Source organism: Papaver somniferum, unplaced genomic scaffold (genome assembly GCF_003573695.1).
Source record: "Papaver somniferum cultivar HN1 unplaced genomic scaffold, ASM357369v1 unplaced-scaffold_3, whole genome shotgun sequence".
Taxonomy (NCBI): Eukaryota; Viridiplantae; Streptophyta; class Magnoliopsida; order Ranunculales; family Papaveraceae; genus Papaver; species Papaver somniferum.
Window position 1 is genome coordinate 997,583 of NW_020641039.1, and position 72,089 is coordinate 1,069,671.

The 72,089-nt window shown below is 36.2% G+C and overlaps 3 protein-coding genes across 3 annotated transcripts; 2 read left to right on the forward strand and 1 right to left on the reverse strand.

Moving 5' to 3' along the window:
• Window positions 1-5,071: 5,071 nt before the first annotated feature.
• LOC113341570 (peptidyl-prolyl cis-trans isomerase G-like) lies at window positions 5,072-5,704 on the reverse strand. Its single transcript, XM_026586395.1, has one exon. It carries the CDS (start codon window positions 5,702-5,704, stop codon window positions 5,072-5,074), a length of 633 nt encoding a protein of 210 aa, XP_026442180.1.
• Window positions 5,705-27,440: 21,736 nt separating this feature from the next.
• LOC113341586 (mediator of RNA polymerase II transcription subunit 36a-like) lies at window positions 27,441-28,871 on the forward strand. The gene is made up of 4 exons (XM_026586408.1): window positions 27,441-27,533; window positions 27,637-27,732; window positions 28,538-28,618; window positions 28,707-28,871. The coding sequence occupies exons 1-4, from the start codon at window positions 27,480-27,482 to the stop codon at window positions 28,830-28,832; spliced, it is 357 nt and encodes a 118-aa protein (XP_026442193.1). The 5' UTR covers window positions 27,441-27,479; the 3' UTR covers window positions 28,833-28,871.
• A 681-nt stretch (window positions 28,872-29,552) lies between these two features.
• On the forward strand, window positions 29,553-30,308 carry LOC113341571. The gene has a single exon (XM_026586396.1). It carries the CDS (start codon window positions 29,553-29,555, stop codon window positions 30,306-30,308), a length of 756 nt encoding a protein of 251 aa, XP_026442181.1.
• The last annotated feature ends 41,781 nt before the right edge of the window (window positions 30,309-72,089 follow it).

A 72,089-nucleotide genomic window follows, 5' to 3' on the forward strand; every position in this document is an offset into this window, starting at 1 on the left:
ATGGTTAAAAACACATAAGGAAAATTTCTTGTTTGGTCCTAGGCCCATATAGTTATTTATAGTAGGGTCCAACCGGATCTTTTTTTTATCCGGAGGTCCAAAATTAATTAAAACATGGAAATGTCCATAATACCCATTACTACCAAACATGTGTGTCTGCACTGCTTACAAATTTGAGTACATATCTGGTACACTGCTTAAAAATCTGAGTACATATCTGCTACACTACGTACAAATCTAAGTATGTATCTGCCTCACTGCTTACATATAGAGTATGTATCCGTTGGACATATTGAACCTGTGAACGTGACCAGAATATAAAAATATTAAAACACAACAACAAAACTAGCATCTATTTCAGTATTTTGCATACGTACTCATGGATCAAACCAAAATAAAGTGGAAAAACTATGAATAAAAGAGAATTAAAAGAAGTTTTTATCAGTACAACATATATGTACCGCGGATTCATAAACTAAAAACTCAACTACATGTCAAGAAGTGATGAATCCATGAATATAACCGAATCAAAGCACATACTTCAGTATTTCACATACGAATTCATGAATCAAACCAAAAAAAGTAGCAAACCTCTGAATAAAACAGAATCAGAAGAAGTTTCAACCAGTACAACATATATGTACTCCTGGATCAAACCAAAAAAATAAGAAAAAACCTATAGATTCATAGTAAACAAAAAAAGAAAACAGTACGTATATGTTACCGGAGGACTATGGCATCACTCAATCTGCTGGCCCCGCTAAACTACATTTTGCACAAACGAAAAAAGGATATTAAGATCACATCTTCTTAGGTAAGGAAAGATGGTCCAGATGTAATTTAATGATTGATCACATTGGTGGGTGTAACTGATCTCGAACAAGTCTTTTTCCAGAAATAGACGAGATTACAAATATTCAAAACTGTAGATGCATGATTCTGTTACAAGTTACAAATTTAAATTAAGACAAACAAACTAGATTTACCTTTTGCGGAGTATTATTCTTTCCAAAAGCCATATCCTGTAGTATGCGGGCAGTCACCTGAATTATCAACAAGGCCACTATCAGCTATAACAACTAAAAAGTTTAGGTAAATACTAAATATTATTCAGATGAGAATACATTGGTGACAACTTGGAGTCCGAGATACATCAACTGGAAAACGATGATCGAGCAAATTGCAAGTTAATTTTTAAACACGGATTTTATCAAAAGGTTGTATGAACAGAGACAAATTGACTCTTAACAAGTTCCATAACTGAAGAACTACAAATGCACAAAGGTGTCGTGTATTTCTTAAATAGTTTATCCAGAATAGCAAGGATTACCTTTCCACCATCAACCCCTCCTTCATAGCAGGGTTTCAAACTAATTGCACGCTGAAGGTAAGGTGCCAAGCGTCCTGTGAGCAAATCCCTCCTAATCATTTCAACGCCGTTTTGGTAATACTATTTTGAAAAATAAAAAATAAAAAAAATATCAGGTCAACCACACAAACTCACATATCCCAACTATTATAGTGATAAATGGGTAAAGAGCTAAAGTATCAGCTAGTGACTTGTATACCTCAAGCATATTTCTAACAAACGGTTCTTCATTAAAGAAGTCTCTCCATAAAAATACGAAAGGCAACTTGTATGACAGATCCTCACTTACTGTTTCATACCCAATCTTTCCTGAAACAGAATATAACTAAGTATCTGATTTTATTATCAGTCTAACAGAAACGGAAAACTTAAATTTTCAACGAAACTTAATCCAATACCGTTTATATAGTCACATGCTGCCATCACATCTGGTGTGTATACATCTCTTTTGAGCTTTATAAAATTTGGAGTAAGTTCTTGATTGTCAGATGCACCACATACCTGATTTAGAATAGATTATTATTCTGCTATAATTCAAGTCCGGAAAAATATTTGCCTTCCTAAAACAGATCAAGGGGATAGTTATACAAACAAAAGTACCAGACAGAGCCAACCAGGCGGTAAATACTCCATCTTTAGCGTCCAAAAAACAGAATCAGAAGAAGTTTCAACCAGTACAACATATATGTACTCCTGGATCAAACCAAAAAAATAAGAGAAAACCTATAGATTCATAGTAAACAAAAAAAGAAAAAAGTACGTCAGATATGTATTGATGGTTAATACACAAAAGAAAACTGAAAATCAAACCAAAAACCATAAAAATATCAGATCTACTAATGAAATAAACATAAAACATGATTTTTTATTTAGATCTGAACTTGTTTCATTAAAATCCACCAGTATATCATATACGTACCGTTGATTAATACACAAAAGCAACTCAAAAGCATATAAAAAAAACCAAAATGAAACTGAAATCAGCTGCATGTGAAAACCAAGTAATGAATCTATAAACTGGAAAACAACTCAAAAACTAGAGAACATCATGAAATCGAACTACCAAAACTGGAAAAAGAAAGTGAAAACATCATGAAATCAATCAGATCTTCATGATTCAGTTGAGAATTAATCAAAAACAAAGAAGAACTGGAGAAAAGATTACATAACATACCTGTAAAACCACGAAACATCTTCACAAACCCTAGGTCTAAACTTCATAAGCGGCTGCAACAGAGAAGAGGAGAGCGAGCGAGAGAGAGAAAACGGATCTGAGAAGAAAATTGAGAAAATGTGGCTTTTATTTCTGTTATATTTATAGTGAAGGCCATTTTGGGAAATATTAAAATGCACGTAATAGGTTACACACGTGTGTAGGACCTGGGCTTAAAAAATTTAGTCCATTTTTATGTTTTCTTTTAATTATGGACCTCCGGTTACTGGGCTTTAATGGGTGGACCTTCCACTAACTAAGAACACTATAATAGTACCTATTGGTAATTCCTACAACACATAATCCACTAGTGGTTATAAGAGTTAGGTCTTTCGTATCACCAGGGAGAGAGATGAAGCTCGTGGTGACGTTTCTCGTCTTAATGAGGAGGTTGAGAACTTAAATGATAATATGGACGAGATCATCGATTCTTTCAAGAAGGTATCCAAGACGGCCCGCAAGAACACACTCACAGCTATTTGGTTCCACTCTTTAATGACTACTGCGTTGAACATGGAATTCCTCCTCCTTCTTTCCCTTTGAAGGTTTTTTCTGATGTGAGAAGCCTCAAGATGAAGCTGTTGATCCTACCAACGAAGAAGCGTCTCTTGATGACGACGAGGAACCAACAGTTGACACCACGAAGGACAACGAGGAGTCCAAGGGAGCTTCTACTAGCCTCACCGGGGCAGGCGTCAAGATTCCTGAGACAACCACCATTGATAGCGCCATTCCTCAGTAGCATCTTTAGTTTTGTCTTATCTCGTCTCAGATTAGTGTTTTATAACTAGTTCTTTATGGGAGCTCCCAATCTTGGGGGGAAAACACTTTATTTTGGGAATCATCGCAATTTATGATATTATGATTTTGTTTTATCAAGCATATGTTTATTTGATTTCCACCATTTGCCTCAAGTATATACTGACCATGGAAACTCTCAAAAGAATAGTGAAGCCTTTTTAAGTATATACTTGCCTTTTATTGTTTTGTGAGTTTTCATCTCCGTTTCTTCCTTCACCTTTCAAATCACCCTTAGTTCCGGCTTTTTTTCTTCACTCATTCCTGTTGCCTTTTGCTTTTCGGCGAGAGTAAGAATGATAATTTAAAAGAGTGATGAGCATCGGTTGCTAAAGTATGCTCCCGATCTTAGTTTTTTACCTCAGGTTCCTTCTTGACCTGTCTTGTAGCTTTAGATTGTATCTTAAGCGCTTTGTAGTTTCGTGCGGATAATTCCAAAAGAACAAAAAATATAAAAGTATACACTTGCCTCTTATTCTTGTTGGGATTATCCGATCAAGACGAGATGGTTCTGAGAATGCTCTTTATAACTTTTGTTTTAGTAGTTGTGTCTATTTCTTGCTTATCTCCTTGGTTTCCTTTTTTATGAGGTCTTAGTGTGCCTCCTAATTAAGGTCTTATTGCGCCTCACCCTGTTTTTAAGGGTACTACTTCGGCGAAATTTCAGGCGCTTGCTATTTTTGCGAATAACAATCCATCAACCTCGCCTTAACATCTCTTCTAAGTTTTCTTTTTGCGACAATATGACAGGCCTATCTATTCCCATGAATAGCAGCGCCATGACATTGTCGTCTTTTTTGATCATGCAGCTCCCTAATCTGGAGGGTGCCACCATTTATATTTCTCCTGAGTGCCCCTTCAAGGAGGTTAACCCTAACATGCATGTTGGTTTCCTCCCATCCGGTTATTACGAAATTCAGTTGTTTTCGTAACTTCTTATCCTCTTCGCTGATAAGGCTCAGAGTTACGAAGTCACACCCTAAGTGGGGTTTCTTTGGGATCAAGTGCATCGTAGCCAAGACTCGCCAGACGGACATGGCCGGTAACACTCCAGACGTCCCAGGCACCCGCAGCTCAACCGAATACGTCGATCGGTGCCTTGGTCATAGTTCTGCACATCTTACCGAAGGCCATCATAAAAGGGACCCTCAGCGGATAGGTCTTATCATTTCCCCTAGATTTCTGCCCGAGAGTTGTCCATGACATGCGTTAGGTCTTACCTCTTTCATTTTTATGCGAACTAGGTGCATGCCACAGGCTCCCAGACTTCCTAGGCGAAGGTTTTTAGTTTCCCTGGAAACTGTTTATTTAATATTCGTTATTTTCCTCCTAATCTTGAGATCTTACTATCTTTGGTTACTCGGCGAATATTTGATTCATCAAAATTTCATCAAATTTTTATTGTTATTCTTTTTAAAATTGAGTACATCGATCATTTCATCTTCATCATCAAAATAAAGTGAATACATTTATCTTGTCTCGCTGCACCTTTCCTATTCTTCTTCCATACTAATGTACTCGGCTTGGTAGTTTTGCAACTCCTTCATTCGTACTTCATTTCTTATCTTTAATAGTGCGGAGAATAATGGATGTCCGGTTGATAAAGTATAGATGAATGATCGCACCAACTCCTCTTCCGAGATCCTTCCCTTTATTTCTTTGCATACTGCTTCCCATCTCGCGACGAGACTTCACAAGCTCTCATTCTCTTCCTGCCTTAATGAGAATAAAGCTGCTATCTCTGGCTTGCACGGTTCATTCCTTGAGCATTTTTTTACCATTTGCAAACCACTTTCTCTTCTTTCCTTGGGGATATTGTTTCTTCCTTGAGTAACTTCTATTGATTGTTGCATTCGATATTCCCTTTCTCTGAATTCTCTTCTGCTGCTTTCTATGGCCTTCTTCAAATCTTCTCGCTCCTTTTGCTCACCTCGCCCCAGGCCTTCTCGGTTTTTCACATAATGTCTTTCTTTAGTTCGTGCTTCTCCCACAGCATATCTCTCCTCCTGCATATTACTCTCTCCTTGCTTCCTTTTCAAATGATTATTTCTGATAATTAGCTTTTCGTTTTTCCTTTCTAACCTTATTCGTTTCCTGGCCAGATCCTCTTTCCTTCTCCTATCCTGGTAAAGTTCCTCCTTTAACTGGGCCATCTCCTCCTCTTCGCGACTTTCTTTCAATTTACTATGTGAATTTTTCATTTCAACGCTTTCCTCTGCCTGTTGTCCCTGTGCCTTTTTGCTTCTTGACTGGTTCACCTTCCCTCCTTCTCGTGGAGTTTGTTTCTCCTTTGTTGTGGGAGTTTCCTTTTTATTCTTTTTCATCTCGTTTCCTTCAGCCACATTCCCCTTCTTGGCCTTTCCACCTTGTTTTAGATTGACCTGGCCTCCTTCCTATGAAGTTGCGTTATTATCTTCCTCGATATGAGTTTTTACTTCATTGGTTTCCTCCTCATCCTCCTGCGTTCCACTCAGTTCTTTGCTAGATTATATCGTAAATACCATCAGTTATTCAGCTCTTCTTTCTTCGCTGGCTTTCTTCCTTTGTTTCATATTCTTTCTTAACTTCTCCTCGTAGTTATGCACGTCTTTTGCTATACAGTCTTTTGCATCTCTCAGATCTCCTCTTATCTGGCCGAGTCCACTTGGCATTGGGAACCGTATCGCCTGGTGATATGTTGACGCGACTCCTTTTATTCCATGTATCCAAGTCCTCCCTATGAGAGCATTGTATGGAGAATCGACATCTACGACACAGACTGTGACCTTCGTCTCTAGCTCGCCAACAAAAATTTTCACGGTCAGTTCCCCTTTCGGCTTGGACGCTACCCCATTGAACCCATATATGTTATATGTAGAAGGAACAAGATCCGAGTCCTTGTATCCCATGGTCCTGAAGGTATGGTAAAAGAAGATATCGACTGAACTCCCGGTATCAACTAAGATTCTGTCTATTGCCCCAATTCTCCTTTTCTCAGCTTGTTCTTCCTCCCATCTGGAATATTTTACGAATCCCAAGGTCACGACCAAAGGATTTGCATGGGAAATTTCCCTATCAGGTGCATCCTTCGCCGAGAAGTTTATCTCCCTCTTCTGCCATTCCTTTAATGTCTCTTTCGTCATGACGCTGAATATTTCATTTCCCTCGAAATCCCTTTTGTGAACTCTTTTAAGCACATTGTCATGAAAGTCTTGGAGAATTTTTGCCGCATGAATTATCGAATTACAGTTTAATTATTGTTTTCCTCGGTCTATCTCGATCCGGTATATTGGCTGATTCTCACGAGGTGGCGGTGGTGGCACATAGCTCTCTATGAAATGCGCGAGTTTCCCTTGGTCTATCAAGAGAAGTATAATTCGCCGAACGTTCCTGCAATCACCTGTTTGGTGCCCATGTAAGCGATGATACTTACAGAATTTATGACTTCGAAATCCTGGTGGAGGCTCTCTTCCGAAATTTGGTGGGGGGGGATTTCCTCTGTCAGCACTATTGCCTCCCACACTTTTTCCATAGTTGTGTTAAGTCGTGGGAGTTTCACATCTTCGAAGATTGGTCCATTGGGCCTCCTTTCCCCGTTTCTGGGTCCCTGATTATTCCTACGTTTGTGTCCCGTATTTTTGCTTAGTGGCTCATGCTTTCTTCGTTTTGACTCCTCATACCTTTGTTGATCAATCCATTCCTGATCTCCACTCGAGACGGATACAAGCTTTGCTGGGACTGGAACTGTTGGCTCTCCCTTTCCTCGTCTGGGTTCATCCTCTACTGCGTGCACCGTCTTTGGTAATAGCCTTGAATTCCCTTCTTTCGCTGGGGCCAATGTCATTTAGCTGACCTTGCTATGCTTTTCCTCCAACGCTATGTATTACTTCTGGTACTCCCTCATCTCATTCATTGTTATCGAGTTTCGAATAATGAATATATGTGTGTACAACAGGTCCATTGGGATCAAAGCATTCACGAAGGCTAAGATAAAGTTTCGTTCATCAACTCTCCCTGCTAACTCGCTACACACTGTTCTCCATCTCGCGACCAACCCTCGCAATCCTTCCATTGGCCTTCTCCTCAGGTTGAACATAGTCTTTATCCCTGGCCTCAACAAGTTGTTGCTTATATACGTCGTCAAGAATATCTTCTGCAAATCTTTGAATGATGATATTGACTTTTCCGGGAGTCCATCAAACCAGGCTAATGCCTTCCCTGCTAAGCTCGCAGAGAAATATCGACAAAGTACTGCGTTATTTCGTCCCCATTGCATCAGCGAAAGGGTATATTGCTTCAAGTGTTGCACTGCACTTTCCGATCCACTGAATATCCTTGCAAGCGTTGGTAACACGCATTTCTCCGGGATGTCCGCGTGCATGATCTCATAGGTAAATGGAGACTTATCTGCTTCCTCTACCGCTTCTGCTAACTGCATTTTTCCACCTCTTCGTGAGTTATTTATTAAATCCCTCATGTCTCTCAGCTCGTTTATAACTTCTTGGTTCAAGTTTCCTCCCTCCTCCTCATGGTGATGGCCTCTCATCACGCTAAGCCTCCCTTCGCCTGGTCGTCGTCTTTGCTCCTCATCTCGGATAAGGTTCTCCTGACGTTGCAGTTCGTCCTCCTCCCTATGTTCCTCCTCATGTCTCCGCCTCTGATCTTCCCATGGTGAGATCTCCAGTGCTCTTCTCAAATTTCTTTCTTCGTCGACATCCATTCGTCGTCTGCTTCTTCGTCCTCCTCCATCTTCCTCGTGGTCATATCTCCTTCTCCGTAGTTCATCTTCGTCCGAAGATACAATATTTCCTTTCGAATCTATGGCATTCATCTCCACGTTTTCGTTAAGTTGCCGGTTTTGTCGCCTCAACCTAGCATTATGCCTTACCAACTGCACCTGTTGTTCCGCCAAGTCCTGGTCCCGTTCTCGTTCACGGTGAAGCGTCTCCCTTAACTGGTCCGACGTCATGTTTTCTTCTCCGATATTCTCTTTCATCTCCTCGCGAGTCATCTCTTCCTCGACAACGATGTCTGTATCAGATGTGTGCACTGAACCTTCCCTGAGGCAATCTTCTTTCGTCTTCCGCTGGTTCTCTTCTCGTCTGTCTCCCACAACTGATGTTCCGGCCCGTTCCATCCTTCCCCTCTTATCTGCAAATCGTTTGCTTTTCCTTATTACTATCACATGCGCTGCTCGATCTAATGTTCTAGCCATCAACCTATCCTTATTTTAATACCAACTGAACATTTTCCAACCCTAATTATCTATATCTCCTATTTTCACAACCTCGACTTTCTTCTAACTCTTAGATGAGGACTGACCCCTAATCTAAGATCCCTATTTCTGGACGCCAAAATGTGATTACTGGAAATCCAGCAACACACCCAAATGGAAAGTAAGTAAGATCTAAGACATGATAAACACAAGAACTTAAGTTTATTTATTAATCTCAAGCGAAATACAAGTTACACTCATGAGTTACTAGGAAACGCTAATCCCTTGTCCAAGCCTATGAATTACAAGGAAACCCTAATTCTCTCTCTCCCATTCTAGACCTTTCCCTCTCCACCTGATCTCCCCCTTTACATTGCCCCAAGGTCTCTATTTATATCCCCCAACAACCCTAATGTTATACAACCCACATTATCTCGCCGAGGTTACTTTATACTTCGCCTGGAGCATATTCCATAACGTTTTCCCCCACCTTTCGCTGACTTCACGTGGTCTTGACGGGACACCTGTCCTATTTCTTGCTTGATAATTTATCTACTTCGCGTCTTGCCTTCTTCGCCAAGTAAACTCTTCGTGGCTGCCTTAATACCCTGATGGTCCTCCTACTTTAGTTCGGGGCGGGGAGCTTTCTCGCGCTTGGAATTGTACTTCGCCTTCTGATACTAACTGATTTGACAGGTTACTGACGAGGATCTTTGACTAAGATTCCCTAACTCTTCTTGGTGTGACACGTGGCGATCCTATTTCTTGTACCTACATCCAGCATTAAGATGTCAACGAAAGGAATTCCCACTCCACAAGTCTTAAAGATTTCTTCCCAAAGATTCTGCATCTTTTACACAACTCGAAAGCTAAGAGAAATAATATTCCATCGACAAGCACTAAGAAAAATTTCATTTAAGAGGGGAAATCATAGTGTGATGATGATTTGTGGGGTACATGAGAATTCCAATATGAAACCAACATTTTGTTCGTTTCTATAATTTGCAGAATCATTATGAAGGGAGATTTCCAGCAGAATGAGTCTGGATATTAAAGAGTTGAAAACCATACCTAGATTTTGAGATAGAGAGAGAAACGGAGGCTGCATTGCTCTGTTTAGGGAGAAACTATTTTAGTAGGAAATCTCTCATTTTATATGCCCATATTTGAGAATCCAAAACCCTAGCAAGATAAAGAAAGCAAAGGCCCATAATCAGCCCACCGATGTGTCTTGGTGGATCTGGTTTTAGAAACCCATGTTCTAGTAAAAACTTTCCCCAATTAATCAAGATTCAACCACATTTTTAAGAAAGCACTTCCATTCTCGCAAAGCACACAAGATGTGACCTGTGGAAAAATAGGACCTATGAGTCCACCTGCCTTGCATATATATGACCTATAACTATGAGAAAAATTTGATTCGAGCAATAAGTTTCAAAACATCCCATGAATCTTTGACAAGGTAATCTAGTACAACTGCACAAGCCTAGTAAACACAATTCAGAGCCAATTTGCTCATCGTTATTTCCAAAATCATAGAAGAAGGGTTAGTGTGTAGTCCACTTGTTAAGATTTTAGCGTAGATTTCCATCACAAAATGCGCTGGATTACCCGAATTTACTACTTGGTCTCAACCGTATATCACTTATTTAAGTTTGATTATGTGTGAAGCCTTGGCCCTCGCATCACCCGGAATATGAATTTCCTATGATAGAAAACCTAATTAGGATTTGCATTTCCTAAAAAGCCATCTATTAACCAGAACATGAATGAGATTTCATTTTCATGAAACAAGTTTCATACTCTAAAGTCAAACAAGCACTCAATATTCTTGGGAAAATTGGACCTATGATTCCACCTGCCTTACAGGTTTAGTTGATGCCATTTTCTCATACTTTCTGCAGGATGAACACTATTATTAGATGCTTGACTGCAACCGGCATGAAAAGTAGAATATTTCACATACAAATGGCTAAGCATTTGAGCTACACAACTTAAAATCGCAAGTCATCCTTCTCAACGGAAATAATTCCATCTAAATTAAGCCTAGATCAGTTGCCCCAGTAAGGAAAATGTTTCTGGGATTTCGTATGCTATAATTTTAAAGGAATCCAGAATGAAAGATAGATAACCTACACGTTGAATTAGTACTCACTAGTACAAAAATGATGTTAGGTAACAGTTAGAAACCGTTACAGTAGCACTTCTGTAACAGTTTTGATTTTTTCCATGGTGTGACCAAAGCCCCTGTTACGGAAAGCTTATAAAAACTGTTACAAAATATCACTTCAGATATGTTACATAACGACTAAAACTGTCATTGTTCGTGGTCTTTCGTAGCAGTTTACCGAAAATATTTTTACTGAATCAGCACTAACGTAACATAATCTTCACAAAACTATCACCGTTCACAGTTTATGGTAGAACATTTGGAAATAAACTGTTGCTACTATTAGAGCAGAAGTAACAGTTTTTAGTTAAAATGTATCATAATCCTGGGTTATAGTAACATATTATTATTAAAGTGTCATTAGATTTCCCTTTCAAGCTACCTAGAGTAACAGTTCCCTCACAAAACTATCACCATAAGCCACTTGTGGTAACATATTTAACCACTGAGTTATCAACGATACGAAGCTAAAATGAACCTAAAATGAAAAATCAGTGGTAAACAACATTAAAAGGATGGAACATCAACATTCTATTAAATCTTTAGTTCAATTACAGTACAACCTGAACTCAGTTGACATATAAAATCACTTGCACGTCCTAAGTTAATTCAATAGTTCAAATCACTATAATTTTCAAATATTCACCGACAAGTTTAATTCTTCAAAACAGATAAACTGAACCGGAGTTGCATATTCTGAAACGACACCTGCACATGGTACTGTCTTTGGCTCACATAGATAAACAATAAAACACCAATATCTACATAAGAAACTTCCATGTCGGCAACCCTGGCCACAAAGATGTCCTTCAGTCTACAAAGCCGATTAAATTTTGCAGAAGTTACAAAGAAGCATCTAGCCTCCTTGAAAATTAAAGAAATGAAAAGAACCTTCAGTATGAAGAAAAAAAACTAAATGTAAAAATTAAATATATATGTACCGAAAGCACGAGCATCTGCAGTTAATCAAGCAAAGAGATTTACTTGACTGGAGGAATTAATTTGACTAGAGAAACCACTGTAGTAAAGGACTTTCATGTACCATAATCCCGAATACGAATTTAATAACTTACAGATAAGAAATATTTATTACTACATTAACTTCTTCCAAGGTTTTGCATCCCTTTAACCAACTCCTTGGATCCAGTAATATAATAAAATACTTCAGAAAGTTTCAAACAAGTTAGATGCTATAACCAGGTTAAGCAAAAAGTTTGCAAACAATAAGTATATAAGATGTTTCCAGGACACAAATAGTTGCATACATATACTTTTAGTAAACTAGAACACTAAGAAGTGAGGATTTAGCCATGATATGATATGATTTACCTTAGGTTGCAAAATCTCATTAGAATCCACCCATATGAAGTGCAAAAACACAAACACGTGCAAAAGTATGCACATGTTTCGGAAAAGATATAAAAGTGATAAATGTTTTTATCTCCTCAACTAAGATACTCCTGAAATGAAAGGAAGTATACTTACTTGTACAGGAACGTCAGGATTTTAAAGATTAATTTGAAAAGCCTTGGAGTCTCAATTTATAGAGTATTCTTTGGAAATATCAGGCATTAGATGCAACTTCTTATCAGCTACGTGGGAGGTTCGATGATAATTTTTCCTTGAACTGATCACCAAGTAAAATTAAATCATTGGTTTAGTATTAGAAGCTTAATATATTAAACAAAGAAGCATGACTTGTATTAAAAAATGTACAGTTGCTCATCATCTCCTGATTCGCAAAGGCTTCAACAACATTCTTATATCTGTCTTTGCTTGAGCTACGTAATTCTGGCAAATATATGAATCTTGCCACAGCAACCCCAGAGAGACACACCCTCTGACTTCTTGCGGACACATTGCAAAAAAGGTATAGTCTTAAAAATCACATTCATGGGTCACATGAAAGGGGCAAAAATTAAGAAAACTAACATCAAATAGACGATATGTACAGAATATATCAAGTCAGGTCTATAAACCAGAGTCCAGAGCCTAAACTTAATAATTGAAAAATGAGAAAAGAAGTTTAGGAACCAATTATAAAACTGGAAGTTGCACCAGCGTTCACTTAGATTAAGATGATTGGAATGACGAATACAGTACCTTTGCTTTAGCATTACCGAATGGTTCCTGGGATACTCCAGCAGAATTGTTCTACAAAATCGCTAACTACGAGACCTTCAGCTTGTTAAAAAGAGAGAGCAAACCAACCTCAATAGAGAAAATAAGATAAAACCAAATTATAAATTAGGGATTTCACTAAAAACCCCAAAATCACATACCTAGTAGTATATGAGAATCACATGTTTTAAATCCTTGGAACCAGCTTCAAGAGCACAATCAGGTGACGGAGGACCATAATTTCCCCTCAGAGGAAGAAATCAAGGAAAATAAAGATGAAGTTCATGTGGTTTATAATTTGCACAGAGAGAAAGCTTTGAACAAGAACAAAATTGAAAATATTATGGTGTGTGATCCAGAGCAATTGAAAACAAAAGATGAACCCTTTATCGAATCCAAATCAAAAAATCTCAGAGAAATAGAGATAGTGAGTGGTCGAGATCCCTATGTCGAACCAAAAATAAAGACCTAGAATTTTCTAAGAGAGCGAAGCGTAAAATTAAAGAGATGGGATATTCCTGTAGATAGATTGGGTTTTTTTATTTAACGAGAATAGAAACATGGGTGATGAAATTGAGAGATTGGGTTACAGGTTCTTCTGGAGTTTTCAGAGGAGCTGAGAGGCGCAGCCGAGAGGTTAGGGAGAACTGTATTTTTTACGGATGCCCTTGACATACATATCGATTCTCATTTAAATCATAACCGCACAGTAAATGGACGGCCGTAATTATAAGAACATCTCCTAATTAGATAACAGGTTTATATAAAACCTGTTACAATATCCTGAGAATAGTAACAGTTTACAACTGTTATCATACACCGAGATATAATAACAGGTTTCTTCAAAACCTGTCACTGTACGGCTGTTCAATAACGGTTTGAAAACGGTTACAGTTGTTGTTCATTAACGATGACAGTTTTGATAATAAACTATTACATATGCTTTACCACTAACTATTTTGTAACAGTTCATTTGTGAACTGTCATCGTTTTGTATACTGAACTGTTACCAAATCCCTTTTTTGTACTAGTGACTGGAACGTGGTTCAATTCCTACATTTGAGTTACACAGGTTAAAATCGCACCATAGTTGGACTTGGAAACAAATAACTGAAATTTAAGGAAATGTTCATGATTCGTATGCTAAATTTGGCAAAGAAATAAGAAAACGAGTTTTACATTAAGCACGGTAAACCTCATACAAACTAGAAACATTTTTTTAAACAGTAATGGTAGATCCAATCTCACATTATGTATATCAGCCATGGTTATTTCTTTGAAATACTTATAAGTGCACCTCTTTTAGCATCTCGATCAGTTCATCAATTGATAAAGAACCTCTCGGACCGTTCTCTCCATTAGATCTGCGGATAATTCTTCAAGAGGCTAATAAATAGAAAAAAGAGGCTCCGGAGAAACACCTTCATTAGATAAGAAACCACAGAAAAAAAAATTATTTTGAGAGGAGAAATCATAGTGCGAGTACACATGGAGGATAGATGTTTTGTGGAATATATAAAATCAACCTTTTATTCATAGCCGTAATTTGCAGAATCATTGTAAAGAGAGAATTTCAGTAGAATGAGTTTGGAAGGTGAAGACTTGGAAGACAAGATCTAGATTTTGAGATGGAGAGAGTAGTGGAGACTGCGGTGTGTTTTTTAGATATGGAGAGAGTCGTAGGCAAGCTCACAATTTATATTTCCAATTTTCTGAACCCTAACATGATAAAAATAAAAAGAGCGCAGGGGTCCTTAATCAGCCCACGGGTTTGTGTTGGTGGAACCATGTTCCGGTAACAACATGTGGCCATTAATCCTACCCTGCATGTATTAACAAAGGAAAGATGGAGGAACAAAATTTTACAAGTAACCATCCTATGATAATTTTGGGGTGGTGAGGTTTCAATAATCATAAAACTAAAAGACTTAACTGAACACGAGTGTTTTCATTTTTGTAGAAAATATGATATCAAAGACTTAATGAAAGAACACAAAAGCTTAACTCAAACAAACTCTTTTCAATTGATGTAATACGACTCATGGCTCAACAGCCTTTTTATATCATTAACAAACTTGACTCTCAAGTAAAAAGACTTTCCTAACATAATCAAACTCTAACAAAGAAAATTCTGGACAATTCTCACGTAAACAAACTCTTAAAACCAGTAATATTTGCAACCCAAGTACACTTCTAAATATTGTACCATGGATCAACAACTCTTGTTGATCCATTCACTTCATGTCAACTTTCCCAATTGATCCATACTATACTGGATCAACACACATTGTTGATCCATATCACTTTCTTCATACTGTATCAACACACATTCTTGATCAATTCTATCTTCTTCATAGTATCTTGGTTTATTTCTCAACATCCTCCCTTAAACAAAGATACTCTTTGCTAATCATTCCCAACTTTCCCCGCAAGTAAATGAAAGTGTTAGACTTCAAAGACTTGGTGAAAACATCTGCTACTTGCTCTTCACTCTCAACAAACTCCACAGCTATCTCCTTGTTACGGACAAGATCTCTAATGTAATGATACTTAATATCAATGTGCTTACTCCTTCCATGAAGCACTGGATTCTTAGTTAATGAAATTGTAGAATTGTTGTCACAAACTATTGTTGTTGGTGTCCTCTGTTCTTGAAACAATGACTTCAGCATCATTCTTAGCCATACAACTTGTGTAGCACAGTTGCTAGCAGCTATATACTCAGCTTCTGTTGTAGTTAATGCAACAACTTTTTGTTTCTTTGATGACCAAGAGAAAAAACCAGTTCCTAATTGAAATCCATAACCCAATGTGCTTCTTCTTCCTTCTGTATCACCATCCCAATCACTATCAGTAAAACCAACTAGTTTTGGATCTTCTGAAACATTATAGAGAATTCCCATACTGTTTGTACCTCTGACATATCTCAGAATACATTTTGCAGCTTGTAAATGTGATTGTCTGGGTTCTTCCATAAATCCGCTAACCAATCCAACTGCATACATAATGTCAGGTCTTGTAGTAGTCAGATATCTAAGACATCCAACAAGACCTTTAAAGTCTGTTGAATTCACAAGTTCTCCTGAGCCTTCTCTTGTCAACTTCAATCTCTCTTCTACTGGTGTTAAGATTGGATTACAATTATCCATCTTGAAACGCTTTAGTATTCTTTCTGCATATCTTTGCTGATTGATGAAAATTCCTTTTTCAGTTTGTTGTACCTCTATGCCAAGAAAATATGACATTAAACCAAGATTTGTCATCTCAAACTCCTTCACCATATCCTCACTGAATTCATTAATCATCTCAGAACTATTTCCAGTAAATATAAGATCATCCACATATAGACACACTATGATATGATTGCCAAGAGTATCAGCTTGCAAATACCAAGTATGCTCATGTAAACATCTTGTAAATCCTTTCTTAATGAAATAGGAATCTATTCTTGTATACCAAGCTCTTGGTGCTTGTTTCAAACCATACAAAGCTTTGTTTAGCTTGTATACTTCATTCTCCTTCCCCTCCATAATGTAACCAGCTGGTTGCTCAATATAAACTTCTTCTTCCAATACTAATGCTGACTTCACATCCAACTGAAAAATCTTCCACTCCTTTTGTGCAGCTAATGCAATTATCATTCTCTGTGTCTAATCTTGCAACTGGTGCAAATACTTCTGAGTAATCTACTCCTTGTCTTTGTCTATATCCCTTAGGAATTAACCCTGCTTTCTTTCTGTCCACTTCACCATTTGACTTGTATTTTTTTTATAAACCCACTTAACACCTATGGGTTTCTTCCCTGGTGGAAGTTCTGTTAGTTCCCATGTATTATTCTTCTCAATTGACTTCAGTTCTTCATTCATAGCTTGAATCCAACCTTGTTCTTTTGATGCTTCTTCATAAGTTACAGGATCACAATCTCCAAATAGTGCAAAATTCACTACTTCATCATCAGTATCTTCATCATCTCTTGATACAATATAATCATTCAACCTAACAGGTATGATATGTTTTCTTCTTGGTCTTGTAGTTTCTTGTTGTTGTACTGTTTCTGTTCTTGCTTCTTCATGTTGCTCTTTAACATTATCTTGAATCTGCACTTCTTCTTCAACTTCAACTGGAACTGTTCTGACAGCAACAGGTGGATCAACATTCCTTGTTGATCCAATATTATGTGGATCAACATTCCTTGTTGATCCAATATTATGTGGATCAACATCCCTTGTTGATCCATTGTTATATGGATCAACATTAGTTGTTGATCCATTATTCCAGTTCCATTTTGAATCTTCATTAAAGATCACATCTCTACTTGTAAACACTTTTCCTGCTTCTGGGTTGTATAATTTATATCCTTTGGTTACTGAACTATAACCAACAAGGATACACTTCTCACTATTGTCATCCAATTTCTTTCTTAGTTCTATGGGTACATGTGCATATGCAGTACACCCAAAAAATTTCAGATGTCTTACACTTGGTCTTACACCTCTCCAATCTTCTTCTGGTGTTATGTTGTTCAAACTATTTGTAGGACATCTGTTGAGTAAATACACAGCTGTGTCAACTGCATAAGCCCAAAAACTTTTTGGTAAATCTTTTGTTCTTCTTATAGTTCTTGCCATCTCCATTATGGTTCTATTCTTTCTCTCTGCAACTCCATTCTGTTGTGGTGTATATCTTGCAGTTAGTTGATGTTGAATACCATGCTCTTCCATAAACTTGTCAACAACAGTATATTCTTTACCTCTATCAGTTCTCAAGATCTTGATACTATTACCAATTTGTTTCTCAGCATAAGCTTTGAAACTTCTAAAAGCTTGAAATGCATCACTCTTTTGTTTAAGCAAATAAACCCATGCTTTTCTACTAAAATCATCAATGAAAGTTATAAAATAATTATTACCTCCATGTGAAGTTACTTCAATAGGACCACACAGATCACTATGAACAATCTCCAATTGTTGATCAACTCTTCTAGCTTTGTTTACCGGGAATGGATCTCTGCGCTGCTTGCCAAAGATGCAATTTTCACATCTTGATTATGGTACCTCAATAAAGGGTAAGCCTGACACCATCTCCTTCTTTGCTAAAGTTTGCAAACTGTTAAAGTTTACATGTCCCATCCTTTTATGCCATAACTAATAATCATCATGAACACTGCTACTATAACACCTTTCCTTTTGATACTGAATATTCAAAGGAAACAATCTATTCTTAGTCATCAGCACTCTTGTAATAAGTCTTCTAAAACGATCTCGAATTGTACAAACACCATTAAAGATGTTCATAGAATAACCTCTTTCAGACAATTGACCCATACTCAAAAGATTTTGATGCAAACCTGGTACATAAAACACATCCATAATATATGTTTTTGTATTATTTTTCAGAACAATTCCAATCCTTCCTTTTCCCATTACTGGAATCGTAGAATTGTTTCCAAACTTCACAGTTGATCCCACTGATTCATCAAGATTATCAAACAAATCTTTTCTTCCACTCATATGATTACTGCAACATGTATCTAGATACCACTTATGTTGATGTTGTTCTTCAGGTGTATGACAAGCCAACAACATATTTCCATCTTTCTTTTCTTCTTCATCTTGTTCTTGACTTTCTGCAATATTAGCTTTGAAATTTGTTTTGTAGTTATTAGCAATTATCTTTCTAGGTTTTGGACATTCAGTAGCAATGTGTCTAGAATCTCCACAATTATAACACTGTATTTTTGATCTATCAAATGGCTTCCTATAACTTCCATTATTTGATCTCCCTCCATTATTGTATCCTCATTGAAAACCTCCAGCATTAGGTTTTCTTTGATTATTTCTTCAGCTAACTTGACTTTGAAGAGCTTCTGCAACTTGTTTTGCAGCAACTTTCTTCTCCAAAAACCTTTGTTCATAAGCTTGTAAGGAACCCAACAACTCATTAAGAGTCATTGTTGCAACTGTGTTGCATTCTTCTATAACAGTAACTTTTGACTCAAATTTTTCAGGTAAGCTTCTTAAAATCTTCTCTACAACTGTTGAATCTTCTACAGTACCACCATTGGCCTTCATCTCATTGACAAGATTCAGTGTTTTTGAGAAAAAGTCTGATATTGTTTCGGTTGTCTCCATCTGCAGCAGTTCATATTTTCTTTTCAAAGTTTGTAACCTAACCTTCTTGACCTTGTCAGAACCTGTATAATAAACCATCTCATGCTTCTTTAGCTTGTTTAATATATATATAACTTTGTTCATAAGATATTCATGAACACCTTGATGAAGAATATACGTAGCTTTAGAATTCTTCTTTCTGTTTTCATTCAACAGAGTTATCGCAGCTCCTTCAGGTACTACTCCTTCTGCTGGTTCAGCATAACCATCTTTCACAACATCCCATACCTCCTGGTATGTGAAAATATTCTCCATCTGTAACCTCAAATGTTCAAAGTTTTTTCCTTCAAACACCGGCACCTTGATTGAACTTAAACTTGTCATCTTCTTCAACTTAACAACTCATACCCACATCCCTAGAACCTGATACCAGTGCTCTGATACCAGATGCAGAAAATATGATATCAAAGACTTAATGAAAGAACACAAAAACTTAACTCAAACAAACTATTTTCAATTGATGTAATATGACTCATGGCTCAACAGCCTATTTATATGATTAACAAACTTGACTATCAAGTAAAAAAACTTTACTAACATAATCAAACTTTAACAAAGAAACTTCTAGACAATTCTCACGTAAACAAACTCTTAAAACCAGTAATACTTGCAACCCAAGTAAACTTCTAAATACCGTACCATGGATCAACAACTCTTGTTGATCCATCCACTTCATGTTAACTGTCCCAGTTGATCCATACTATACTGGATCAACACACACTGTTGTTCCATATCACTTTCTTCATATTGTATCAACACACATTGTTGATCCCTTCTATCTTCTTCATAGTATCTTGGTTTATTTCTCAACAATTTTGAACCTTGGTAGATAAAATGAAGCCTAAAGATGTAGTCATGTGGACAAAGTTTCCTCTTTGGATCAATCTAATCTTGTACTGGAAACTTATAGTGATGCTGAAAACAGTTGAAGTTCATGGATTGGTAATTTGCTTCTACTTGATGATAAGGAAAACTTCTACTTGATGGTAAGGAAAATTTCAGTGCGGTTGATATCAACATGAAATAAAACAAATGATTCATTCGTCATGTTAAGTAGGAAAAGATAGTTGATATCAAAATCAGTTGGATAAGAGTCACATGACATATTAAGTCTGTATGAGTTACAGGACAATTGTACATGAGCTGAGATTAATTCTCTAAAAGCTTCCAAAAATTCTATGCCGAGATTGACATATCAAACACATCATACGAAGCTATTCCAGCTCTTTGATAAAGATCAAGATTCATAGTTCAAAGAAGAAAAATGAAAGATAGATCAAATTCTCTTATTTGACAGAATATGGATCTAAAATTACAGGTCAACATGTGTAATCCAATACCTAATCACCTTCTCCTATTCTCATTGACAAACAATTTCACATTTAACACCACATCCTAGTAAATTTCATCTTATGTATACCGGCTGATGTCAAATAATTTCCCAAACTAAGTTTCTTCGAAATTGAAAAGTAAACTGTCATACAGAGAGTCAGAGGGAGGTAATTGGACCTGATTACCAGAGAGTTGGTGAACGTCAGTTCGACAAGTATCACCAGCTTTTCTTTCCAGGGCATACAGCATCAACGGAAAACAAGTAAGCTAACAATGCTTGAAATGGAACCATCACCTTTTTAAATTAATAATCAGAATAATCAAATATACCCAGATAATTAAAACCCATATACTAGTGACAGTCTGTGATTGCTGGAGTATGATTCCTATGGTGCTGCTTTTGAATGTGGAATTTTGTTCATCCAAAGTAGGGGAGAAATGACAGAAACAAACACATGAATGGTCTTGCATCGAAATAACCAGATAATCGGAACCCATATAATGGCATTTTCAAGAAATCCACTAATCAATGGAATTGCATTTTCAGGAAGGCAATTTCATTCTTGTAAAACAAAACAAGCAGAAAAGATGTTTCTTGAAAATTGGACCTGCCTTGCTGTATGTTAATGCCATTTTCTCATTCTTGTTGCAGGATGGATAGCATTGGATGCTTGACAGCAAACGGCTTGAAATGTAGAATCTTTCACATACCAATGGTTCAAGTATTTGAGCTACACAGGTTAAAATGGCACCATAGTTGAATCTGGAACAAATAACTGTGATTTGATACCTCAATGTAACTACTCAAAAGAAGTAATTCAATCCAAATTAAGAAACACATTTCAAAAGAATGAGTTTACATTAAGCGTAGTAAATTTTATAAAAAACTTGAAACATTTGTCTAACAGTAATGGTAGATCGAATCTCATATTATGTAGAAGAACCAGATACATCAAACATGGTTATTTCTTCAAAATCCGTTAAAATATACTTCATTTGTAAGTGCACATTTTTCCCAAGAGCAACACCAACAAAACCTTAACAGCAACACCAACAAAACCTTAACATCTCGATCATTCACCAAACGATGATAATGGAACCACTCGGTCAGTTGACGAGAGCTAGAAGAGGAATTCAAGATCCTACCGAAAGCCTTTCATTTTCGAAGCTTCCACATCACTTGAGAGGAGAAATCATAGTGCAAGTCCACAAAAATGTATGCATAAAACCAACAATTTGTTTATAGCCTTAACTTGCAGAATCAATAAAAAGATGATTTTAATAGACTGAATTTGGGGTGAAGAGTTGCAAACCAGATCTGGATTTTAAGATAGAGAGAAATGGAGACAGCAGCGTGCTGTTTAGGGAAAGACTCTGAGAGGCAAACTCACATTTTATAGGTCAATTTTTCTGAAAAAACCCTAACAACAAAACCCTAAAAGGAAATAGAACTTTGAGACTGTACTCATCCCACGGGTCTGTCTTGGTAGATCTCTTTTAGAGACCCAGGTAACTGTGTGTCATGGTTGGTCGTACTGGGTGGGTGTCGGCAACAATCACATCAGAAATCAAACAAGGTCATTCACCATAACTCTCATCGTAATTCAATTCATAAATTATGATTTTCAGTAACTATAGATTAGAGACTAATGTAGTTCACATACATCAACTATAAAAATGAATTGTTCAATTTTTCATATTAGCTTCGTACCCATATTAGCAATAGCAATGTGGCATTTTCGGCTTACCATTATTAACTCTTTGGCTTCGCCCAATTTTATAGTCTATTTTCAGGTCACTACCTCCGGCTGCATTTATCACTTTCAACAACCATCTCCGTTGAGTTTTAGGGAATGTTACAAAACAAAAATTAAATCCAAACCGAACCAAAAACAAACTGCAAAGACAACGAAGATAGTTCAATTGGATGGACAAATATAACACAACATACTATATCTAGGATTAACCATCATATTCATATGTCTTGATCATCATTACCGGAAATTTTTTTGCACATTTTTCTTAAAATTCTTTTGTCGCATCTTCCATAAAAATATTTGATTTCTGTAACCTTGATAACTTTCTAGCTCTGCTAACCTCCTCTTCCACATTTTAGGGAGTTTAATTAGGACTTGCATTTCCAAGAAAGCCATTAGCCAATCACATGAAAATAATTTCTTTTTTAAGAAAGCAATTCCGCTCAAGACGTGATCCATAGGAAAATTGAACTTATGAGCCATTTTGTTCGAGGGTTTGTTTCAGTACCATTTTTTAATTCTTGCTGGATGAATAGTAGTTGATTCTTAACGCCAAACGGAATGAAATACAGAATCTCCCGTATACAAATGGCTCAAGTATTTGAACTACACAACTTAAAACCGCAACATAGTCGGAAACAAATTACTCTAATCAGACATTCTGGTCATCCTTCTAACAAGACATTCTGGTCAATTTGCACAGAATCAATGAAAGAAAACCTACGACTTGAATTAGTACACTGGATCTTTTCTTAGACATACCAACAACATGAGACAACACTTACAATAGAAATCAAACAAGGCCATTCACCATAACTCTTATCGTGATTCAATTCCTAAATTAAGATTTTCATTAACTATAAAAATGGATTGTTCAACTTTTCATATTATCTTGGGAAATAAAGAGAACAATTATATTAAAACTAAGAAGATTTATTCAACAGTAATCCTTAGATTTCATATTTTGAACAACATACAATATTGATACATCATTAGACATAAATTTTTTTTTAATTTGGAAAGAGAACTGGTGAAATAAAACACCGTCGCAGTAACAACGACTTAGACCAGCAACAAACAAAGAAACATCGAGAGATGGAATAGAAAAATTATATACATTTGAGAGGAAAAATCATAGTGCGAGTTTATGAGGAGGATGTATGATATCTGGAGTATGTGACAGTTCTCCTATAGAACCATGATTTGCAGAATCATTCTAAAGAGAGAACTTCAGTAGATTGAATTGAGGACCGGATCAGATTTTGAGCTGAATAAAGGTTGCAGAGTTATGCTTAGGGAGAGAGGCTGGCCGTCAAATTAACAATTTATATGCCGGTTTTTCTAAATTCCGAAACCCTAACAAGCTTGAGAGTTCCTGCTGGGCCCATAACCAGCCTATGAGTCATCTTGGTGGATCTGTTTCGGTGACAACCCAAGCAAATGAATGGAAATGCGAAATATATGCAACTTTGAGAAAAGTGTTTATCCTTACTTGCATTGTTATGCGTAAGAGGGACTTGGGTTGATTAACTTTGCCTAGTCTATCTATTTGTTCTTTTAATTTTTGGACTACGGCAGGAACGTTTGAACTTCTCACGTTTTTCAGATTATGGACATTAGTTTTGTCGTAGTCGGTGTAGTTGCAGGAAATCCTACAACACACCCCTTATCATGACTATGATTTCTAGATATAAACTTATTTGATATGAAAATAAAGATAATAAAAATAGAAAATAAGACACAAGATTTACGTGGTTCGATCAATATGATCTACACCCACGGGGTTAGGGATCTTTACTATGATTGTTTGTAATTACATATGGATTACAATTGAGACTCCATTAATGAGTATTTGGATCTCTGTCACTCTCTCTGGTTTTTGGGTAAGAATAAGAATATAATAATAATACAAGTTACTTTTCTCTTTCCTACCTTTCTCTTTATATAGGATGCTACCTAGTGGATGACAGCTCATATACAACTAAGATTTCCCCTAATTTCGGATCTGGCTTGCGATGATATCGCAAGCTTACAAATGTTAATTTCGCAGATCTTCTAATCTTCGCAAAGTTATTACATTTTTCTTATGTTTAAGCTAATATCACCTATTGTGTCGTTTCTCAAAGTGCTCTGCGACATTTTTGTAATGCGTTGTTATGAATTTCGTGAGTGTATTGTTGTCGCGAAATTCTGATCCTACATCTTGCCTCTTTTTTCTTGAATATTTCTTGAAGAGCGATCTTCAGTAAAAAAATCCATTGTTGTAGTTGTTCAAAATATGTGTTGTTGGAGTAGTCTTTGATCTTTGTTGATGAAGGAACGAGCGAAAGAATACTGGACTTGAATAGTACGTACTTGCATCTATTCTTTTGTGAAGTTCCGAAGCGTTGCGAAGTAAATAAGAAGTATCAACCCTTGAAGTATGCGAAGTATGAAGTATCCTTGAAGAAGTATAAGAAGTACTCAATCCTCGAAATATAAGAAGTACCTGTCCTTGAATGAGAATAATAAGTATTGCCTCTATTCGTGCGAAATTATTATTCCATTTTTGGTGAGGATTCTTGTTGTTCATTGGTGAACGTCCACTTTGGAAATGATTATTTCCGAGGAGATAAAGAACATAAAATGTTTTCTTGGTAATCCATAGTTTCCTATGTTCTTTATCTATGAGGGTAGAATCTTTGAGAAAATGTGGAATGTGCGAAGTGTTTCTTCATTCTCATCTTGCCTATGTCTCATGTTATGTGCTCATGTGATAGTATAATCTCTTCAAGTTGCTTATAATTGTGCGAAATAATTGAGCGAGATAATCACATCATTTGGAAGAATCACATTCTGCGAAACTCTGACAGATTCTACGAAATTTTGAATCATCTTGCGAAATTCTGAATCATTCTATGAAGTTCTGAATAATCTTGCGAAATTCTTGAATAATCCTGTGAAATTCTGAATAATCCTGAATAATTCTGCTAAATTCTGCGATATTATTGCGAAATTCTGCAATATTATTCCGTACAGTTTTGTAAAGTACTTTTGCGAACATATTGCTTATGTGATGATTATGTTATGAAATGTGTATGCAATGTTTATGCCACGAAATGCTTATGCAATGCTTTTATGATGCGAGTATGATGCTTGTATGATGAGAATGCTTATCTATTGCAATGTATAGTTAAGGTTTGTGTTACTTAGCTCATTTTTCCGTCTAAAATTGATGTAGCTTTAAATTGCTTCCATTCTTCATTTCTCTGTCTTTTTCTTTAGTGTATGCATTCTTATTTGTGCAGTTATTGTTCTTCACAAGTTCTTAGTATGGAATTGTATTTTTGTATATTTTATATTTTCAAATGATTATGGACAAAACAGGAAACACCATTTCCCGCTGGACCAAATAGTCTTGGGACCCCAATTGATAGTTTCCCCAATTCTTATTAGGAATTCATGTACATGTGATAAATCCGCCATGAAATTACACAGAAGAATATGTACTATCGTTCATGGTTTTGGAACCGTGCACAATGATGGTTAGTAATGGCTCAGTATCCTTTGCACCTACAAGCACATAATGATGTTCAATAATACTCAAGACCAATTAATGATCCAAAACCATGAATGATTTTATGAATAAAATTTCCCTTAGAAGTTTCTATGAGAATCGTATAAAACTCGAACATAAACATGTTTCTTTTACTTCTGCTAATACTAGAACTAGACAAGTTTGCAAACCTCGGAAGTCCGCGAAAGTCAGTTGGTAGTGGATTGCGAATCGGGTTTTCCAACCTACCTAATATCTGAACTAAGATGTAAAGGGTTTGCAAACCGGGTTAGCGAACCTCTGCAGTATGCAGAATTCAAACTGACTTTAGTACAACATAGAAATATGTTTACCTAGTGTCAAACAGTTCTTTTTCTCAAATAACTGATTCAAACATTCCCAGTAGACGTATTTCATATGCACTGGTTCTTGGGCATTTACCAGATGATCAACTTGACTTAAACAATAAATTTTTTTTTAACTAAGGTTGGTAAGGATCTAAAACATCCACTGCTTGAGTCATATTTCGAGAGTTTAACCAAATTGAACAAGAAATTTATTCTCTTCAATATTAAATCTACTAAAATCATACAACATAGTCTTACAAGATAGAAGGGTAAATGTCGTGAATAACAGTTTTCACATACCTCTTTTGTTCATAAAGCTATCGCAAATATTTTCTTTTATTCTTCAGTCTTTAATAAAGTCTTAGCAAATCTGGAATTGTTTCTGTTTGAAAACAAACAAAGATTTAAAAAATACAGTAAAACAAATTATTGGCATAAAATCAATAGTATTGGATGACTGATATTTAAAAGCCCCATTATTAACAAATACTTCCATGATAAAAAGCTTTGAACCTCTAGTAATAAACCTACTATTAAAAAAATGAATAATAGGTTTATTAGTTGGGAATGGAAGAACCTAAATACAACCAGACTATCAGTCATGATAAAAACAATTAATTCTTCTCTCAGTGTTTGTACCAAATGAACTGCAGTTAATTCTTACTGATTCACCGGTTCTCCGGTTCAACCGTCCGGTCCGGTCCGATTCTTAAAACACTGTTTATAATTACACCAAACTTTTACGGAAGTTGATATGTCCTTGGAAAACAAAAAATCTTGATCCTGCCAAGATCATGGGTAACTTCTTTATGCAGGGTTAAGAGTCCTTAAGACATGAAATTAACTTCGTGTTAAAACGGAGTTAACCCGAAGTTAGGAATCGATTTTTGGTCGGCAGTTATTAGTGGGTGAGGTGTCACACACAGAGTAGCCGAGCCGCAACAAAGTCCATAGAAATTCTGTATTGCGATTGCCAACACGTGTCCACCTTCAGACTCGGGCCATTTAGGTAAAATGCCTTCCATGTTAGGGTTTATTAAGACAACTCTCAAAGCCCTCTGAAATTAGTATATCCACCAAAAATAGCTCTTCTCACTTAGCTCACTAGCAGCCATGGCCAATAAACCAGATGCTCTACTTGATATCGATGAACTGGAGAAGAAAATCAATGCGTTGGGAAGAATTATTAACAATCCTAGTATCTTGGTCGGGAAAGTTGTCGATGACGCTAGGATCAGACGTCAAGCTCTTCAAGCACTCAGAGATGAAAAAATTGAACAGAGAGATAATGAAATTGAACAGAGAGATAATGAAATTGAACAGAGAAATAATGAAATTGAAGAGGATCGAAGAATGAAGTTAGCTCATAATAGAGGAGAAGAATACTTGGATGGTAGAAGAGTGAATTTACAACCAACAGGCCATGATGATGTGTTTAAAGATCAAGTTAGAAATGACTGTTTACTTACAAAGATGGTGGTTGATGAGAGATCTGTGATTGGGGGTCCGACAAGTGTTTTGGTCAAGGTAAGTAACTATGCTTGATTAACTATACTAAGTTGGTTTAAATTCATATATAGGTGTTTATTGTGTAATGAAACTGAAATTTCCGACATTATATTCCATCCAGGATGAAGATGGATCAATGACTCGGTACAGGAGGTGGAATCCCTATACCTGCATGCTTGCTGCGGCGATTCTAAATGGCGTCGAATACTTTGGGATTGTAAGTGCTTACTCAATTTCATCTCTATAGTTGTTGAATAGGGTACCATTTGGAAGGGGGTTGTAATTGGATATAAATGTGGTGAAATCTCTCATGCTGGTGGTGAGTCTTGATTCACGTATTTGCTAGAGCATCACATGTTGACTAAATACTCGCTTTTGTAAAAGTACTTGTAGACAAGTATTGTACTATCTCATCAAATTGCCAATATTCTTGTCCCTGTCAGCTTCCCTTGACCTTGTGTTTTTTTATTCTTAATAAGTGAGATTTTGAGCTTCCAATATTATATCCTCGCTATTATAATTCCGAATTTAATTAAACCAACTTAACCGCTTCATGTTGTGTTATTTGCTTGCCCTGGTCTTGTTTCATTAAGTACTGTCAAAAGTATGATCACTTTCCTTTCTCTAACATGTTGCTGAGACTTGTATGTTAACCTGATATGAGATACTACTACAAAAGGAATTGTTTATTTGCATGTTAAATTTCTGAGTAACCAATTTACTTTTGCTTTATATGCCAACTGAATTTCATAAGGTTTCAAGTGTGAGAATTATCCTAGCCAATTTCAATCTTTGAGATGCCAACTTATATATGGTACTTTTCAATCTTTGAGATCAATTATTGAATAGCATAGGGGACATCCTTAATTTAGTGTTGGATTGGACATCCTTAACTAATGAACATTAAGCTGGTTTGCTGGAGAGATGGTTTATTTATTCTTTTAACCTCTGAATGTTGTGTATTTATGCCAACATGTAACATACAACCCAGTTTCTCATGATTACGTTTGAATATTCTGCAGACTAAAGGAGCTACGGTTTTGTATCTTGGTGTGCCAGCTTCGGCAATTACGGTTTCGCATGTATCCGACATCGTCGGACGAGTATGTTTCAGTCTTTAGTTTGTTTTTTCTTTTCATCATTATATGTTGTTTTTTCTTCACTTATGAAGCTATATTGTGCTTTTAATAGGATGGCAAAGTATATGCTGTTGTGTACCTACACAACAGCAGAGGATATAAATTTTATATGGCAAGGATGCAAGCCTTCAATGACATGACAATGATCCGGGAGAATTTTTGTGGATCGCCAAGTTGATGTCTAGATTATTCTAGCTAGTACCGTACGGCTGGAGATAAGTCTAGATTTTCTAGACAATCAAAGATGGGTTGTGTAGAAATGTGTATAGTCAGTCCGTAATAAGAATACTCTAGAGAAACCTAGAGCATGTGGAGTCGGTCAAGTAAAGCCTTAAATAGGCATGGGTGTGCTCAGTTGTGAAGTGTAATCGAGTGACAACATCAAGTGAGGTGTAGGTGTAAGTCGAAGTGTAATCTAGTGAAATACAAAGTGGGTAGCAAGGTCAGTAGTTGAGTGAAAGCTAGTGTGATTTTGGAAGAAAGTTAAGGTCTTGTACCACCACAGTTGTTGAGTACAATAAAATCCAGTTTTGTTTAAGCACCAACTTGAGTGATTGTGAGCCTTTTTTTAATCAATTCAATACCAATTTTCACATCACTTTCGACACCCATTTAACCTTTAACCTTAAATTCATTTCCAACAAAGTGGTATCAGAGCGATAAGATTCTAATGGCTAGTGAAATGTTTCAGTTTCATGTACCTAAACTCACCAAAGATAATTATGAAAATTGGAGTATTCAAATGAAGGCGTTATTAGGCTCGCAAGATGCATGGGAAATTGTAGAGAAAGGTTATGTTGAACCAGATGATGAAGCGGCGCTTCCGTAAAATGAAAAAGATGCGCTACGCATTTCAAGAAAAAGAGACAAGAAAGCTCTCTACCTCATCTATCAAGGAATGGATGAGTCGTCGTTCGAGAAGATATCGAGAGCTATTAATGCAAAGCAAGCATGGGAGATTTTGCAAAATTCATTCAAAGGCGTGGACAAAGTAAAGAAGGTGCGGTTGCAAACTCTAAGAGGTGAGTTCGAATCTCTCTCCATGAAAGATTCCGAATTAATATCGGATTATTTTTCAAGAGTTTTAGTTGTTGTTAATCAACTAAGAAGAAATGGCGAGGTCATGGGTGATAGTCGTGTGATCGAAAAAATACTACGGTCACTTGTTCCAAAATTCGATTATATCGTCGTTGCAATTGAGGAGTCGAAAGACGTTGAATCCATGACCGTGGATGAGCTCATGGGATCTCTTCAAGCCCATGAAGAAAGAATGAGAAAGAGAAATAAAGAGGGAGCGGTAGAACAAGTTCTACAAGCTAACCTTACTTTAAAAGACAAAGGAGAGAGCTCTAGTAGTAATGCTAGAGGAAGAGGACGCGGCTACTACGACGGAAGAGGAAGAGGCAAGCAAAATAACGATGATCAGAGGGTCCAGAGGTCGAGATACACAAGAGGTCGTGGCAGAGGAAATAATTCATGGCGCAACAATAATAGGCCAAGGTATGACAAATCTCAAGTCGAATGCTATAACTGTCATAAGCTTGGTCATTATGCTTCGGACTGTCGATCTTCTTCAAATAATGTCGAGGAGAGAGCAAACTACGCTAGTAAAGAAAATCAAGAAGACCAGACCTTGTTGGTGGCATGCAAATGAGGTGACTATGATGAAAACTGTACATGGGTGCTTGATACGGGAGCAAGCAACCATATGTGCGGCACGAAGGAGAAATTTGTGGAGCTTGATGAATCAGTTTCTGGCAACGTGACGTTCGGAAATGGAGCGAAAACTCCGGTGAGTGGTCTTGGCAAAATTTTGATTCGATTAAAAAATGGAATCCATCAATTTATTTCTAATGTTTATTATGTCCCTAACGTAAATATGAATATATTAAGTTTGGGACAACTCTTAGAAAAGGGCTATAGGATGAACATGGAAAACCTTAGTCTTTTCATAAGAGATAGGAGAGGAAAACTAATTGCCAAAGTGCCAATGACGGGAAATAGGATGTTCTATCTGAACATTCAAAATGACGTCGCGAGATGTCTGACTGCTTGTGTGAAAGACTCGTCATGGCTCTGGCATCTTAGATATGGACATCTAAATTTTGGAGGATTAAAGTTACTGTCCAAACAAAATATGGTTAGAGGTTTTCCCAGAATAGACCACCCGGATCAATTGTGCGAAGGATGTTTACTTGGAAAACATTTCAGAAAAAGTTTTCCTAAGGAAACACTGACGAGAGCCACAAAGCCACTGGAGTTAGTTCACACGGACGTTTGTGGACCAATAAAGCCAAGCTCGTATGGTGGAAATAACTATTTCCTCATATTTGTCGACGATTTTAGTCGAAAAACATGGGTTTATTTCTTGAAACAAAAATCAGAGGTTTTCTCCAATTTCAAGAAATTTAAATCCATTGTGGAGAAAGAAAGCGGCTTCGAAATTGTGGCTATGAGATCAGACAGAGGAGGTGAATTTACCTCGAAGGAGTTCGAGTCTTACTGTGAAGACAATGGAATCCGTCGGCCTCTTACGGTTCCATATACACCTCAACAAAATGGAGTTGCCGAAAGGAGAAACATGACAATTCTCAATATGGCCCGGAGTATGTTGAAGACAAAGAGAGTGCCCAGGGAATTTTGGGCTGAAGCGGTTGACTGTGTGGTTTATTTGATAAACCGATGTCCCACAAAAAGCGTGTGGAACATGACTCCTTTAGAACCATGGAGCGGAGTGAAACCCGACGTCTCACACATACGAATATTCGGAAGTATCGCATATGCTCATGTGCCGAGTCAGCTGAGAACGAAGCTGGATGACAGGAGTGCCAAGTACATATTTATCGGTTATGACTCTCGATCCAAGGGATACAAGTTGTACAATCCAATCAATAGAAAGGTCATCACAAGCAGAGATGTGGAGTTCGATGAAGAAGGCGTCTGGGATTTCGGTGTTCAAGAAAAGGATTACAATTTTCTCCCTATCGTAGAAGAAGAAGAACAACAACCACCAGTACCAGAATCTCCAGCTACTTCACCACCACCATCACCTCTAGCAGTACATCATGATGATCCATTATCATCAGATGAAAGTTCTAGCGAAAGGCCCTTACGGACGAGGAGTTTAAATGACATCTATGGAGACAGTATATCTCTTTTTTGTCTCTTTGCAGAAAGTGAACCAATAAATTTCGAAGAAGCAGTCGAAAGCGAGAAATGGAGAAAGGCGATGGATGAAGAAATCCAGGCTATTGAGAAAAATAACACCTGGGAGCTTGTAACACTTCCGAAAAGAGAAAGAGCAATTGGAGTGAAATGGGTGTACAAAGCCAAGAAAAACGCTAAAGGGGAGGTTCAAAGATACAAGGCAAGATTGGTTGTAAAAGGTTATAACCAAAGAGCAGGTATCGATTATGACGAGGTATTTGCTCCTGTCCCTCGTCTTGAAACTATAAGATTAATTATCTCTCTAGCTGCCCAAAATAGATGGAAAGTCCATAAAATGGACGTCAAGTCAGCCTTTCTAAATGGGAATCTTGAAGAGACGGTATATGTCGAGCAGCCGCCGGGGTACGAAGTAAAAGGACAAGAAAATAAAGTCCTGAAGTTGAAAAAGGCTTTATACGGCCTAAAACAAGCGCCGAGAGCATGGTATAGCAGAATCGACAAGTACTTCCAAGAAAATAATTTTAAGAAATACCCGCATGAACATGCTCTCTATGTGAAGGTGGATGAAAAGGGAGATATGTTGCTCGTCTGCCTATTACCGGCAATAATCCGACAATGTTCGAGGAGTTCAAGAAAACGATGACGAGAGAATTTGAGATGACGGATATTGGTCTTATGTCATACTATCTCGGGCTTGAAGTAAAACAACAAGAAAATGGAATATTTATATCTCAAGAAGGATATGCGAAGGAAATCCTTAAGAGATTTAAAATGGAGGAGTGTAATCCGGCAATTACTCCCGTGGAATGCGGAATCAAGCTATCAAAGATCGATGAAGGCGAGAAGGTCAATCCGACTCTTTACAAGAGTCTTGTTGGAAGTTTGAGATACTTAACTTGTACAAGGCCAGATATTCTCTACGGAGTAGGACTAATCAGTCGCTACATGGAAGCACCTACGGTTACCCATATGAAGACTGCCAAGAGAATTCTGCGCTACTTAAAAGGTACGTTTGATTTCGGTTTATTTTACTCGTCATCAGACAAGTACAAACTCGTTGGATATAGTGATAGTGATTGGGCCGGAGACTTAGATGAAAGGAAAAGTACTACTGGTTTTGTATTTTTCCTCGGAGATACGGGCTTCACTTGGAGTTCGAAGAAGCAACCGATCGTCACACTTTCCACTTGTGAAGCTGAGTACGTCGCAGCAGCATCGTGTGTTTGTCACGCGATATGGCTAAGGATTTTAATGAAGGAACTTAAGATGAAGCAGGAAGAACCGACTACAATATTTGTGGACAACAAGTCAACAATAGCTTTAGCAAAGAATCCAGTGTTCCACGACCGCAGCAAGCACATCGACACACGATACCATTTTATCAGAGAGTGCATATCCGAAAATAAGGTACAATTGAAATATACAAAATCTCAAGACCAAGTTGCCGATATATTCACGAAACCATTGAAGCACGAGGACTTCATTAAATTACGAGAGAATCTTGGAGTTACTAGAAATCAAGTTTAAGGGCAGCTGTTAAAAATGTAAACTTGATTTGGAATAATCAAGAATAATCTAGAAGAAGGAAAGTCTAGATTATTCTAGCTAGTACCGTACGGCTAGAGATAAGTCTAGATTTTCTAGACAGTCAAAGATGGGTTGTGTAGAAATGTGTATAGTCAGTCCGTAATAAGAATACTCTAGAGAAACCTAGAGCATGTGGAGTCGGTCAAGTAAAGCCTATAACTAGGCATGGGTGTGCTCAGTTGTGAAGTGTAATCGAGTGACAACATCAAGTGAGGTGTAGGTGTAAGTCGAAGTGTAATCTAGTGAAATCCAAAGTGGGTAGCAAGGTCAGTAGTTGAGTGAAAGCTAGTGTGATTTTGGAAGAAAGTTAAGGTCTTGTACGACCACAGTTGTTGAGTACAATAAAATCCAGTTTTGTTTAAACACCAACTTGAGTGATTGTGAGCCTTTTTTTAATCAATTCAATACCAATTTTCACATCACTTTCGACACCCATTTAACCTTTAACCTTAAATTCATTTCCAACACTTTCAAACACGAGCAACCGACCTCTTTTCATTAGTGTACCATTTTATACTTCGAATGCATTTAAGATTTATTTGACATGCCCAAGACTAAATCCGAATCATGGGCATGGGTACGTAAGCCTACGGTCCTGGGCATGTCAAATTTGATTTGCACCTAGTGACTACTAGGCTAGACTTGTGATGGGAAAATGCCCTCTTTCTTTTGTTTTCCATTGTGCATACTTACTTCTCATGGTGGTTGTCATATTGAATAATCGAAGAAAATGCTTTTAAAAGTTTGGCAGTATGCATTGAATTATGATTGTTTAGTGCTACGACTGAGATAGTTTAGTTGGTCTTTGACAGCTATAGTCGGTATTGTTGGTAAGGTCTGGATTGAAGTTCTCGGACTAATGGTTCCAAAATTAACTGAAATATATAGCATATCACTGAAATACTAGATACGGACATACACGTGGGTTCTTGAACCGAAGTTCTCTGTTTACTTTCCAGTACCACCTCCTGCATGATCTATTTTCCATTGGGGTTGTACATATGAAACTATAAACTATAAAGTATTTGAATGACTAGTAAATGAGTTTCTCTGGCTTAGCCTTGTTGTCTTTCTACGAGTTTTCGTTGATGGCATTTGTGATGTGCTTGTATTGATTAGACACCTTCGAATAAGATAGAACTCTCTAGACATCAGTCTTTTATGGCAAGTGAAACCTCCGTCTACAGACAAGAGATTTTAGTTAAATACTGTTAATGAGATTTGTATTTTAATTACTAGTGTCGCGCCTACACAGTTAATCGGTCCTTGCGCTCAACAAAATAAATTGTTCTGTTGCACACCGGGTATAACTTGAATCAGCTGAGTCTTACATCCAAGGTTACGTTTGGCCATGAGCACACATTGTACAATTGCTGGTTTCAGTATATAAATACACAGCATGTTTTAAGCATTCAGGTTGTTGTTCACAAATTGTGGTTAGCATTGAATTATGCACATAATTAGGCAACATCACTCTTTTTTTTTTCAAAATTTGTATAAAGATCTGCTGGGTAATGCTACAGTAAATACGTTTGGAGCATTAAGTTACTCAAATTAAGTTATTGTGTTTTATTACACGCACTGAATATCTGTTTGTTCTTTTGTTTGGATTTGAAGTAAGGGCGTTTTGCACAAGTGGATTTAAACATGGTTACTGGCTATGCCCGTGACTGTTGGCGAAATCTCTTTATACGAAAGAACTTGACAAAACATTTATGATGGTGGCGTGGATCCTGGAAAATTGACTATAAATTCATGCAACTACAGTACATAAAAATGGGTTACATAAATAACACATACATGGGGACGTAGTTTGACGAACAGTCGATATTGTTAAAAACTGTCACCAGGACTTTTGTATCCTCACCAGCTCACAACAAGATTGAAGAGGGACGAAATGAAGCTGGTGCAAGTAAGCAATTAAGGAGTTGAAACCAAGGGCATACAGAATCCAGGTTAGTAGATTATTATATTACTCCGACATGTTGAATTTAATATGAGTTCTGTTAATTCGCTGAAAATAGGACAGTGCGGTACTTTGTAAATCCAATGTTAGGTTACTGCAATGGTAGTAACTTTGAAACATATATACAAATTTTAACCAATTTTTATTCATACAATGGAATGATACATCTATGTGCACTAATAGATATGTTAACTTTGAGTGCCATGAAAACTTGAAGTCAACCGATAGTTTGCTCAAATATGACTTTTTTCCTATCATGTCTGTACCAACCGACTTGAGTTATTATACATAAGCAAAAAAAATAATCCAGGATATTATTGCATGGAGAAAAAACATCGCTTCTACTTTTCAAATTCTCTGTGTACTTTTTTGTTCCATTTAATCTCTCTTTGAGTTCTGTTAGTGATAGCCTGACAAGAATTAGGAAAGGCAACATATGGTTCCGAGAGTTATTTATATATAGTAAGGCTTGATAATGGTCTGACCAGACCTAATCACTTGGTTCTTTTGATATCTTGATCATTGTGATGTTGATTTGATTATGAATAATTGACAGGCTGGTTATACTGTTCATATTGCTGGCCTAATGAGGCTGGATGTCGGGGAAGCATCTGTCAATACAGTTCGCATTACAATCTGGGCTTCTCCCTATCTTCCTTCAAGAATATTGAGACTATGGTCGAACACCATTTTGGTTGTCAGTCACTTGTAGAGGTGTAAATTGGTACGGGCCAGCACGTTTATGGCACAACACGTCACGTTAAAATTCGAGTACAGCACCGCATATCACGTGACCGGATCACCACAGGCACACCATGTTTGTTTAATGTGTTGTGTTGTGCCAGAAAAATAGGCACATCAGCACAGCCCAGCACGCGCCACAGCACATCACGTCAAGCGAATAAATCACGCCACGTCATGCATAAAATACTACATAATACCTCACATTTGATGCATATTTCACAAAAAAATCATTGTTTTAGCCAATTTCTGATATTTTATTTTCGTTATCCTAATTTATTTCTGTAATAATACATGTACTAACTAAAAATCTCCAAAATATTTATTTTGGAAAACATACAATAAGTGTGCTAGCACAGCACAACACGGCGCAACACATTTATTTTTCTGGCACAGTACAGCACGGCACGTCGTTTAACACAGCACGTCTGAATCTCTGGCACAACCTAGCACATCACGCAACACGCTAAGCACGTGACTTCGTGGGCTCGGTTGTGCCGGGACGGCACGTTTTACACCTCACATGTATCATTTTGTTTTTGGAATCATAAAAATTTCTTGTGAAAAAGGTTGATGATCCTTGTTATTCATTTGTCTTTGTAGCCACCTATCAATGCCGAAAGATTCCGGGAACTTGGAAAATGGGTGTGAAGGGGATTTCATGTGTCAGGCAACAATTGAGATGCAAGCTAATAGACGTCTCGGCTTCTGTCCTGGGTTGGTTTGACGTGGGACTGAAAGGGGAAGCACGTTTAGGTGTCCGGAGGCATTGATGTTACATTACAGAACTCACTTATTCCACAAAGATCAAACCATTACGAAGTGCCAGGATTTACTGTATCTAAGATTATATCCGAAGCAGACCGAGTTACAAATAAACAACCTCAAAGCAAAAAGCAGAAGAAGAAAAAGCAGAGGAAAGAAACTTTTCCAGATTTATCATTGTTACCCAATAATGCTGCAGATGCAAGTTCTTGCTCGTATTATTAGAGTGTTTTTATGAGTTATGACAGATAAAGTGTTCATAATAGTTCTGAAGTCAGTTGATTAGGCCTTTCAGCTGGAGTGCAAAATTCTGGAGAGGAACCATCAAGGTTTAATTAGGCAGCTCAATGAGAATAACGGGTATTCCCTATAAATCAAGAGGGAGTGTTGAAGACATTATTTTCTTTTAAAATCTTCGGAGAATTTGAGTTGTGGTACACAAACAGACTTGAAAATAAGTGTGTGGTTTAGTTATCTAATAAGTGTGTGGTTTAGTTACCTAAATATGCTATAAGAAGAGCATCTTCGTTAGTTGCTTAAGAGATTTTTCTGATTTCTTGTTAAACTTTATTGTGTATGATAACACGTAATTAATCGAATTTTATTTGATATGGCACAGAGGAAACCGAGGAGAATCCACTCCGATAAATAGGACCCAAAAGTGATAATCAACTCCAATTCAGGAACAAAATAACGATCAAATCTCTCAAAGAGAAGTAAACATGATTTAACCCAAATGGTATTTTCATTAAACGAGCTCGCAAGCTAAACAAAAATGACAATAGAACTGGCTATTTATAGGCTGCAAACATAAACCCTAGAGTCTAGAACTTTCTTAAACAAGATAAACTTAAAGAACGCGCGATTGGGGGATATCAAAACTAATTGGGGGATATGAATTACTTTCCCCAACCAAAGGTGTCTCCTAAGGGGTGTTTTTTGGGGCGAAAATACTAAAACACTCTATATTAATTAAAAAACATTATGAAAAGACTGTTATACCCTTCCCACAAAATAAAAAACTTAAAAACAAAACCAAACACAAAATCAGTTATCCCCCATTTGTGTGCCGGCATACTCGTGTGTTAGGGTTAGGTTTTGATATTTTTTTTCTTCCATCTTCCTCTCCTATTCTTCATCGTTCTTCATATACTCTACGATTAATTGTTGAATCAAAAATTTCTTCTTCGATTAAAACCAACCCATAAGAATGCTTCCACGAAAGAAATCAGATGCCCAATCGAAATCAAAGTCGATTGCTCAACAAAAACAAGAAAAGAGGATTGCTTTGATTTCGCAAGAGCAAGAACACGAAGAACAAGAGGCTTCGGACGATCAACTTCTCGTAAACATGGCTTCTGTGAGAAGGTAAGTGATTTAGAACTGTTTAATTAGTGTTTCAATCGATTTGTAGCTATGGGTCAAGGTCAAAATCGAAAACCCTAACTGAAACAATTGAGTTTCAGTAGCTTCCGGCATTCAATTTAGTATGAATACCACACCTGAACAATGTATCGACATTCGATTTAGGATGAAGACCACACCGACACTGTGTTACGGCATTCGATTTAGGTTGAAGACCACACCGGAACTTAGTTACGGCATTCGATATAGGATGTAGACCACACCGGAACCCTGTTACGGTGTCAAAATTAGGTTGAATACCATGCCGGTATTCAGTCACGGCATTAATTTGAATTTATTCGACTACGTCGGCAGTGAGCTTCTAATATACAGAGAACCCTAGGATTTTTTATGGGTACCGGCATAGGTTTTAGGTTAGATTCCATGCCGGTACCATGTTACGGCATGTGTTTCAATTTTACATATGTGCCGACAATGGTATTTTGGTATCCAGGAACTTCCTAGAAATTACTGGCATCCACGACAATTATTTGGCAATGCCGATAATGGTTCCCAGCATGTAATGGTTTGAATTTCCTATGTTGTGTTTTGGTCGGGCATGGTCGATACTTTATTAAGGTATGCCGGTAGTTATGATTCTGTGCCATTATGTGGTGTATCTATGCCAGTATTAGAAATGAAAGTTAGTTGTCTTATATTTATTTCGTGGTTCTTTTGAAATAGGGATAAAGCAAAGGAAGCTAACAAACGAAAAACTAAAGATGCTGGCATTAAGAAAAGAAGGAAGTACGGTCTTGGTACTCCTCAGTATCTGCCTCCTAGAGGGAAAGAACAAGGTCGAAACAAGCGTTTTGGGGCATTTACAAGAGGTGAAGTTTGTGAGAGTGGTCGTGACCGTAGTCGACTAGCAATCCGTGAACCTACCGAAGCACTTGAGGAGGAAGATGAGCAAGGTGAAGAGGAAAGTGAGGAGGAAGATAATGAGATTGATCCAAGTCAATTAGAAAGCCAAAGCCAAGTAGTATTTGAACAAGGTGGTCCAAGTCATCAACCGAAAGAAGGAAAGGGAACATGAAAGGTAAAAGTTAAAGGTTCACACCTTCCACATATTGATGACATGATACGTGACCTTGATCGTAGTAGAATTTGGGGTGCAGCTTCTTTTGATCTGGAGCATCTATTTGGATACAAGGACTCTTGGGATCGTACTATCTATCAAACCTATGTAAGAATTTATATCTCGTGCATATTTATTGTTTTGTATTTATATAAAATCTCTTAATCGTATTATCTCCTAATTGTAGGATCAAAAGAAGGATGTGCGTGTTTGCCGAAACCAAGCCGCGTCTCATTGGGATTTGTCTAAGGAATGTGAAGAGGTCCAAACATTAGTAAAGGATTCTGGTCTATATCATTTGGTTGAAAATTATGTGAAGACAGATATTTTGACAGTCAATTTCTTCGTCGAAAGGTATCATGGTGAAACAGATACCATGTACTTCCCGTTTGCCGAGATGACCTTGATCCCTGATGATGCTCAGAACATTCTAGGCTTGAGTGTTACCGGAAAATCAATTGCAGAAGGAGATCATTGTCCGGAGCTACAATGGTCGAAGTCGAACGCTCTTACCAACAAGATATTTGGTTGAGACTACACAACTTATATGGAAAGCTTCCATGTATCTAAGACTAGTAGGACAAAGACCATCAAGCTGACGCTGCTTAAGAAGAAGTTTGAAAACATGGAGCAGAGAAAAGACAAAGATGGATGGGACCCCGCACAGATTCCCTGACACTAGTGGCAACATGGTTAGTGCAAACTACCTTCAATACTTGGATCCGTTGGAAGAGGTCTTTAGCTATTCTTGGGGCACCGTGGTAATGGCACATTTGATGACGGAGATGAGAAAGTCCTTTAAGGCGATTACAAACCAATTTGTCGGGATTTTCACTCTACTCCAGGTAATTTTGTTTTTAAACTTATGTTCTTATTTATATTGTTCACATGTACCCTTATTATGAACTTAGAAACAAAATTTACTTATTTTTATATCTATCATTTCACATTTTTATAGGTGTGGGCTTATGAATATTTCCCAACATTGTTTAAGGACAACCCCTTCTTGAAGATTATACCCATTGATGACCCCGATGAGCCTAGAGCCAAGAGACATCAGTCCAACAGCCATCTGAAGCCCGATAATAATCGTCGACTGATAGATATGAGATTGGCTATGGACGCGATGACTGACAAAGATGTTGTGTTCGACCCTTACAGGGAGGCTAGAGTAAACCGCCAATATTTGAGGTTTTATAACGTTGCATTTTACAATGGGCCTTTGTTCCACCCAAAGGGATACGTTATGGATGATCCTCGACATGTGATGAGGAAACTTGGATATAAGCAATTACCCTGCTTCATGACAGCCTCTACTGAAAGGTATGGGCTTGACCTTTCTGTGTCCATGACAAGTTCCACAAGGTTGAGGGTAGAGTATGATCCAATTCCAGAACCAACACATTGGAGGGATAGGGAACCACGTCGTTTGGTAGATGCTGGTAATTGGGAGCTTCTGAACAATGGTGATGAAGCCGATCCCACCTACATTGATAATTACTTGGATTGGTCACGTCCTTTTGTCTTACGCCCGGACAACGTCGAAGTTCCACCCTAGAAAAATCCTCCCATTCCAACTCCTACAGAGGCACCACCACCTACGATGGCCAACTTAATAAGACCGTTGGGTTGCTAGTAAGTATTGTTAATTTCTTAGTCATTTAATTTACACATAATTTTATATCAGCATATATATACTAATTATGTGTTGTATGTATGAAACTAGCGGCGTCGACTTTGCAAGTTGAAGAAGATGTTTGGTTCCAAGTACGAAGAAAGAGATGTGCTATCCATTGAAGAAATGAAGGAAGTCATGGAAAAGCTTGATAAAATTGAAGACCCAAGTGCAAGAGCTTTGTTTGGGGAAACGAGGAAGGCTTCCGTTGGCAAGAAGCAAAAGACCAAGTAATGAACTCTATAATTGTGTTTCGTTATTTGGATGGTGGTTGTTATGTTTTGAACAATTTATAACTTGTTTTTGGTTGAACTCTTTAGTTGTTTGGTTTACTTTTGGTTTATGATACCTTGATGAAGAACATTTATGCACGATCCACTTGTTTGGTTTATGTTGAACATGTTTATATTTCTAGTAAAATATTGTCTTTGTAAGTTTTCTTTACACGAGAAGTACCGACATTCATATGTTTAAGTTCCATGACACCGGTATTGGTTCCGGAAATAAAATAAATTTAAATTCGATGCCGCCATTTGTACCGGCACGGAACAATTTTCTCCAAAACCATGTCGGGCACAATGGATGAAAATGACCAAGTTTCTGTGTACATTGTGGGTATTTCCGGCATTAACAAATTTATTGAATCCATGACGGAATTCTGATTTTCTTAGTGTTGCATAGTTTTGCATAATTCCGGCATTGGATTTGATAAATATACTATGCCGGTATTGTTTATAAACAGGTTACGAATGTTCATTCCTAGATAATCTATTACATTATATTTCAAACTTTAAATTAAAACATACTAACACATGGTAATGGAGCACTTTTGGTGTAAGATGATCTCCTATTTAGTAACCCATCCCTTTTCAACAATTGCGGAACCTTTGAGACTTTCGCGAATATCATCGAAGACATCGTCTGGAATCTCAGTGTCAAGGACCATCTTCATTGGTTCATCTTCTCTTTCAACATATTAATTTCCCTTCATATAACACTCATCACACCCATCAATAGGCTTGCATTGGCCCTTGTGACTTTTTCTTGCTTCTGATAGTTTGACAGCTTTGTCAAACCACTGGAACTCATCGCATTTTGGGTGATTCAAACATTTTAGAAACATTCTTCCATTTTCAGCATCATTAGTTTTTGCAATCCAAAACTGGCGTGTCCCATCACATTTCCTACACTGGGAATAAATAAATGGACAGTCCATGGCTAACTGAGTAGGAGACTTGCAAATTTGACAGTTGCAATGATGACTTTGTAAGAGAAAAAATAATTAGTGATACGCTCTAGTAAAGAAGATTTTAACTCTCGATAGTAATGGTGACTCCGTAAGAGAAGATTAGTAATGTAGAGTGTACTTACTTTGCAGGTAGAGCTTGATGGTAGTTTCGTTAAAGAGCTTGTTGATGAATCGGCCATCGCTTGTGAAACTTGAACCGTGATTGCTTGATCAATTTTCTCACTCTTGCGTTCTTCAGAGAAGGATTTTTTTTATTTGGTTGGTGCTTTAAATATACTTTTACCATAGAATGGTGGTGTATTATATAGAATGAAACTCCAACGGTCATATTTTTTCAAAAAAACTAGCCGTTTTTTTTAATTCCACTTATTCCGGCGTGGACGTGTGTACTACCGGCATGGTATTTTATATAAATAAACAACGCCGACATTAGTTGCGGATTGGCCAATATTGTTGTATGAAATTGTTAGTGTACCGACATAGATGGTTTATACAACATCAAAACCGGTACTCTTTCCGGCACTCAATATAGATTGTCGACAGTGCCGGTATTGACAATTTCAAATATTAAGACCGTTGAAGTGGTTCTCTATATATATGGATCTCATATTATACCCCAAATGGCCCAAAACCGTGTGTTGTCTATATCTTTACAAACTTAGTAGCTAAGTTTTGAAACCCTAAATCCTAACCTACTCATCCTCACACAACAAATGGCATCGTTTGACTCCGAAGAAGATCTAGCAATCACCCAAGTATGGTACGCCGCAAATTGTACTTCAACTATAGATAACGGTCCGCGGGGTTCAATGTGGTTGAATATTTTTAATCAATTTACTCAGATTACGGAAAACCGAAAGGAAGAACTTCTCAACAGATCGAGCAATGGCACAACATCATCCTAGATTCGATGGTTGAGTATTTAAAAATCAAACACCTAATCGAGCATGGTAGCCGTAATAGCCTAACCCCTTAACAACTTGTAAGTGTCTTAATTGTTTATTCGAAACATTCCATTTTTTTTTCTTTAATCTATTTTCTTAACAAGAAACCTCATTGTGTTGTTTTTGAAGCACGAAGCTGTCAAAGCTCGATACTTGGTGGAAAAGGGGGAAGCATTCACATTTGATGAAAACGTCCACCACATAGTAATCAAAGTTACGGAGTACCACCAGCTGGGTGAATCGGAGACGGATTCTTCATAACAAGATCGATAGGTTTGTTAGTTTTTGTTTAGTTTTTGTGGGTAGACCTCTATGTAAACCCTCACGAGACTATAACTCGTCCACTAGGGTCACCTAACAATTCAAAGGCTTTATGCGCGTGCTAAGTGCATCCATTTTTCCGTCGACAAAGAATAGATATAAAAAAATTAAAATTCCAGCACGATATCTTTGAAATCTCTCTATGACTTTATGTTCCTGTGTAAAAACAACATAATACCGGTATGGATTTCTTATAGTATTTTATGCCGGCTTTGTATTTTCGACATTGCCGAAAATTTTCATTTTACGCCGGCATCAAACAATTTGAAAAATGAAGATTCCCTGACAGTACACTAGTGGAAAATGGATTTTTAACCACTTTTTGGTCTTCACGAAAACCATTATTGCGGTGCAGCTGTAACTATAGGTGTTGTGAACCACAGTCGTTTTACTGAAACTTCTCTCTGAGACGGTAGTTTCTTTAGGGGGTATATTTGCAAAAATTCATAGCTTCAATTGGGGTTCAGAAACGGCTGTAAGAGAAAGCAATTTTTATAATCCTCTCTCTTCTCTTATCTTTATCTGTATCTCGGTCTTACTCCTTCGGCCTTCTTCCTTCTTTCCTCCTTTAATCCTCTCTCACAACTCTATGTTTCAGTCAATTTTCTTTCTCAATCATCACAAAAAGTCGCTTATAAATCAAAATATTAGGCTTTCTTCCTCTTCTTCTTGTTCAAAGAGATCTATCACAAATCAAACTCTCATATATATCTTGTGTGAAGAAATCTAGGGTTCTTATAAAGATTTCTCTGTTTCGTGAGGTTAGTTCTCTGGACAGATTTTACTTATGGGTTTTATTTAGTTTCTGTTTTTGGTTATTGGATTTGGTTTTTTGAAGGTCTTTTTCTAAACCCTAGATTTGAGAAATTTTTCTAACGAAATTGATGTAACTTTTGTATTTTGATTGATTTTGCTAGAATGTAGAAATATTTTTTTAGGAAATTGATAGTGATTTTGGATTTCTGAAAGTTAATTACATCTTGCGACTGAAATTGATATGATTTTGGATTTATGAGATTGATTTTTTTTTGGTTTTTCCCTCAATCCCTAGAAAGTGGAATTAATTTTCGATTTCTGGTAGTATTATGTATGGAACTTTAAAGTTTAAAGTTTGAGTCTAATGTGAATGTTTTGTGATGGTGTAGGATTTTTTATTAAAGCCGGAGGTTATAAGAGAAGTGGTCAATTTGGGATTGAGCATATATCCAATTGATTTTTATTTGCTTTATTTTCAATAGTTTTATCACTTACAAGTATTGTGTGTACAGATTTATAGTTGTGCCGCGTTGTGTGTTGTTTTGTTCATGTGTGTGGGTAGTTGTACTTGAAGATTTCTCATCTAGTATATGAATCTATGAATTTTTATGCTGTGTTGGTGAAAAATTCATAGTATGAAAGATTTCGTCTAGTTCATAAAAATCATTGATAGTTTGCATTAGTTTACTAGTAGTACCGAGACTTGTTTTGTGCTATCCAATAAATGGTTTTTGTTAGTTAGAAACTTGGACTCTTAAGTATTTTACTTCTCTATATGTAGGAGCCTAATCCTTTTGGAACTTTTGTCGTGTTGAACCTCATAATTTGGCCTAAGAATCATTTTATTTTGGTGCTTTTTTTTAAGAACTAGGTGAGGAAATTAAATTTTTCAAGAAAAATTTAATAATAGTGCTTTTTAAAAATTTGATGAGGGACAATTTTTCTAAAAGAACTAGGTCTTGTTTTTGCAGTGTTGATGTTACTAGAAGTTTTAAGATTTCTTCTTCATTACCATTTTATGCATGATAATCTCTAGGTCTTAGTTGGTGGAACTTGTAGCAAAATTGTTTCTTTGCCTAAAAATGTTATCAAAATGCCTAGTTCGAGCAACTATATACTTGGAACCCTGGGTTTATCCTCCTCATCTGAACCATAAACGTATGACTGTTAAGCATAATTTAGCTGTGCATTTGCTTCCTGGATGCCTCTTTGCCTTCTCATTTATATTCCAGTTATGACCTTGATGAGGGACTGGTTTCTATGTTATTACTTGATGATTTTGTATAACAGCTTGAAGAAACTAAGTTGCTACGTGCCCAAGGTCAACATCAGATGGCTATTAATCTTGCAAAATACGTATTACACAATAACAAGGTGAACAGAGAAGCTTCAAATGTATGTCGATTGGTTAGAAAGTGGTTGGCTAAAACTCGATCTAGCAAGTAAAAAATACATTTCACTACCACTGGTATGTTTGTTAAAGACTCTAATATGCATCACAGAGAGCTGATATATCTCTTTTACCTTTGCAATTATGCAGCTCAAGGACAATTTTGGAGCAGTACCTTAAACCTGCAGTGGAGCTCGCTGAGCTTAAAAAAGGTGTAGAAAAGAAGTGTATACAGACACAGTGCCAAACACATTTTTATCTTGTACACTATTTTGATGCTGTATTCAGAAGTTATGAAGAAAGGCTCGTCTCTAATGAATGGCAAGCATCATTGCGACTGAGAAAGAACAAGGTACCTGTGTTGTGAGTGCACTCATATTAATGGTGATGACATTATGCAATTTTATTTTATATGTTAGTTGAATTTGTGCAGACAAAGGAGATTGAAGTACTTATCAAACGACTAAAAACTTCAACAAAGGCAACTACCACCTTTTAATGCCACTTTTCCTGGTGTACTTCCATTCGCTACCTTCCTGTGGGAGATAAGTTATTTTTGAATTCTTGTTTTTCACTTTTCTCAATGTAGACTGTAGGCAGAAAATATGGATTTGTCGATAAAAATACAGGAACTGCAAAAGCAGCTCACAATGGATAAGAGGGAAGCTGAAAAGCTGCAGCCTGCAGGTATAAAATAAACGGTCTTGTTAATTTTAGAGAAAGTTACCATGGATTGATGGTGTATGCTTACCAAATAACATGTATATCAGTGGTTGGCGTGTATGTAGCTTAAGGTCATGGCTTCAAGTCCTTCACAATATAAAATAATAAATAAAATAAAGGTTTGTGTAAGCATGATCTCCTTAATTTGAACTTGATACACATATTTCTGTTTATGTTATTGACACTTCACAACACAAAAGGAGATAATCATCAACACTTGAGAAATCAGCACATCTCTCTGTTAATTCCGTAGAGAGTAGATGCTTTACAAGACAAGATTAGATAATCATCAACACTTGAGAAATCAGTAATCGCTCAAACTGGACTATGCCTGAAGGATATGTTGCCATTCGTAACACAATTTAATTATTTTAGTTCATTCATGTTGAGGTTCAATTTCAGCTGAAGATTAAAGAAGAATGGAATGTTGTAAATGGCTTTATCTATTTGTTAGTGTATCTTATGGATACTTGTTCAATCTCGGGGCTTATATATAAACCTCAGATCTTCCAAGAGTTTAAGCGGTTCAGCACTTACCCCGCCTGATACTAAAGTAGTTGTGTTCAATGGTTTTTTTAGCATCAAGACCCACAAGGAATTACTAAAAAAAGAATGCCTCATGTTGAGTGCATCTTCCCATCAATTTGCGCATATTCTGGAATGTATCAGGAAGAAAGGTATACATTCTCTTTTTCCTTAGATTTCATCTAATTACTTTCGGGCTTGTTACATTGATGTGTATGCATGAAGGTGCAAGTGCCTAGTGAATCTTCTAGTGATTTGGTTAATGCACAATTATACTACTGTAATTTATTTTAAAATAATCGTATGAAGGCCTATGCATTTGAGATCGGCAAGAACTCAGGTAGGTTTAACATAAAATTTGATCTTTGCTCTTTTGGTAAGCTGCATTATAACTTCAGATAAGCGTTAGCAGCTAATTGTTTTACATCCCCTATGAGTTTTGATCTTTCTCCATGAACTGATATAGCTCACAAACAAATATCTTGGATTATCTCATAAACATGTATTTATGAACACCTTGAAGTATTTAAACTCTGAAATTGTGTATGTTGTTCATAAATATTAAGCTGAAAATGTGCAGGTTTTGAAAATTTGCTTCAACTGAACTGAGTTGTGGAGCTGCAACAGAAAGAACGATACAATTGGTACAGTAGTCAAAGCTTGCTGCAATAAAAGATAAAAAGAGTCATGGTGAATAGATTTTGAGCATCTTGGATGTCATAGGAAGATTCTCAATGATGAACTGATGGTAGAACCTTTCTCCTTAGTTGAGCCAATTCATTATCTTAAGCTTGCATTGTGAATATAGGTTAAGGTTCTCCAACTTAGTATTAGAAGTTTTTCAGACTTGGAACTTGCAGTATTTTTGTTAGTTGAAACTGTAAACTGAATACATTTTTTAGATTGAGTTTTAAAGCCATTATCAATTTAATTTTGTTAAATTCAGTTTTGAATGCTTTATTAGTTATATTGTGATTCAGATTTTAGTTTTTGATTCAGTTGATTCAGCTTTGGATTCAGCTGAATCAATATCATTTTTTTTTATAAAACATCTTCAATAAAAACTACTGTGTCTATCAGTACTCATCAATCAATTGTTGAAGAAAGTGGTTTTTTTAAAGAATTCAACCTTTTCCAGACACAGTCGTTTTGAAAAAAACCACTTCTAAATTACTGCTGATGGACACAGTCGTTTTTAACGATATAACTTCTAGTCCTGACAGTGGTTTATTTCTATTTTCCCCTAGTGGTATAACAGTCATATTCTCTACTCTGGCATAGAAACAACCATGCCGGCTACACAATTTCCAAAAAAAAAGAGTCGTTGGATCCTCATCTATTTATTGTAATTATGTGATCCATTGGACTTGTTACCTCAAACCAGAAAATAATTTTTTTTTTTGCTCCAACATATATCTCCAATGGAAAATCCATCACCAACTAACGATTTCATCATTGCCATGGAAAAATAAAAGCTTAAGAAGAACAAATATTCGCTCTGATAGGAAATCAATCATCATCCACCACCAACTCTATTTCCCTTATACAAGAAAGACGTAGAAGGAAGGAAGAAACCACCAAGTCAATTGCCGCAATGGAAGAAGAGATACTCAAAAGGAAAAGAAAAGAATAAGAGGCAGCCATAAAATCTAAATATCACAAAGAAACTAAAGAGATATACGAACGTGTAAAACAAGCGAAGATAGAAGCGGGTGTGGAGGAAGAAACCCAATGGATTAAAAATTACTATATAGTATCGGATCTCCCGGAAGATCAACGCCCTTCAAACCTTTTTTGGGGTCTTGTTGAGGATGTTCCTTATATGTCGAAGTTTGTGGACGGTAAGTTTAAGAAACGCAAAATGGATTACGGGGATGTGTTTGTAGAGAATCGAACAATTGCCCTCATAAAATTATGTCGCAAATACAGTTTCTTGCATGTATCAGTGGGAATAGGTATCAATCTCAGGACGCATATACCAAGCGGAGAAAATAGCCTTTTAGGTATTTCGAAGCTGCTTTGTTTGTTGAATCTCGTTACAACAAATGATGTTTGTTGCAATTAGCTTAAGAGCTTTCTATTTATGTATTTAATCATTTAACCTTTTAATGTGAAAGTTATTATTATTATTTTAAGTTTGTGTGTTATAGTTATATTCCAACTGACTAAATAACTTTCTCAAAATTCTCAGTTAACCATCATTCTTTCGAAAATATCAAACACCACTACCGGTATGGATTGGTAACAATAAATCAACGCCGACACTGTATAAATAAACTCAGTTGAATCCATCAGACTGTCGGTGTAGACTATAGATATTAAACAACGCCGGAATAATAACGTTTTGTTAACTTTCAACCGCCATTAAAAACTTTGGAGTAACCGCCTTACCAATTCTAACTCCTTATTCTAATCCATTGTAATTGTCGCACCAATTATCGTCAATTGTAACCGTTTCAAACTACCTCATTCGATTTATGTGACGGTTACATATTCATTAATCCCGTTTAATTGACGGTTATAGAACGGAAACGGTTCCATCTTTCTATTTCTTTGTTTTACTTCTTGGCTATTCCCAAAAGAACTTCCAAAACCACTGAACCACATTATTTTGTTTCATCCTATAAACCAAATTCGTTCAATTATTCAAACCTAAAAAACAATGGGTCCTCGAAAACGTCCTGAAAAGCCTAAACCAAATCCTGGAGGGACTGTTGTTGATCGTGGTAATTCCAAATCAAAAGTATCTATTGAACAAGATGCTGATGAGGAAATAACATAGTTGATGAGGTAAGTTATGTCTATATTTATTGAAGCATTCTTAGGGTTTATCCCCATAATAGAAAACACTAATTGAAACTTGCATGCTTATTGTTTGCACTAGGTAAAAGGAAAATTTGAATTTGCAATTTAGTGAATTTGAAATTGAAATTTAGTGAATTGAAATTCCAATTTAGTTTCAACGTACAATTATATTTGACTACAATGCCGGTTTATATTGCATGCAAGTTATTATAATGTCGTTATTAGAATACCGGCATAGAATCCCTCAAATTTTCAACGCCGACACCACTACCGGCAGTATCGTTATGTTCACTAGTCATGCCGGTTTTTATTACCTTATTTTGATAAATCTCTGTAGACAATTCCCATATTCCCGGCATAGAATTGGCTTTATAGACAATGCCGTTATTAAAATACCGTCATGGAATCCCTTTAGATTACACTGCCGGAACAACTGCCGGAAGTATCTTTATGTTAACCGTTCATGCCGTTTTTGATTTCCTTATTTTGTTAAATCTCTGCAGAAATTTCCCATAGTACCGGCATAGTATATTAGTACTTTTTCAACTCCGGGACCACTACTGGCATTGTTTATATGTTTTCCATCAGTGTCGGTTTTCTGTATACAACTCAGTGTACATATTGTACGTAGGTCCAGAGCAGCACACATGAAGAAAGGAAAGGGAAAAGTTGTTGATGAAGGAAAACCTAAGTCTTCTTGGCCTCGACGTAGTAGAACTGATCCGGAACGTGGTAAGGTCGTCATTCGAGAGAATGTCCTGGGGGGAGACACAAGTAGCAATTGTGAGTGGGAGGATTTTTTACCTCATGATCCAGCCCGAGCAGGTGGCTCATCCTCACATGTCTTAGGACAACCTGAAGTTCAAGCCGGTGAGAAAAAGGAAAAGGAACCACCGAATCACCTCCCAAAAACATATGACATGATTCTAGAACACAATGATGGAAAACAGTGGGGTCAGCCGAGAGATCCGAAACTCTTACTTGACTACAAGGACTCCTGGGATCGTTGAATCTATTCAACTTATGTAAGACGTTTTCATCTTGTTATTATATTCTTTATATATAATCAGGTGAATTTAAGTTAGTTTGGTGTGTTTTTATAGGACCAAAAGAAAGCCTTCCGTGTTTGCTGCCATCAATAAATGGATACATGGCCTTTGGAATGGGAGTGTGATGATGTTCAAGCGGCAGTCATAGCATCTGGGTTGTATCCCGCGGTAGAAAACTATGTGGCCACTGATCAAGTGACGACGAATTTCTTCTTGGAGAGTTTTTTGCTTCAACTGATACCATGCATTTACCTTTTGGAGAGATGACCATTATCTCTGAAGATGTCCAAAGAATATTAGGTCTAGGGATCCTTGGAAAATCTATTAAGGAGATCATCGTAAGAACATAAAATGGACCAAGATCTATCAGCTGACTAAAACATTGTTTGGTTGGGACGAGGCAACGACTAAAGGAAATATGTACCTGTCAAAGAATACCATGATAAAGACTATCAAAGTCGTCAAGCTCAGAATTTTGTATGGGAATACCATGGCCAAGGAATTGAATCCCGAACAAATTCAGCAAACTATCGCTGCTTATCTGTTGTTCATCTTGGGCATTGCAATATTCCCTGACTCTAATAGTAACAGGGTGCATATGAAGAACTTACAATACTTGGATCCCTTGGAGGAGGTTCATGAGTATTCATGGGGCACTACTTTCTTGGCACATTTTTTGGCGGAGATGCGTAGATCTTCTAAGGAGACAGACTGTCAATTTAATGGGAATTTCACTGTATTACAGGTAACGTGAACTAGTTATTTTGTTTTATACTTAGTTATTTTCTTATACATTTCATTGGAACGATCTTTCATTGGCGTAGGTGTGGTCTTATGAACACTTCTCAACATTGTTCAAGGAGTACAAATCTTTAGAGTCAACTTCTGGTTGGGAATAGCAACATCATGTAGCTTAGAATTACCTTTCCGACAATAATCTGAAGCCCAATAACAGAACTTGGTTACTCGTCATGAGAGAGGCTTTGGACTCTATCGCTGTCGAAGATGTTGTGTTTGATCCATATAGGAACGAAAGAGGAGTTCACTTTGCAAGGAATGACAATGTAACATTTTACAGCGGACCATTGTTTCATCCAAAAGGATTTGTTATGCACAACCCTCTCCGTGTGATGCGCCAACTTGGGTACAAACATAAAAATTACGGGTAAATCTAATCAGAAATTCTCTCATGACTTTCCTGAATGTCTATCAGATGAACAACATACGCTGGTAGTTTACAAACCTACACCTCTACTTGTACATTGGAATTAAAGGGAAGAACAACAACTAGTGCTTGATAGGGTTAGTTGGGAATTGGCGGAAAACGGTTATAAGTCAGAATGAAACTTTCTCAGAGGTCATTTGAGGTACTCGCATACTTATATGGTACGCCCGGCCACCGATGAAGTGCCTCCACAAGTAGAACCTCCTTCCGCAACTCCAGATGAACTTATTGTACCCGCACTTCAAAAGACCCTCACGTTGTTGGTACGTAATTCTGTTTCACTTACTATTATTTGATTTTATATCTATAAACTTATAAAAGTTTACATAGTAATGGAAAAATATGACAACAACATTCGCGGCTAGGAAAATTGGGAAACTGGTTTAAGTGCAAGAACGAGAAAGGAGAGGTGCTGACCCAGGAAGAAATGAAGAATGTCGAGGAAAATATAGACAAAATTGAAGATCCAAGTGCAAAGGCCTTGTGGAAGGAAACAAAGAAGATGGTTCAAAAAAACCAAGGACCGAGTGATCTAGGATGTTTGATAATATTCGTTTTATGGTATTATTAGTTATGTCTTTGAACAATCTATTGTGAGTTTATGTTTGTTTGTGTGTCTTGCTAAAATTTGAAGATCTTTGTTTTGTTTGTTTTCGGTTTGGAACATCTTAACTTTACATATGGTTTGTTAAACAACCTAGTCTTTGCTTATATTATTTTGTGTGTCTTGCTAAACTTTGGAGATGTTGATTTCATTTTTTTTTGGCTTAGAACATATTATATTGGTTAATCTAAGTCAAACATTACAATTTTTATTTATTTTTTCAAAACTGGCACGGTCGAAATTGTAACAACAATGCCGGTAAACTAATTTCTTTCCACACCAAGGGAATTTAGAATTCCGGCATGGATACTCTTTTCTAGACAATGCCGATACTCTTTCTTTTCCTGACACCAAGGGAATTAGTGAAGAAGCATCACTAAGTCATAGATTACGCATCATTAGTTATGGTGATATTCCGTCATAAAAAAAAAGACTTTCTAAGCCGGGATCAATTCCCGACATTGTAAAGTTTGAGTTAAATCATGCTGGCACGTCCATAGCATATGGTTTAATGATTAGAATTCAAACTTCCAAAAAAATAAAAGGTTGCGTAGAAGTGAACAACACATTTCCAAATTACTCTTCATCACTTTCTAATTGATGAATAGGAATTTCTCCCTTTTCTGGGTTAACTGATAGCTTCAACGAATCCCACAATTGGTGGTTCTCCTCATACAATTTCATCCATTCCTCCGAGTGATTGGGTACTATATGCTTGTTTTTAGTCAACGGACAAGCCAGTGGCAATGGAAAATTTTCCTTGAGCTTCAGAATAATGAAATGATTCCCGTTCACGAACGCAAAGACAACTCTTCTCTTCTTAAGATATCCTTTTCACTTTTGCCACTTTGGCGTATAAGTTGTTTGTTCGGTGGGGAAAAAATAATGAACAACACAGTTAAATCTATCCGCCACAAGATGCCCACAAACCGGAATTTTCATCCAATATTCAGTAGGAAGGAACTTCATCTCGTGCTCTGGCCCTAACACCCGAGCATGCAAACTATCAAACCCTTCGTCATCATCTACCAATTGTTCATAACAACTCTTCTTTTTCATAAGTTATTTGGCCATCCTCTTTCTAGCGTATCGGAATGGTGTCATCCCTTTACTAACCTCCTTCTCAAAGAATCTTAATTGTTCGGTCATGGCATGATAGCCAAAATTTCCATATCCATAGACATCATCCGTATATACAATATACTCGCGAATAACCTCAGGAAGTTGATGTACATAAGCCTCTATTTTGGTATGGTAATGTCTACAATTCTTACCTGTTTTGGAATCCTTAAGCATCTTTATATTACCAACTTTTAGCTTAAGTATATCCAATCCATCCTATGCAATCTCTACATTTCCAATGTCTTCAGTATGTGATGGGAGTCCGTACTTCCTTGGCCTACCCCTTTGCTTTTTAAAAGAAACTACATCACCATTATGTTGTTGATGACTAGGAATTGGTCGCTTACCTTTGCTATCACTTATCTTTGGCGTGACTTCGGAATTTTCATCTTGATGTACTTGGCTTGATGTAGGTTCCTTATTCGGCCTTCCATTTTTGATATGCAAAGCCTCCCCTTCAACTATGGGTGTGACTTCGGAATGCTCACCTTGTTCAATCATTGTTGGTACCTTCTTAGGCCTACCACCTTCGTCGGCCTACCACCTTCGTCGGAACCGGCACTTCATCGGCTTGTGATGTTGATACGGAATCCGTCATTTGTACTTGACTTGATAGCGGTAACTTCTTCGGCCTACCCCTTTTCTTTGGAACCGGCACTTCATTGACTTGTGGTGTGGATACGGAATTCCCCGTTTGTTGTTGACTTGATGACGGTTCCTTCCTCGGCCTACCCATTTTCTTTGGAAACGGCGCTTCCGCGAACCTTGCTTCCGAAAGCTCACATCCGGTTGGGTCTTGTTTCTTACTTGCATCGTCTTCACATTCGCGTTGACTCATTTTTTTCAATTCTTTCCTTTGTTTTCTCCTTGTCGTTTTAGTTTGTGGTCTACCGAGCGGATCTCCCTTTGTTGGATCTTCACTTTGTGCTATCCATGGGCGTGTAATTAGCCTTAGTTATCTCAACAATACTTGTCGGCTAGCCTAGTTGCCACATGAGTAAGCTTCATAGAATTCATTTGCTTCGTTTGTATACCATGGTGATTGTCCAGGAGCTTCCGTAGGGGGGGGGGGTCGAAAGATAGTTTCTTACAAAATGAATCAATAACTTCAATAGGTATCACTTCTTCATACTTCACAAGCATATGACGACAAGGAATCCCCAACAAAGACATGTCGGGACAAATACACACATCACCCGGTTTGCCGTAGTTTTTCTCCTTTTCCATTTCTTTAATCATATGTTTTATTGCCCAATGCGAGATGTTGAATTCTATTCCTTGGAGCAAATTACCATATCGAAAATGTGATGTCATCCTTTCCATTGAGCTTTTCTCAAAAGCCTTCTTGATCCTATCGATATCAGCCTTAAAGTATTGCTCCATTTCCTCGGTGACCGTAACCATGTTTCCTTGGTCGGACTGGATGAGATATTTAAATCTCCCATGGGAGGACTCTGCTATACTAGTTGCTTCATTCCCGTTGTGTATATACCGATTTGTCCATGCACGCACAAATTTTTCCTTGAACTTATCCAACAATTTTATCCCGACAATATGAGACGACACTTGGATACACTTCGTTATATTTGGAAATAAATATGTTCCATCTCTTTTCATATATATCCTCGGTAAGAGACCAATAAATTTTCTTCCAATCCTTCAGAAATTCCAACCACTTTTTATGATTTTTATCATGTTCTTTGTCCACTCGCTCTTTAATGTTTCCTCTTTCGTCTTCTTCTTCTTCATGTGATAGTTTCTTTTTGCGAACATCTTCCTCTAGTTGAGCAATCATTCTCTTCTTAATATCCGCCTTAGAGGGTTCAAACAAAGCATGACAATGTTTTGTAATATTTTAACCTGTATGATACGTACATAGGAAATTTTGTGCATCCGAAAATACGTCGGATACAGCATTCATCAGTGCGTCATCTTGATCGGTTATGATGACCCTTGGAAATTGATTTTCCGGGAACAATAATTTTAATTGTCGTAATGCCCAATGATAATTGTAATCCCTCTCATTTTCTATTAAACACCAAGCCAATGTGAATGATACCGTGTCCGATGTTTGTCCTACGATGTTGAACAACAATATCCAGTTTGACCGTGCTTGATAAAATGAGGGAAAACCTGCATACTCCAACACAACAAGATTTTTTATTTAAACCAAGATTGAATAATGTATGGATTTCTGCTGAAAAGATATCACACAATAATATACTTTCTAATTACCTAGCCATATATTTTGCAATGCTTGAAACATTTTACGTACATGCATAAAGAAAGACCGTGCTCCGGAAACAGATTTACAAAACAAAATTGAAGGGTAAATTTTCAATGGATATCAGAATCCATGCAATCTATGCAGACAAAGTAACACTTGACAGATGAGGAAGTTGGAGAATCTATTGTAAGAATATTTCTACACATAGAAATATTCCTTTGGGCCACGTAATAATTTTGGTTAATTATACAATATTGCTAACTTATATTGGTTACCATTTCTGGGATTATTTCCTAATATCTCTTCTTTGATGGACGGTCGAGATCTAATGCTATTAATTAAAGCCTAAGAACTTGGTCCTCCTTTTACTTATAAGAGGAACACAATAGCCATCAGGATTGGGTTCGGAGAATTGATTATTCATAACGTAAGAGGTGAAGAAGGAGAAACCATGACATCCACAAGGTATTACCGCTGCTACTGAGATCATCGGGGATGTACTACGGATTAACGCTAACAGGTATTCCGTATAAACTATTCTTGTATATAATTATCGTGTGATTATCATGAAGTTCAACGATCCTAAATTAAGTATCTATAAAATTAAATCTTATAGTTGGCATCTAGAGCTTGTGTTTAGAACTCATGATCGTCCGTTAATCATATGCAATAATAAAATAAAATTAGGTTTGATATATTTGGTTTTCCCCTTCTGTGAACATAATTGTTCTTATGGAATTGCATTACTTTTCACATCTAATTATCTTGACCCATAGCATGCTTACACTTCATGTTCATGTTTGATTTTTTATTATCTCATCAAAATCAAACCGATTGAAAATTATGGTATACTGTAAAATTTAAGATCATGTGGCCATTATCACTTATGATTTTCTTGTATACATTTATATTACCTTCTTAATTTTGGAAGAAAATATATTTCAACATTAATAACCTACTTAATTTTGGAGGAAAATATATATTAATTTAATACTAATGTCTTACCCTTTATTTCATGTAAATAAGTTAATATATCTTGCTTATTGAGTTTATTTTTGGCCTAATGGTTTTATTTTTGGCATGTAAATAAAAGAAAATCATTTTAAAAATATTATTTTTTAAATAATGGCATATAATGAGCATATGAGGTAATAATGAACGTAATAATGATGATAAATGAAATGGAAGAATGTCGACATCATATAGTCATAAACATGCATAATTGTTCCACTAAAGTCCATATATTCTACTTGTCTTGTATGTGAAAGAGAAGTAAATTGGAGATATGATATAAATGAGAAAATATTTATTGGGCATTATATCTTTATGGCATGAATCAATAAGTGCTCCAAAGCAAATGAAGATAAACATAATATTTTCGTCACGTGAATGGTTATTAAGACATTAAAAATTGGAAACATTAATATTTTCTTGTGGGCATGTATACGTGTTGGTTAATATTAAGATAACGAGACAGTATTAATTTTAAAACTAATCAAACCAATTTTTATTGTAAGATAACATTGAAGTGTACAATATTTGATCATACATTATGGTAATTAAATAATTGGCACATGATTAAACGTTATTTCTTTAAAGTTCATAAAAGAAAATTTACATAAATTAACTCATTATGGAGTTGAGTAACCTATTACGATTTTTTTTTTCATATTTTCATTAATATTTTTATTATGTTATCAAAAACTTATTGCATCCTCTATGAAATTGAGGTTTTATTTTTGATAAATTTCTCCATATTTATGAAAATGATATTCAATGACTATTTAACACCTTTCATATTAATTCATCATATATTCGTTATTTATGATGATCTTTAAGTATGTACCATATTTAAATGAGCGATGCATCAAAGATCTTTTCTTCAACGAAATTTCATTGTTGAATTATACTTATAAACTTGATTAATGCTCGATTTTGTTTTACGAAAAGTTCATTATGTTTGGACATTTCAATTAAAGGGTGTTATTATTTTTACAATTTATGTATGATGACATTCCTTTAAGTAAAGGTTTATGATTAATGTTTTAGGGTTACTCATAATTGTTTATAATCGACCAATTTTATGATCAGATCAAGGATGTCCATATCATTGATTAGGACCATGCAATGTCACAAGAAAAGCTAGTGTGATATTTGCAATTCTACATACTTGCTGGATTTTTAGTTATCGCCACAGTGATGCTAAATTCTTATCTTCTAAGTGTTGTATATTTTGAGTCCTCTTAGTTTGATTTAACTATTAGAACAATGCTGCTCACAAGTAGTTTGGTTCATAAATTTAAACAAGCATTAAGGTTATCTAAATGTTTCATATACATGTGAAATAATAGCCACACACAGGTGACTACAACTCACATTATATTAGGTTGAAAATATTTATAATTATTGGAGTTTGTTAATACATTTTAGGACGTGAGTTGCCCACAGGTGATTCTAGTTATAGTATTAAACAAACATAATGTTGTGTGTATTAGAAGGTAAAATATGTACTAATGTTTTTCATGTCTCACATTGTTCCCTGATAAGGTTTTACCCACAGGATAATCTTATTGAAGGTATGTAACTATTGTAAGCTTAATTGTCATTTATCTCTATTATAAATTTCAGCTTTTGTTCTTATTAATTGTAGATTATGATTATTTTGTAGACTTTTAATGGTCCAATTTTTGGAAGATAAAATTATTTATCACCTAATGATTTTTCGCGTTATTATATAGATCTATCGATTGCATTATGAATCTCAATCCATGGATGTTTTATCGAACATTTATTATTGAAATTGAGCGGCAACTATAGATAAAGTGAAAAATCATAAAGTCTGACAAAGGTGGTGAATATTGTGAAAGGTATGACAAAACATGATAATATCCTAAATCTTTTGCATAGTATCTTCAAAAGTTCGGAATTTTTTCTCAATACACAATGCCAACTTATCCTTGGCGTAACGGTGTATATCAAAGGGCTAAATAATACTTATATGAAAATGGTTAGAAGCATGATGAACCATGCATAATGGTTATACATTTGTGAATGTTTGTTCTTTCTGTAACTGTGTAATTTAAATAGATTTCCGTTAGAGAAGTTTTAAAGACACACTTTGGACTAGAAAGGATGGAAACCTAGTTTAAATCACCTTTAAGTTATGGTTGTTCAGTTGGAGGTGAGGGCTTACATTCCAAAGAATGAAAATTGGATTTGAAAAAAACTATTACTGGATCATTGGTTTTCCTAAATAATCCAAATGGTATTCATTAATATTCTAACCGAAGTATGGAATTTATCGAAATCGAAAATATAAATTTATTAATGATGGCATAATCAGTGGGAGTACGTGGATATATCTGTTCAAGAAATCATGATAATGATCCATTTATTTAAGATTCTACAGTTATTGTGAATCTTCTCATTATCAGAATGTTAGATAATGAAAGCCCGCAAATTACTGATCCAATACTCCATAATATGCCAATAAAGAAATTTGTTGATAACAACATGAACCAGCATTAAGAAGGTCTCAACAGAGATTGAAAGAAAGTTATTCATGTTGTTTCAGTGATTTTCTTACAAGAATTTATTACATTTTGATATGGAATGGCAAAGACTCGGTTTTAGGTTCACAAATATTATGTGTAATAATTTTGATTAATGGATTGATGCTATGTGAGCAAAAATCATTGGTTGAAAGTCAAGTCTCGGATATTGTTTAATTGCTCGAAAGACACAAATCAGTTGTATGAAAGTGGGTCTTTCTGACCTAATACGACTGTAAAAGCAATTTTAAACGGTATAAAGCAAGACTTATTGCCAAAGATTTTACTCTGAAACGATGCATTGATTATAAATAAGTTTTTCTCTCGTGCCAAAGAAAGACTTATTCAGAATTGTCATAGTATTATCAGTAGCTCAGTATGACCTAAGAGTTACATTAATTAAATGTGAATATAGCCTTTATTAATGATAAATTTTAGTCTACAAATTTTAGAAATCAAAGTATGAAATTTAAGCATCCTCCCATAATGGTATATGAATTTCAACAAAACTATAAATGTTTCAAGTTTTGGATGAATTATTACAGATTTATGCATATACCTCAAGATCAGTGGGAGAAATTCATACTCTTGGTCTTGTATTTTAAGACGTACTACCTACGAGTAGTGATCTTGACTTTATGCATATCTCTATAGTTTTTTGAAGTAACGGATATGAATGAAGCTTACCATGTGATAGTAATATCATATGGATTAATAAAGCTCTCATATAAGGCATATATCGAATATTCAAGAAATTTTGATATAATAACATATTTAACATATTTTATTGCATGTTGGATAGAAGATATAAATTTAATCTTCATTACGTCTTAATTCTGATATGAAACTTATAACAAGTTGTTGATATGTTAAAGAATCGAAGAAAAAATTACAGGAAAGCTATCAAGAATTTTGAGATACTATTTTAACTTCTGTCTTGTAATTAGTTAGCAAACCCAACAAGAGTTTATTGGGTTTTTCAAACTTCAATTTTTATGGATGTATGGATTCTATAAAGGAAGAATCCATTAATACTAGTCCCACAATTGAGTTTGAATATTTATGACTGCGATACTTAGAGACTTAAGGTTTTTCTCGACATTGCTGAAATTTATCGTCTTAGTTTCGCAGCATTAAAGCACGATATGATACAAAAGGAACAAAACACATGAACCTTGAGTATATATGCGTGAATCAATAAATTCAGAAACCATAGTTGTTCATGTATCAGTTAAGCACAATTACATTCAGAGGTGTACTTATTGAACAATTACATTTTAAGACCTCTTAATGAAAGAATAAAATCTTAGGTTTGTGGGAGTAATTGATTATTAAATTCAGCTAATTTATCTGCCTGTTTTTGAACACTTTAGGAGCTCTTATTAATGTCGTTCTGAATTATTTCTGTATCCATGTTTAGTATACGCTTATGTAAACGGATGAATGTTAACAGAAATTGTCTTTTTTTTGAAGACTCACTGGACCATCATGATATCCCAATTTAAGGCCTAGTTAAGTAAATTATTTGTGTTGTGGTACATGGAAGGGAACATGTTGATAACAAGACAACGTGCAACCGCTATGAATCGCATGATTATCTTAGTTGGCCAAGGTATTACGTTAACCTTTAAATTTTGTTAGCAATTACGCGCGCCTTATATTTTTCTACGATTAAACGTTAAATAAATTATCACATGGAACAGCGGGAGAATGTAAGAATATTTCTACACATAGAAATATTCCCTTGGGCCACGTAATAATTTTGGTTAATTATAGAATATTGCTAACTTATGTCGGTTACCATTTCTGGGATTATTTCCTAATATCTCTTCTTTAATGGACGGTCGAGATCTAATGCTATTAATTAAAGCCTAGGAACTTGGTCCTCCTTCTACCTATAAGAGCAACACAATAGCCATCGGTATTGGGTTCGGAGAATTGATTATTCATAACGTAAGAGGTGAAGAAGGAGAAACCATGACATCCACAAGGTATTACCGCTGCTACTGAGATCATCGGGGATGTACTACGGATTAACACTAACAGGTATTCCGTATAAACTATTCTTGTATATAATTATCGTATGATTATCATGAAGTTCAGCGATCCTAAATTAAGTATCTATAAAATTAAATCTTATATCTTTTTCTTTATTCCTATCCTCTTTGCCGCTTTCTTTAGAAACTGGTATAATTTTGTCAAACGAAAAGTAATAGTATGTCAATAAGCAAAATTTGCACAAAATTACTGAAAGCAATTTACCGTAGTTCAATAATTCAAACACTAAGAAATAACCATTGCAGACATCAATTCAAAACCTTTCCAGTATAAATTGAATGCAAAAGCAGAAAAAAAAACAATAGCGGCATAAACCCACTAATATCCCTTCTTCACGAATCCTATGGTACGCAGAATTTGAATTATAGATTCCTACACCTATGTTTTTGTTTGGTTGGTATGTGAAACTATTGCACCTGGTAATTGAGTTCCTTCCGGCACCCTCTATTATCTGTCCTGAAAACTTGACAACCAATACATTCTCATCCCTTAAAACCCTTTGAAGATGAGTTTGTCCTAGTTGCAAGTATGGGCCCATAACAGAAAAGAAGGTCACATACATATATCAAATTGTCTTAATTAACAGTTCTTAAGCTGGCTATTTTTGTTAAATATTAAGTCTAATGGGAACGAACGGTTTTTCAGGGCTTCAGTTGATATTAAATAGGGTGCCTCTTTGTTCAATTATATATCTTTGGCTTTATTATCAACTTTCACGTTGACAAAAATCTTTCAAAGTAATTATAACTAATTAACAGACAGTATTCACCTTTGCTCTATCTCTTTCCTGGATACAGTTGCGCTCCAATAGTCTCCAAAGTAGCGGCCCAAAACAAGACACTTGCATATTCTACATTACTCTGCTGCATTGCATCCACAAATATAACTTCATGCAACTTATTCCTGCATCAAATAGTAACCCCAGTATGTCAGTATAACATCGTATATTTTCAATATACAAACAATTAAATATATAGTTACGTGTACACCTATTCAATCGGGCTCCAAAATGGCTCATCTTAGGATGTCCTTATTCATATCTACTGTTGGAATATAGTAGAAGTGCAATACAAGACATAGTTGTGACCGTACACGGAAGAAGAAATCAAGTGACGGTATCTAATCTTGCATATGAAGTGAAGAACAAATCATAGTCAGAAGACCAAGTCAGTAATACGAAGTCGCGTGCTTCACGTGCCATGTGTCGTGCTGTGTTGTTCCAACGATTTAAACGTGTTATGCTTTACTAGTCAAAAGCTAGGCACAACACAACCCACCGTGTTGTGCTGGCACACATGCTATAACAATTTGAGATCACTTAATGTTATACATTAGATCGGACTTTATCACGATATCTAAATAGACAACATATAATTTGAAATTATTTCAGAATTTATTTGAAGTAAAATCAACAAATCTATTAAATAAAAAGAAATATCGTACCAAATATAAAATTGGACCATTTTCATGTGAATTAATGTTCTAGTCAAGTATATATATGTAATGACATTATAACAACGATATTAAAATATATTTTGCAAATTTTTAGGTATTATATGTGTTGTTATAAAAATAAGCCAGCATAAAATGTTAAAAACTAGCTAGAATAGTGACTCTTTTGTGAAATATACACAAAATGTGATGTATTATACCTTGTAATATTATATATTTGTGCATGCTATGACGTGCTTTCCTAGGTCACGTGCTTATCCGTGCCGCGTGATGTGTTGTGCTACTGTGACGATTAGGCTAACCCAGCACATCCGATGAAACTAACGTGCTGGGCTGGGATCCAATTTTAGCGTGTTGTACTGGGATGTGCTCGTGCTGGCACATCCCAATTGACACCTCTAAATACATGGAAATCACTTTAATACCCTCCCCCCTTAAAATTTTAATACCTAAAAAACAAACCGGATGGAGTTGGGAAGTTGTAGGTGCTGGTGAATCAAACAAACCCGATTTTAGTGTTGTCGTTGTTAAAGGAACTACCCACTGTTGTTGTTGGCGATGGTGCAGTTGGTGGTGGTGGTGTTCTGCAGTTGGTGAATATCTATTGTACAACTCGGTGAAGAATGAGATTTTTTTGAAAGAACATAAAATAACGAATTAAAAGGGGTAGTATAGTCAATTATTATCGACTATCTTGATTCCGATTACTTTCCATCGGTGATTCAATGAAAAAATTCACTCGGAATTGGATTCCGAGAGTTGGTGTTGTTGGGTTGGGGGAATTAGGCCAATTCACTCGGAATTGAATTCCTGGGATCCCAATTCTCGGAAACGAATGTTCTGTAAGAGAAATGAAACCCACTTTCCTTTGATCTTCTTTTGAGTTGTTGATGAAATGTGAATTATCCACACATCTTTAATTAATTAATTTATTTTTATTTTTTAGTCTAAACACACTGCAACACTCCTTTGTCCACTGTGTAATAATAGCAGGAGTGTAGCCGAATAGGTTAGACCTGTGTTCTAATAGAAAAGAAGGTAGTTGTAAAACTTCAAAATCAAAATACTATACTATTCTATAAAAGGGTGCTCCTTTATATACCCCTAAAAACACTAACGCTACCCCCTATAGTTAGTTATGACAGTTATAAGTTGGTTAACGTAAAGATTTTCTAATTGTTTTAAATTTTGTTTAACCGTACCCCCTCTTTACATAATAGCCATATATAGCAGAATATATAGTATCGGCAGAAATGAATGAATCCCTATATATGCGAACAAATAAAATCTTATAAAATCTTTCTTCCAGAATAATTATAAAACTTAATTTTATTAGATCATTAGATGATATATACTATTTTTCATGGAAGAACATACGGAAACCCTAGATAACTCAACTATGGAATCGTTAGAATCCCGTTTGGAATGTTTGGGGATCGAACCATATCGTGATGAGGTATGATTTAATTACTTTTTCTAAGATAATAGTATTTTGAAATCATCTTTTAAGTTGTGCAACTGAAGTCATTTCTTCCCTTCAAAAATGATGTTCTAGACCCAATGGAAACTAAGATCTTAGTTACTTTGTATATGCATTGTTCTATTTTAACATATAGGAATAATTTTCTATAGGGATCGTATATCGAAAACCATTATGAAGAAGCCTCAACCAGTATCTCCTCTAGCACAAGAGTCTTGTGATTTGACGGCTGAATTCTCTACTGATGAGGTACGGTTTCGATGATCTAATGGATTTTAGATTACCATCAAAGATAATTCTTTGCAAATAAATAACTCAATATACTACTGCAGGTATTTGCGAGCCGTGAAGAGGTTATTAAATGATGTCACGACAAGGCAACAGAGACAAAAACAGTAGTTATTATTAGGAAGTCCGAGAAAAAATAAAAAATACAGGGCTCTTTCATTGTAATGGCGTGTGAAAGATTTGGGGAGTATAAAAGTGTTAACAGAAGTGTTGAAAAAAGTGCGGTAACACGACGTCTGAGGAGAAAACCGAGGACGACTGGAACAAAAAATGTAAATGTTCTTTTCGGCTGAGAGCTACATGTTTTGATGGAACGAATTGGCGATTACGGGTTTTAAATGGCGAACACAATTATCTGCCTTATGAAACACTAACCGGCCATTTTTTTCGGGTAGGTTAAATCCTGCTGAAAAAGATTTGTGCATTTCTTTTTCCGTTAATGGAGTGAAGCCCGCTTTAATTCTATTTTTGTTAAAGAGACAAAATAAGAAAAATGTTTCAACAACACGGACAATATACAATGCCAAGTCCAAATTCAGGACGAAAGTAATGGAAGGGTGAACAAAGATGCAAAAATTGTTGCAATTGTTAGATGAACATCATTATGTGACCTCTAACCTGAGAGAAGACATATCGGGAAGAGTTTTGGAGTTTTTTTGGTCACATCCAGATGTTTCAGGTCTTGCACTATGTTTCCCCACGATTTTGTTACTAGATAGTACTTACAAAACGAATCGATGGGGTATGCCGTTGTTTCTGTGGGATCAGAATCTCGCAACAGTGATATCTTAGCGAAATTATCAACAACACAACAGCGTCATAAAACAATTTCAGAAATGATATAATGAACGACGTCAGCTAAAATCATGAGAAAGATGTGATGGTCCTGCGAAAATTAAAGAGTTTGCGAGATTAAAATTTGTAAGGTTGCGAGAATGTCGCAAGCCATATTCGAAAATAAAGGACAGATTAGCTGTCATCCACCATGTACTTCCCTATAAATAGTCGTTCAGTTGTAAAGGAAAGGAGGAGATATTTTTTTGAGTAAGAAACAAGTAAACAGGAGAGAGAAAGTCTAGAGCAGAGGTCATTCTTGATTCCTTATCTTTTCTTGTAATAATATTCAAAGATTGATCAATAAAATTAAGAGTGTAAACCTAAAATTGAGTTGAGTAATAATTAAATCATATGAGGGGTGTAGTGTAGGATTTCCTGCAACTACATAATGGCGCTAGAAACAGGGACTTCAAGATCGAAAGTTGAAGATTGTTGTTGAGAAGTTCAAATCAAGAAAGTGATTAAATAAATAGTGAATCAGTTAAAAGAAAGATGATTAGAATTAATGAAGATGACAAAAGATTGTAGTGTAATATGATAACAAAAACGATGGTTAATGAATTCCATGAAAACATCAAAGGAAGAATACGTAAACGAAATTTTGAAGGAAGGAAGGTTATGGCGGTAGAAAAGACATCACCATTGAAAGATTGGGAAAAGAAAAAAATTACATTCATGGCGGCAGAAATACCAAAAGAAAATTTGAACCACACATCTCCGTTAGTTATTACAGTGCCTATTGGGAGAAAAGAGAAGGAGACAACAACAACATCCATGGGAGAATGGATATTGAACATAACTTTAATCGATACAGGAAGTTCAGTGGACATAATATTTTATCATGCATTCCGGGGAATGGGATTTAAAGATGAAGAAATGTCCAGTTCAACATATTTTGTTCACGGCTTTGGAAAATCCACAACAAAACCTAAAGGAGAAATAGTGGACGAATTCCACTTGGAGAGATCGAAACACACGTAACACTGTGCGTGGTGGATATGAAATCGCCATATAATATGTTACTAGGAAGACCATGGATACATGCGATAAAAGATGTAGTATCAACGTTGCATCAATGTATTAAATTCCCCAAACCAAATGGAATAGGTGAAATTAGAGGAGATGTTGACAATACGAAATTATGTCATCAAATTGAAGTAAACCATTATGAAGGACAAGCAAAAAAGAAATAATTTCGCAGAAAGTTGGCAAAAGAAGCAAAAAAAGAAGAAGAATTTAGAATATATATGGTAAGGGCAAAAGAAGGCAAAGGAATACTCAGCGAAATTTCGGAGGAAGGAGAAGGACCTGTGAAAACAATAAAAGAACCAACACCGATGGGAGAACCTACACCCAGTTACACTGCCGCAGAACCAACACAAGAAATAAATGTTGGGACTAAAGAAGAACCTCTAATATTGAGAATTGGAACAAAAATGGATGTGGAAGAAGAAGAAAGAACTGTTAACCTGTTGCGAGAATATAAAGATGTTTTCGCAGGAAGCATGGATGAGATACCGGGAATAGATCCATTAATTGCATGCCATAAGTTGGACTTTAACAAAAATGTGAGACCATTTAAATAGAGAATAAGAAAAATTGCAACAACTTACCATTCCCAAATAGAAGAAGAACTATATAAAATGCTTGATGCGGGAATCGTAAGAGAAGCTAAATACCCAGAATGGATATCGAATATGGTCATTGTCCCTAATAAAAACAAAGGAATCAGGATTTTCGTAGATTTCACTGATTTAAACAAATCTTGCCCCAAAGATAGTTTTCCGTTACCAGATATTCCTCAAATGGTGGAATCCGCAGCGGGAAATGATAGAGTATCGTCTTTAGATGGGTACAAAGGGTATAACCAAATCCCTCTCGCTGAAGAAGATCAAGAACATACTGCTTTCTTCTCCCCTAGAGGTTTATATTGTTACACGAAAATGCCATTTGGTTTGCGAAATGCGGGAGCGACATACCAAAGAATGGTAGAGAAGGTGTTCGCAAAATGGATACACAAAACATTAGAAGTATATGTGGATGACATGTTAGTAAAGAGTAAAGAAGCTAAATACCATGTACAAGACCTGAGGGAGATTTTTGAACAAATGCGGCAGTGTAACATTAAATTGAATCCTGAGAAGTGTACTATTGGAGTTGCGTCAGGAAAATTTTTAGGCTACATTGTATCAAAGGAAGGAATACAGGTTGATCCAGAAAAAGTGCAAGCATTTCGTGACATGCCAACACCAGCAACAATAAAATATGTACATAAGTTGAATGGGCTTCTAGCTTCGCTGGGGAGATTCATTTTGCGATCATCAGATAAATGTAAATATTTTTTCGATATAATCAAGAAGGGTGCGAAATTTAAATGGACTGATGAATGTGAAAAACATTTTCAAGGGATCAAAGAACATCTTATGAATACAACTATTTTACAAAAAGCATCAGAAGAAGAATTATTGATCTATCTTGCGACGACGTCGCATGCATTAAGTGATGTGTTATTGCGAGTAGACGCAGGAGTGGAGAAACCCATTTATTACATTAGCAAAACTTTTAATACTGCCGAGAAGAATTACTCAAATATTGAGAAGTTAATCTTAGCATTAGTTTATGCATCGTTTAAGCTCCGCATATATTTTCAGGCGCAAAAGATAAAGGTATTAACAAAAGTACCAATTGTATCAGTGATGAAGAATTCTAAAATATCAGGAATAATGGAGAGATGAAATGCACAAGTAGGCCACCTTGATATTAAATATGAAATTTTGTCTTCACCAAAGTCACAAGTTGTTGCAGATTTCTTGGCAGAATTTCCTTTAGAAGAAGATGAAGCAGTAGAAGAAATGATGGATATAGAGGAAGAACGCGGAGATCCAAAAGATTTACTAACAGAACCAAATAGATGGGAGATATTGGTAGATGAATAATCAAATGGATAAGGAAATAGAGTTGGAATTGTTTTAATTTCGCCAGATGGAATAAAGATGGTTTTTCATTCAGATTGGAATTCGCATCCACTAATAATGAAACGGAATATGAAGCTGTGATACATGCCTTAAAATTTGCAATAAAAATGAAACTAAAAAATGCCAGGATCACTAGTGATTCGCAGCTAGTTAATCGCCAAATAAATGGAGAGTATACTACAAATGAACTATCCTTGAAGAAATACAAGAAGCTCGTTGAAGAATTGTCAGTGAAAATCCCAAAAATAAAATGGAGGCACATTTCAAGAAAAGATAATAGACTCACAGACTCTTTTGCTTTCATCTCAAGCATGATGAAAGATCCAACTGCGAGATGCATAAAAATACAAACACTTATGTCACCATCAATCAATAAAGAAGAAGAAGAAGTGGACGTGATGATAATAGACAATGAAGAAGAAGAAAAAACGAACAATATCACAGACTGGAGAATGGAACTTCACGCATATTTGGCGAAAGGATAAACACCAAGAAATAGATTGGAAACACACAAGTTAAAAAGTCGTGCAACGAATTATGAATTAAGCGATGGGCTGCTATACCGAAAATCCTTTAATGGACCATCACTCAGATGTTTGACACGAGAGTAAGGAGAAAAAGTGCTAAAAATGTTACACAGTGAAGATGCTGGCAATCATAGCGGGGGAAGATCTTTGGCACATAGAGCAAAAATGCAAGGCTATTACTGGCCATACATGCACGAAGATGCAAAACAAATATCAAGACGTTGCGAAGATTTTCAGCGACATGGAAAGAAAATACATGCGCCGGGAGCACCATTATCATCTTCAACCAGTGTGTGGCCTTTTGGAAAGTGGGGCTTAGATATTGTGGGGCCATTTTTACCAGGTTCTGGACAAAGAAGATACTTAATAGTCGCAACAGATTATTTCACAAAATGGACAGAAGTGAAGGCAGTACAGCATATCCGCGACAAAGATATCTTTACATTCATATTCGAAAATATTATTTGCATATTCGGAATTCCTGCGTAGTTGTATCTGATAATGGGAAACAGTTTGAAGGACAGAACATAGAAATGTTACTTAATGCATTTAAGATAAAATGTGGAAATTCTACTCCTTTGTATCCACAAGCTAATGGGCAGGTAGACGCAACAAACAAAACGATCGTAGATATATTAAAGAAGAAATTATAAGGACATCACCGAGCATGGTGCGAACAAGTACATAATGGAGTATGGGCTTATAATACAACTAGAAGAGAAGCTACTGGAACGTCACCTTTTTGTTTAACATACGGAGTTGAAAAGGTGTTACCAACAGAAGTTGTTATTCCGACGACAAAGAGAGAAGCTTCTGGAACGTCACCTTATCTTTTCTTGTAAGAAAATTCAAAGATTCATCAACAAAATTAAGAGTGTAAACCTAAAATTGAGTTGAGTAATAATGAAATCATATGAGGGGTGTAGTGTAGGATTTCCTGCAACTACAGTTTCATGCTGTGGGTGTGACATCTACCACACAGAGCTTCACTATTGCGTATTGCTTTATGTCTGCGGAGAAGACGGAGAATTATATTTGGGCTCTAGAGCGGTTAAGGCAGTTGTACTCTCCTAATCATCTTCCACCGGTGGTTGTCACAGATGCTGATATACGACTACAGAATGATGTAAGTTTAATCTTCCCTAAAGCTACGCGCCTTTTATGCACATTCCACATCTCCTGTAATGGGTCAAAACATTTTGACAAGGATATACCCACCGAGGAAACATAAGATCTAGGAAACATCAAAAAAGATTGGGAGAATGTCTGGAGGTCCGCAAACCATGCAATGGATGAGATTAATTTGTCTTACTTTATCAAGACTTGGAGCATGAAATATCCTACCACAGTAAGTTATTTGCATAAACAATGGTTGGCTCGTAAAGAACAGTTCGTTCATGCATGGACAAATAATATTTTACACTTGGGTATTACCACAACAAATCGAGCTGAAAGCGAACATGCAACATTAAAAAAATTCTTTAATGCTCCACTGGTGATTTTCTCAAATGTTGGCAATATATGGACAACCAATGGATAACAAGAGTTATCAATATCCAAGCTTCATTAGAGAAAAGTAAAGCCGTCGCGATACACACACATAACCAAAGCCCGGTTGCAAAGAGATTGGTGTATAAAGTGTCTCATGCTGGCTTGCAGTTGATTAGTGTGGAACTAACTAATATGGGTAAAAGTATTTTTGGGGGAAAATGCTTGTGTGTCGTCCGGAAAACTCATGGGTTACCATGTGCTTGAGAAATCGTCAACAACCACAAAAATTGTAATCCTATTTCTATAGATTCTATACATGATCATTGGAAGCAGCTTTCTATGGTTGCTGTACATAAAAAGGTGGCAGAAATTTTCGACTGGGAAGATTTTTTTGGTAAGATCAGAATGAAATATGAAGCTTCCACAGAGTTGCAAAAGCATTTTATGTTGGAAATGCTGATAGAGATTGCAGATCCGGGTAAAACAAATATGCAAGAACCCAAAGAAAAATTTGCAAGAAGGGGTCGTCCAACTATTGCGCAAACAGAAGCACAAAAGAAGAGAGATGCACTACAAAGAGGGATCTTATTGATATGTGTTTGTTGGAAGTGTGTCCAACACTTCAATTTTTAATCGGGCAATGAATAAGGTGCACGCGATGAAGAATCTGGTAAATTGGGATGAATCACAACTTGTTCTGGTTTCCATCACAAGATAAACTTATTGTTGTTCGATGAGGACTTTGCTAAAAAAAATCTCATCCATCATCACTATTAATCGATCAAAATAAAATAAATTTTATGATGAGTTTCACTAAGAGATAAGAGATAAGAGCTTTGAATATGAAGAGTCTAGACCTCTTTCTGTTTGCTTTAATATTCAACTCTCCTGTCTTGTCTTTACTACTAGTGGTACTCTATTGATGATATGACCACCAATCTTTAATCACAATTATTACTACTTGTTCTTGGTAACATACACGCAGATTAGCTTTTTCTAGAGGGGTTGTGACCCTCCTCTCGTCCCATTCTCACATGTCAAATTTTCATGCATCTTTTTGTTAATGTTGCTCGAATGAATTACCGCATATGACCCTTGAACACAACACCATAATAAGGGTGTTACACTGATGCAGCCGGATACGATTAGGGCATTACCGGTATCCGGGTTCAATTTTTTTAGGCATCATATTTATTAGGCTTTCCCCAATGGACCTTGAAAGTTCAACATTCAACATCCAAATTGTTACGAAAGTGTTGCCATAACCTTGATTCAACATTTCTCCAATCTCCTTCGGTACATAAATTATTGTATTAGAAAAACTCTATCAGCAGATAAATCTAATGTTTGGAAAGAGAATGCTAATTCCACATTAGATAGCTTTACCAGTCATGTTTTAAGGGTTACTAACTCTCTAAGTTAGTTTTTTAGTGAAATTACTATTTGCAAAAA

Bases quoted from the DNA above. Each gene is read 5' to 3' on its own strand.
- LOC113341570 (XM_026586395.1), bottom strand. From the start codon at position 5,704: ATGAAAAAGAATAAAAAGGAAACTCCCACAACAAAGGAGAAACAAACT.
- LOC113341586 (XM_026586408.1), top strand. From the start codon at position 27,480: ATGGTGGTTGATGAGAGATCTGTGATTGGGGGTCCGACAAGTGTTTTG. The intron at 27,534-27,636 runs GTAAGTAACTAT...TATTCCATCCAG, and splicing joins CGACAAGTGTTTTGGTCAAG to GATGAAGATGGATCAATGAC. The intron at 27,733-28,537 runs GTAAGTGCTTAC...AATATTCTGCAG, and splicing joins GCGTCGAATACTTTGGGATT to ACTAAAGGAGCTACGGTTTT.
- LOC113341571 (XM_026586396.1), top strand. From the start codon at position 29,553: ATGGATGAGTCGTCGTTCGAGAAGATATCGAGAGCTATTAATGCAAAG.